The sequence below is a fragment of the Ictalurus punctatus genome, unplaced genomic scaffold (assembly GCF_001660625.3).
Source record: "Ictalurus punctatus breed USDA103 unplaced genomic scaffold, Coco_2.0 Super-Scaffold_100058, whole genome shotgun sequence".
NCBI classification, from domain to species: Eukaryota; Metazoa; Chordata; class Actinopteri; order Siluriformes; family Ictaluridae; genus Ictalurus; species Ictalurus punctatus.
In genome coordinates this window covers 1-55,285 of record NW_026521089.1, presented here as the reverse complement: position 1 = coordinate 55,285, position 55,285 = coordinate 1, and the positions used below count along the sequence as shown (strand labels likewise).

General features: G+C 42.3%; 1 long non-coding RNA gene and 3 other non-coding genes across 4 annotated transcripts; all 4 read right to left on the bottom strand.

The window, feature by feature from the left end:
* Positions 1 to 13,587: 13,587 nt before the first annotated feature.
* On the bottom strand, positions 13,588 to 31,158 carry LOC108271711 (uncharacterized). Its single transcript, XR_008394931.1, has 5 exons — positions 30,787 to 31,158; positions 19,233 to 19,396; positions 18,803 to 18,965; positions 18,584 to 18,702; positions 13,588 to 18,383 (listed from the first exon to the last, which is right to left on the bottom strand). It is a non-coding gene; the product is annotated as an uncharacterized LOC108271711 (long non-coding RNA).
* Positions 31,159 to 37,831: 6,673 nt separating this feature from the next.
* On the bottom strand, positions 37,832 to 37,904 carry trnav-cac (transfer RNA valine (anticodon CAC)). Its single transcript has one exon. It is a non-coding gene; the product is annotated as a tRNA-Val (tRNA).
* A 6,002-nt stretch (positions 37,905 to 43,906) lies between these two features.
* Positions 43,907 to 43,979, bottom strand: trnav-cac (transfer RNA valine (anticodon CAC)). The gene has a single exon. It is a non-coding gene; the product is annotated as a tRNA-Val (tRNA).
* Positions 43,980 to 48,115: 4,136 nt separating this feature from the next.
* Positions 48,116 to 48,188, bottom strand: trnav-cac (transfer RNA valine (anticodon CAC)). The gene has a single exon. It is a non-coding gene; the product is annotated as a tRNA-Val (tRNA).
* Positions 48,189 to 55,285: the final 7,097 nt, after the last annotated feature.

The window sequence follows — 55,285 nt, the reverse complement described above, 5'->3', positions numbered from 1 at the left end:
CCCTGTTCGTAGACGGACATACCCGGCCATGGCGATAACAGAACATGGCTCTCATGCTGAAGTCGTAGTGGTCCTGCCGGGAAAGCTGCTTGCTGCACAGCTTATACAGCTGAATCATCTTCCTCGCCAGAGTTTCACTGGACTTGAAGCCCTCAGCTCACCAGTCCACCTACAACGTGAACAAGCGGGTTCAACGTGGAAACGGTTCTGTAATACGCCAGAATACATCCGTTATTGCGTTCATTACATAATGTAATGAATGACGGCACCCGAGCACACCTCTGCGATGACTGCGTGGTCGGGCACAATCATGGAGACGGATCTGAAGCGGCCTCCAGGTTGTCCCGGAGCTCGGTCCTGCCTGCGTAGCCTGGGTTCATCGTGATTAAGGCAGCTTCGTACAAATGGAAGCAGGGGAAATGATAATGATTCAAACCCTTGCTAATATTCTGAAATCGACTGCACACTGAGTGAGTCTGTTCCAAGAATCGATTCAGCACAAATCTCGAATTAAAGGTTAGGGGAACAACCCGCAATATTAAGTACATAGGATCATTATCATGATTAACAGGGCGATTCCTAATACCTGGTGTCAATTCATAGATACCAGGTAATGGGAATAGAGTCGATCCAAAGGAATCAAGCTTTGGAGTCGACTCTGTATTCATTGGGAATATGGAGTCAACTCCAAAGCTTGATTGTGGGGGAAGCTTGACTGAAGAACATTCCCAAAGAAATAGTCGGGAGACACAGAGCGTTTGGCATCATTGTGACAAACGCTGATTCTCACAGCTTTTTTTTTCTTTTTTTTTTTACATTTTGTTCTGATTCTTTCCCCCTGAATGTCTGGCTAGAACTTTCTGAAACTGGGAGCTAATGCTAAATTTAATGCTCTGTTAGAAAAGACAGCTTGATGTGTGGTTTCATTAAATTCATTCAATTTAAATATCTTGTCTTTCTAAGAAAAACTGCTGATTAAGCAATGCACTATACCATATTCATGAGAAAGTAGAATTTTGTATTTGTTATTTGACGTTTGTGTAAATTCAATACGTCGTTTTCAGCTAGCGATTAAAGAACCGGTTCATGAGTCATCTTTGTCAGATATGCTGGTGGCGCTTTCTGAATTTAGTCACTTAAACATTCAAAAGAGTTATTTGTGTGTGGAACAGTGTTGCATTGCACCCGCGAATACCTGCAACCTGTAATGGAAAATAAGATTTATTTTGTTCCAACATTTTTTTGTTGTTGCTCCAAAACTGAAAAGTGTTACAATGGAAGCAGAAGTAAGTGTAGCTTCTTAAATTGTGTAGTGTAACGCAGTGTTTTTCAATCTTTTTTGAGCCATGGCACATTTTTTACATTGGAAAAATCTTGTGGCACACCACCAACCAAAAATGTTACAGAATGACACTCTGTAGCCTAATACAGTGTATATAATTACAATATAGTTTCTCAATTTATTTATACTCACTCAGTGTGAAACCTGGGCCTGTTTAGATGAACAAAGCCGATATCCTGGCAGGAATTGAAGAAAGGCATACACGAAGCTCTTCAACAGCTCGCAGCCTCTCTCTGTTTTTAGTTTTTATAGCAGTTAGGCTTGAAAAGCTCAGCTCACACACATATGTTGTGGAAAATGGGAGCAATGTCAAAATTTTGTTGGCCAAAATGGGGAATTCCTTGGCAGCAGTCAACCAAAAACTGTCCAAAGGAAGTTCAGCAAATCTTAGCTTTAAACCACGATCTTGTTTCAGTTCAGTTAGTTCCTCCTGCTCCTGTAAAGTCATGTCCTTTCCAACAGCAGTCAAGGCATTCAGTGGAGGTTGAAGAGAAATAAAATGACAACTTCCCCTCAAGAGTTTTCAGATGTTTACCTATTACCTCGCACAGTGCAGCAGGGTGATCTTGCCGTTCCTCTGTGAGTGGGAACATCTCAAGGTTGGCACTTGTTCTTGCCAGAGGCGCACCTTTTAAATGGAATCCATTTATTTTATCCATGTTTGTAAGCAGGTTTTCATTTCCGCCTTGCAATCATGTGTTCGGTTCATTCAGATGATGAAATATATCTGCCAGGTATGCCAGCTTTGCACTGTTGGCTAAAATTTAGCCTATTACCCAAAAACATTTAAAATTCAACTTAGAAGCCAATACTCACATCTACCTCTGAGCCCAGTTGGAGATAGAAAAAATACACCAGCCATGAGTGAGAAGAAGCAAGGGTCCAGCTTTATTGTTCCATTCCACCACACGAGATCCACACCGATGAGAATTCTCAAAAGTGATCCCAATACCTTGAGCTTAAGCTCCCGTATTTATACTGTATTTACACACTAGATAACCCATATGTTTCAAGAAGACTATGATCTCACTACCCATAGGGTTAAAAAAAGAGCTCATTTACCTTACTCTTATGTTCCAGAAAAGGGCTATTTCACTTACACATAGAATTGAAACCAGGGGTTTTAATTTACACATAAAATCAGAACCCAGGCATTTCTAATAACCCAGAAAATAAAAACCCTGAGTTTCTAGTTACTCAGAGGATCAGAAACCAGAATTTTCAGTTACCTAGGGCATCAGAAACTTCGTTTTTCATTTACCCAGAGAATAGAAAGTGGAGAAGACTAAACAATCTAATGGGACCTTGGTCTTATTGTTATCTCGAGGGGGGGGGCAGTTTGACCCAGCCACCCTTATAACTGGCTCTCTTCATGGTTCTCTTAAAATTAAGGCCTTCCTTGCGAGACGAGAATCTTCACCATCTGAATCATGAGTAAGTTATATTTTCCTGTATTTCTAGTTTTTATTTTCAGATTTACTCTATATCTCTTATTATATATGCTGCTTGAAAAACCAGTTTACTGTAATCCCTACTTTTTAATAGCATTTTTATAAAAAGTATATATATATATATATATATATTACACTTTTTATTATAAGACATTACCCTTATAATATCTTAATATTCCTTTTTATTATTCTTATAAAGTTATAATAGTATGTGTGAGAGAGATTGTGTGTGTGTGTGTGTGTGTGTGTGTGTGTGTGTTATGTCTACTGGCCCGCCCTTGACTGTACGAGGGGGTGTGTGTGTGTGTGTGTGTGTTTTAGCACTCCTCAGCTCGTACACTTCTTTCGACTTTTTGACTAACAACCCATAAAGATCTTTAAAGTGTTTTTCCAATTTATCCACCTCTGACTAAAACCGCTTCTGTATGTCTAGGTGCCGGTGCCCGTCGTCAGTCCCTTCTCTCTCCGTTACTGGACCTGGACCTGGATCTGGATCTGGACACTCATTACCAGCTTGTGCATCTCACTGCTGATATCATGATGCTACTTAACTATCTTCGCAGCACCCCCCCTAGGAATAGAGATCCGGGGTTCCCCCCTCTTCTTCGATACAGAATCTGCCCCATGAACGTGCGTGTTGACGCCTCTACACAGTCAGAACCAGAACCCCCCTCCAGCTTCCAGTCCGAGGATGATGTTGTCTTCTCTGATCCGGGCCCCAACCATTCGTCCCTCTTCTCACCTACCAGTCCGCCCGACTCTCAGTGGTCCTTTCACTTCACCCTCGCTGATTTCCCCATGTCCCCAGGACGCACCCCATTTTCTTCCCCCTCTCACTCTCCTCCAGACTACGCACCCACCCGTCCTGTGAATTACCAATAAAATTACATTTTTACTCGTACTAAGTCTCCCTCATGTTTATTTCATGTCATTTTTATCCACAACATTTTCCCCCTCTGAGGTTACGAAGCCTCATACAATACCTTAATTAAGTGGATATATCTGTGGAGGAACTGGTTCTGCCATAGCCGTGCCCGCTAGCTGTCGGAGGATTACTCTAACGAAACCATAATCCCTGCGCCCGTCCCCGTACTCAAATGGGTCCCTTACATTAACCACTTCTACGCAACACTGATCCGAATAGGAGCTGAGGAGGTTTTGTAGACCTGGTGGGAGACGTGCTAGTGTTGTGCGCCCTGGGGTCTCATAGTAGATTGGCGGCTGGAGAATGGGCCCTAGAATCCCCCTACATCCACTTGCCGGACATGTGTAGATGTACCTAGCCATAACTCTTAACCCTTAACTTACTTCTCCTGTCAACTACGTATATATATCTTATTTCGAATCTAACTACCTTGATTATACATTTGTTTGCATAAGTGTGATTAACTGAGTTCCCCTAATCATTCATTACCACTACTACTGCCGTACGTATGAGTGGCCACTACAATAACTAACTACTTGATTGGATCTACACGTCCCTATCTTTCTCAACTAGGCCTGTCAGCCCACAGTTTTGTATTTGTCGGGACCTGCAGATTCTTGCTTCCCCTCAAAAACCAAACCCAAGTCTTTCGCAGTCAGGGGTGGGAGAAAAAACCTCCTACGAGGAAAAATTCCCACCCTGTCAGCACTATGTGCTCGACAGCACCATTATACTTTTCTCATGCCTGAGTGCGTCATATCACAAACATTTTATAACAATACTTGACAGTCTGTTGTATGCAGTAGCTCTCTGTATGCTGGTTGTCTTCAGCTCAAGCACTTTACGTACTGTAGAGAGCCACCCTTTGGGGAGAGGTTAGGCTAGCACGTACACCCAGGGTATGGATCTTCACATCTTCTCATCCTGTCTGCCACTGACAGAGCAGACCCCCCGTTGACAGCAGCTTCGTACCGGACCTTCACGTGTTCCCCACCATCTCGTCATTGAGCATCCTCCAGGGGTTGCATGTTCTAGTCCGCTGCTGCCCTGTAGGCAGCATTCTCGTAGTCAGCATTCTCTTGCTGCTCCGGGACTCCCACCTCCGGGTCTCCCACCTCCGGGTGAACACCTCCCCCCGTTGAGGCGGTGACGCCTCACACATAACACTGCACTCAGCTCTGTTCCTGTGAATATATAGCTCCATACATAATAGTTAGTGGTCTTATATATGTTTTTGATTCATCTGCAATTACTCCAGCGGCAGTCCATCATAAGGAACAGACACAGACATGGGTCAACCCGTAAGCATTTCATGCGGTGTTAGATACATATGGCTGTTAGCCTGCATGTGATAGGTCATTAGTGCAAGAGATAGAGCATCTATCGAACTACGTTTAGTATCAGCACAAATTACGTCAACTTGAGATGGTATGTCAGATCTGGGACCTATCCCTGGTCAAGGAAGAAATTTTCGAGCACAAATATCACACTTAGATTATCCTCCACCGTTGCCTGCAAGCACAGAGATCATTTCCCTACCTTCCCCCTCGCACACTGGCTAAGATCATGGGCATCTATAATACATACAGCAAGAAGTGCAGTCCGAATTCAATTAATCTATTTGTTCGATAAGTGGCGTTCCAATTTTTTTCCTAGAACCTCATTGCATTCAAACAACTCCAAAGAGACGACACAATCCATGGGCCTAAATGTCAGAATTTATCTGTATATTTATATATATTAACAATTCTACCCTTAACCTGGTTGCACTCTTTAGTGATAGATTTCATTTCAGCCCATTGGGCAGATCAGGGTGTTCATAATGTTTATGAAATTTCCGATCCGAAACTTTTAAGCTCGAGAAAATGTGAATTTCGACTAGGCAATTGTGAGTGCTCTCAGTGACTGGCTCCACAGAATTAATTAGGCACTACAACACTACAGTTGGTGTTTAGGCACACTAACAGGTTTAAGAATTTTAGTTCGGGTGGCACATAGATTAACCCCATATCCCCATATCCTGTTCTTTCAAAATAGAAATGACCTGGTGTGATGAACGTAAGATCGATGTGTGAGAGAGCAATTTTCCCAGTGATCCGCACTAAGAGAGCCTCTCCAGCCTGGCAATCCTTGTGCCACCAAATCCAATGTTTTCAATACATAAACTACAGCCCTGTAAGCGCCCCATTCTCCAGAGCCGGGACCCCCCAAGCAGCACCCCCCCTTTCAGTCACATGAGAGACACAGTCTTTGTTGATGTTTGAAAGCCCTAGTACAGGTGCAGAGCATAAGTCCATTCAATGTCAGGCTTGTCCAAAGAACAGCCGGATCTCGGGATGTTGTCCTTTAGTGAGCAATCAGTGATCCACTGCATACTTGATAACGTCCAGGAACATTTGTTGTGCTTTTATGGGGCGGAGGATGACCCCAATCATGTCCTGTCGGCCTTGGGAGCGTGCAAGGGAGTCTATGACCACAGAGGAGTACACCGCAGGGGAGCCCACAGCCCCCGAAGGAGACGCTTCCAGGTGTACTACTGATCTAGGAATTGTTAAGGGGAGTAACGGCCTTGAGCTCTCACATGCAGTCACTTGGAAAAAGCGCTGATCAATAATAATATCATGTGGCGTGGAATTACAGTTACAGGTTACAATTGGGACCTTATATATATATATATATATATATATATATATATATATATATATATATATATATATATATATATATATATATATATATATATATATATACACATATATATATATATATATATATATATATATATATATATACACATATATACACACACACACACACACACACACACACACACATCTATATCTATATATATATGTATTCTATATACATCATACTATAAATAATGGTTACTGGGTGGGTTGGTTGTATTGCAAAACTTATCGCATTTGTTATCACAGCTTGCTGTAATAATGCTAGACTAAGTGGGCATGTCCTTTCATCCTTTTTCTGAGGATCGAAGATATTGTTTACAGGACAATAGTACTGGAACCTGGAGACAGACAACTGGGAACACACAACTGCACAACCCATCATTAAATGTTCAATTTATGCATCAGATCTAGGCCTTAAAATGGTGAATATTTATCGTGATTTACTATACCCTGATTTTAATAAAGCAGGAAGCTATTAAAAACAATTCAAAATGAGGAGTTCAGTTTTTAACGTGTTAAGACTTCTGATGTTTACAGATCACTCAAGTTCTTTATAAACACATCACAAGGCCCTGATTGTGTGGAGTCTGTATTTCTAAACTTAGCAGTTGATATTATTTCATCTCTTTTAACTTATCATTTTAATCTTTATTTGACAAAGGGGTTATACCAGAAATTTGGAAATCAGCTTTCTTTTTTATTTATTTTATTTTATTAAATTAAATCAGGGACATCCAACTATATTAGATCATTACAGTCCAATAATAAAGCCTCCTGGCCTATGTCCCTTGTAGAAAGCTTTTTCAGTGAACCGTTCACATGTTATCAGTCTGCAAGAAGTCTAAGGTCATATAAACATATCAGCACAACTGTTGTTTTGAAAGTCTTAAGACAATGTCACGGTACCCTCTGCACTTCCCTGTCTGCCGATTTTATAAAAGGCTCTCGACACAGTGGATCAGGAAATATTGCTGCAGAGATTAAATAATGTTGGTTTATCAAATCATTTAAAAATTACTAAAGTAACCTACCTCCACTGTTCTAATCACACGAATAACACCTCTCATAAAGGGGTCTTCCACTCATGTTAAATTAATCTGTAAAATAGTTCTAGTCTGTTTACTTCAACAATACAATCCCAATTGGCAATGATACATTCTTATCCCTTCCTGATTTTCATTTACCAGAAAGATATTGAGATAGGAGAACAAAATTCCTTTTAGTCAAAAAATTTGTGGTGTACACCAACCTAACATATTAATATCCCATCTGTGCCAACGTGTGATAATCCCAATAATAGAGTAAATGAGGTTGAGATCTCTAGATATATATTTACAGTCCTCTAGTCACTTTTATCCCCCTTATTACTATTCAAAACAACCTAGTGAGTTTGGTTTTATGTATACAACAATAGTGTTTAGTCTAACTGGACATGCATGTACCCCTTTTAACTCTTATTAACTTATACCACCCTCAAAATATCACTCAGACCCTACATACATGACATTTAAATGTCGCTCACTTTGGAGGAATGTGAATATGTATTTAACTTAATCTAAAATAAAATTTATCGTCTATGAACTTTATTTCAATTTACCAATTTACTGAGCGCCCAATTGTGAAAGGCATAAGATTCGTCCTATAATTTTATCCATTTCATTTAAACTGTATTTGACCATATTAAGGTAGTGTTAAATCTACTCAGATCACAAACCACATTTCCCATCCTGCACTGCGGTCCACAAACATGGCTGGCTGCCATGGACTGCAATTCCCAGATCACACACACCTGCATCCAGTTCTCAGCTACCTACCGTTTACCAACTTATCAATTCACTTCACAGATTGTGCAGTATATGCTCCATTTCTCGAGTTTGTGACCACTGCTTTGTATTATTTAAATACGGCAACTCGTATACTTTGTATGACATATCCATAGCACACCGAATAGCATATTATATATATTATATATATATATATTATATATATATATATACACATACATACACACACATACCCACACCTATATATTTGCATATTTACACACCTACTTTATTCTATTCACCACTCTAAGGTTCAGAAGAGAAACAAATCACTTCAAACTACACTGTTGTAACGGGACTGTACTTAAACTAACTCCCAAACTCCCATCAGCACAATATGTCGGCAAAAGGAACCATTATGCAGGGCTGCCTACTCCTGATACTCGTACTCCCTGCAAAACCCGACTTCCACATTAAGTAATAAAATCATCACCTTATTCTAATGTTACGGACTCAGATATCACATCTGTAACAGGCGTACAACATCTTACAAAGAATTTAAAATGTGCAGACTACTACTGCCATCTGATCTTACTAATTACTTATCATTGGACATATACACAGAAAACATGCAGAAATTATTCATCATTATGCAACATGAATACCACACGCCAGAAGAATTCGCATTTACACTGCTTAAGATATTGTATAGATACGTACCCGTATAGGAATCACCGATACACAAATTAGTTATGGTTATTCCAGCTCTTGTTAGCGAGTCAGTTCATGAAGGTAGACTGCTCTCTAAACCCTACTGTTTAGGCTCAACATTATCTCAACAGGGAGGATGTGACCTAGCCTGATACGGACCACATTGTGATCAGCCAGAGACTGTTACCTCGGGTCGGTTTTACTTTTCAGGGTTTTTTATTAATCTCACTCAAAACGAACAGGTTCACATGTCAATTTTATCATTAGTCAGGCAAATGACTATGCCTGTGCAGAAGAATCTATGTGACACAATGCACACCACATAAACTACTATTAAAGTTCTCTCCGGACTGATAACATCAAGACATACTGATTGATTTTAATTTTTTACAGGAATATATCCACGTATATATATACATTGAATCACTTTGACTTTAATGTAGGGCGTTAGATAACTAAAAGGGGAAGAAAAACAAATCTCTCACCCGCGTTCTCTCCCTCTCTCGCGCGCTCGGTGGTTTAGATAACAGTCATCATTCAGTTTACAAACAGGGAATCATACCGAATTCCAACTACAGTTAAAGGAAGGCTGTGGAGCACGCAAGCTGTTGACCTGTCACAATCTATATATAGGACTGTATGCAGTCAGGGGTATGATCAGTAAATTATACAATGAAGGTATGTCCTTCTGAACATCACCATCTGGTCAGAACAAGAACAGGCACGCTCTTAGCCCTGTGATATAAGGCACCCTAACCCCTAGCTACTCTGCTGAACCAGTGTTCTCTCGACCCGATGGTAGGGGAGTGTGTAAAGATCCCTGAGGAGACCAGAGCTCAGGAGGTATGCTTAACTGTACCTCAAGGGCCTGCAGCATATCCAAATCAATAGTGCTCATAGGCATGGCGGGGTCGTCAAGGTTATCAGATTGCCAGAGGGTGGCGAGTGTTGATAATTCCTCCTCTGGTGGGGTTACTAGCGGGACGACAGCTACGACTCCCGCTTCAGCTCGGGGCGAGATAACAGGGTCAATATCATCGTATGGAGAGGAGAGGAGCGAAGAGTCGGTTGGGCTACCGGCATCCGACTGGGCCGGTCTATCCAGCACTTCCACAGCCCGTCGCTTAGCCTGGGCTCGAGTGCCGTAGGCCGGACCCATAAATGATGTATCCGAGTCGCTGTCCCTGTCGGTTAACACCTCCGTCTCCATGGGCTGCCCTGTAGTGGCAGGGCCTGAGGTTGTTGGTCCTCGCCGTCCCGTACCTGTTCCGGCACGGACGCACTGGTTCAAGTGATACCAATGATCTCTCCCTTCAACTCTCACAGCCGAGGCTGTTGCAGCGACCACAGTGAAGGGTCCTTCCCGACGTGCCCCGAGGGGGCTCTTCCTCTTAAAATTACGAATGTGTACTCTATCCCCGGGTGCCACTAAACGTACATCCTCCCGTACCCTGTCCCCACCATGGATTGCTTTTCTAACCTGTGAATATAACTGTCTGTGGATTTGAGTGAGGATTTGCATATAATCCTGCATTTCGCCCTCCAATTGGGCCACAGACGGCTCTGTGTATGGACCTTCGGTGTATGCCATAGGCATTGGGCGCCCAGTGAGCATTTCATGAGGAGTCAAGTGCGTCATACGATTGGTCTGTGATCGTATCTTCATCAATGCCAGTGGTAAGGCTTGGACCCAGTTTAGGTGTGAGTCATCGCATATTTTTGCCAATTTATTAGTTAGGGTGCAGTACCCTTGATCCATCGTGCTTTGGGACTCAGGATGATATACACATCCTAGCTTATGATCAATCTTCAAGGCCGATGCAACATTCTTGAGGACGTTATTTACGAAGTGGATGCCATTGTCTGAACTCAAAAAATCAGGGATACCGAATCAAGGTATGACCTCACAACATAAAAATTTAGCGGCGGACTCCGCATCCTTCTCAGAAGTAGCAGTCGCCTCCACCCACCGGCTGAAGCGGTCCACTATTACCAGAAGGTAGCGTTTCCCATCTACCTGGAAGTCCGCTCCCATGTCTATATGACTCATCATTAGATGCCGAAACGGTCCCGTCGGCGGGGGAATATGTCCTAAGGGGGTGGTAAGGTTCTTTCGCACGATGTGGTTGATGCACACAGCACATGCGTTCAACACTTGGTCCACCTGTGAGGCCAGCTGAGGGGACCACCACTTCTGACGGATTTTCCGGATCATTTCGGCCTTATTGACATGATCCACGCCATGGGCTTCTTTGATCAAGCGTGGGAGGAGGCTGACTGGGGCTATACACAACCCTTCTACACTGCGCCATATCCCCGTACCGTCTTTTTGAGCCCCCCGTTTTAACCAGGTCAAAATTTCACTTACTCCTGCATCGTTTTGTATCTCTTTCACGCGGGCTCCATTGTGTCCCTGTGGATGCCGCAGCCGGCTACTTTCCCAGTTCTGAGTTGGGGACCACACCCGTGCAGGCCTTGTGCAGCTTTCGCAAAAAACAGTATATTATTATTCTTATTTTTGGGGCTTTTACCTAGACATCACATTCGTAATTTATAGAATAAAAATAAAAAGGTCCAAATGGACTAACTCACTCATTTCTCAACAATGGCCTGACAATATACACTTTTCTCCCACCTTCAGTTTTCCTGTTCCTGGATCACACAATCTGGGGATATGTTGTTATATATTACAGGTCTAGTAATTCTTATTTACACAATGGGCAGTCGAACAGATGTCTAAAATATGTGCCATGTTCGTGCATGCTCCCCAAAATTTTTAACACACTCATACAGCAGTTATTGATACCAAATTTATTATAACACACACAGTCTCACCGACTCACCGAAAGTATGTACCGGATTCAAAACATTCGAAGACCGCAAGATATCTCGCAATGCTCTGCATTACCAAGCTCACTCTGAAGAGCACACACATACAGAATTGTCTTTCCTTGCATTATTTTATTTATTTTTTTCTCCTTTTTTCCTTTTTTTTTTTCCTTTCCTTCCTCCCTACTTCCACACAGACGCGCAGATAAGAACAGACAGGAACATACATACACCCCTTTCTATCAACAAGCACACATACACATTGTGTCACACACTCTTACACATATTTAGTTATTACATACACACCATTGTGGTCTCAGAATATAAAGCGCCTTCACACCAGCTCCGTATGTATGAAGCTTACAGTCACATAAATTAAATACAACTTTTTCAAAAAATTATTATTTTCTTTTTTTTTTCCTCCCTAAATCTTATCCAACTTATCCAACACACATACCTCTTTATGTATGGAGCTCATGATCAGAGCACTAATAAATACACTTCTCCCTGTCTCCAAAAGTTACACGCTCTCGCTCTCACACCGCACTCATATTATAAGCACATATATTATAAGCACACAGATTTGTTAGTACACATTCCATTCATACACCAGGCATGCTGTATTGCACGACCCGGACCTGGGCCAAGGATTTATTCCCCTCTCTATCCAGCCCTGGAATCTAATCTATCTATCTATCTATCTATCTATCTATCTATCTATCTATCTTTTATCTAATCTTTTTCCAGCGGTATTAGGGTTCCACACCAATGCAGCCGCCACTAGTCTGCTAGTCTAGTCTAGTAGCCGGTATCTGGGGTCTGAGGCCTCATTTTCCACCTGCTTCCTATCCCAGCCCTGGGGTATTTCTCTTTTTTTTCCTTCTACCTTTTTTCTACCTTCCTCCAGCAGTATTGCAGGACTTTCACTCACACAACACATATACCATATCCTTACACAGTCTTATGAACCTTATACAATTACAATAAGTACAATCTTCTACAATCTACACTTCTCTTAGCTCTTCTCACTCACTCAAGGTTCTTTTGGAGACCCACTTAGTCTTTCTTCCCACCCCGGGGCTTCTCAGTCGTAGCAACAGACCAGTAAAACAGAGCTTTGAAATAACAGGCGTCTGCAATGCCTTTTCCTATACGGCCTGTCTGTTGCTTAGAGAGCGAAGTCCCACGGGAGAGATTCCAGACATGTAGATCTTAGCCCAGTCCCATCTGGGGTGCCAAATGTTGGCTCAAATTTAGCCTATTACCCAAAAACATTTAAAATTCAACTTAGAAGCCAATACTCACATCTACCTCTGAGCCCAGTTGGAGATAGAAAAAATACACCAGCCGTGAGTGAGAAGAAGCAAGGGTCCAGCTTTATTGTTCCATTCCACCACACGAGATCCACACTGATGAGAATTCTCAAAAGTGATCCAATACCCTGAGCTTAAGCTCCCGTATTTATACTGTATTTACACACTAAATAACCCATATGTTTCAAGAAGACTATGATCTCACTACCCATAGGGTTAAAAAAAGAGCTCATTTACCTTACTCTTATGTTCCAGAAAAGGGCTATTTCACTTACACATAAAATTGAAACCACGGGTTTTAATTTACACATAAAATCAGAACCCAGGCATTTCTAATAACCCAGAAAATAAAAACCCTGAGTTTCTAGTTACTCAGAGGATCAGAAACCAGAATTTTCAGTTACCTAGGGCATCAGAAACTTCGTTTTTCATTTACCCAGAGAATAGAAAGTGGAGAAGACTAAACAATCTAATGGGACCTTGGTCTTATTGTTATCTCGAAGGGGGGGGGGGGGGGCAGTTTGACCCAGCCACCCTTATAACTGGCTCTCTTCATAGTTCTCTTAAAATTAAGGCCTTCCTTGCGAGACGAGAATCTTCACCATCTGAATCATGATTAAGTTATATTTTCCTGTATTTCTAGTTTTTATTTTCAGATTTACTCTATATCTCTTATTATATATGCTGCTTGAAAAACCGGTTTACTGTACTTCCTACTTCTTAATAGCATTTTTATAAAAAGTATATATATACACTTTATTATAAGACATTACCCTTATAATATCTTAATATTCCTTTTTATTATTCTTATAAAGTTATAATAGTATGTGTGAGAGAGATTGTGTGTGTGTGTATTATGTCTACTTGCCCGCCCTTGACTGTACGAGGGTGTGTGTGTGTGTTTTTTAGCACTCCTCAGCTCGTACACTTCTTTTGACTTTTTGACTAACAACCCATAAAGATCTTTAAAGTGTTTTTCCAATTTATCCACCTCTGACTAAAACTGCTTCTGCATGTCTAGGTGCCGGTGCCCGTCGTCAGTCCCTTCTCTCTCCGTTACTGGACTCAGTGGTCCGTTCACTTCACCCTCGCTGATTTCCCCATGTCCCCAGGACGCACCCCATTTTCTTCCCCCTCTCGCTCTCCTCCAGACTACGCACCCACCCGTCCTGTGAATTACCAATAAAATTACATTTTTACTCATACTAAGTCTCCCTCATGTTTATTTAATGTCATTTTTATCCACAACAGCACACCACTCATCACTTGCAAACAGATTTGAGTAATCAGACCTCTCATTTGTCAGAAACACTTTAAGTTCCTCCCGCAGCTCATACACACGGGCCAGCAACTTGTCACGCTACAACCATCGGACCTCCGTATGGAGCAATAAGGCTTTATGCTCCGCTCACATTTCCTCACACAAAGATGCAAATATATACGACTTTTCAAAGGTTGTGTCTTTACAAAGTTCCCTATGCGCACATCATCCAACACAGGAACTAGTTCTGCTGGTAAAGTCTTTGCAACGAAGGGGTCACGGTGCAGAAAACAGTGTGTAACAATAAGATCTGGGTTTCTTTCCTTCACTCTGCTAACGAAGCCTTAGGTGTGCCCGACCATGGCTGCAGCTCCATCAGTACAAACACTTGTGCAATTTTCCCATGTAAGTCCTCCCTGGTCAAGATATTCTGATGTGACCCAAAAAATTTCCTCTGCTGTTGTTTTTTCTGGCAGTGCCTTACAAAATAGGAAGTTTTCTCTAATGGCATCTCCATCCACAAAACGCACATTGGCCAAGAGCTGAGAATATCCATAGACTCAAGTTGCAATGCAAATCTCCTACTGATGCGTATCTTTTCCAAAACATGGCTTTCGATGTCTGTAGACATGTCATCAATACGTCTGGCGATTGTGTTATCTGAGAGCGGGAGTTTAGATATGTCTTTAACCGCGTCAGGGCCGAGCATCTCGTTGACAGTGTCTTTGCAGGCAGGTAGTATTAACGTCTCTGCCACAGTGTGGGACTTTTTTCATTTAGCTACAAGTTCAGCAACTAGCTTTGAGGGCTTTCTAATTTACCTTTGTGGTTTTTCTCATTAAATGTTGCCTGTTTCGGTGTGTTCATGCAGGCAAACAAAATAGTCCATCGGCTTGTTTTGAAGCGACGGGTGTTTCGCTTGGAGATAGCGTTTAAGCTTGCTTGGCACCATGGCGCTATTGGACAGCTTCTCGCCACACACCAAGCATAATGGAGTTGGGGTCATCTCATAGCTGGTGAAAGTAAATCCTAATGAAAGATAACTTTCGCTGTATTGCCTCGAGCTCACCGTCTTTTCTTTCTTTTTACCACCACTCATACTAGGCCCTTCACCTGGGTCACAATCTTGTCCAGGGCCCAGTTTGGAGTTTGCATTTTTCCTTTTTAAAAACTTCTCCATCACTGACACCACGACCTGTCGCATGCGTCACTAATTCTCTTGTCTCTAAGAAGGTAGGAGGCAATTACCTACTGCCACCTAGACGATTATTACATTACTCTGCCAGTCACTATATTACAGCACAGACACTCAACCATGACTTATTATTTGCAGGTAATAATTAATAAATTTTAATAAAAAAGAATTTTAAGACTACGTGAAATTGGACAATTTCTCACGGCACGCCTGATGATCTCTCACGACACACTAGTGTGCCATGGCACAGTCGTTGAAAAACACTGCTTTACGGTATGTAGACTGTATTACATGCGTGTTGAGCAGAGAGGAGATATTATAATATTATACAGTATCTGGAAATATAGTGTGTGACTGCTGCTGAAATAAGGAAGACTTAGGATTCTCCTTTTAAAATCTGAAACCAAATTGCTGAATCAGCACAATACTTACCTGAAAAGCTCATGTTGGCTCGAATTTAGCCTATTACCCAAAAACATTTAAAATTCAACTTAGAAGCCAATACTCACATCTACCTCTGAGACCAATTGGAGATAGAAAAAATACACCAGCCGTGAGTGAGAAGAAGCAAGGGTCCAGCTTTATTGTTTCATTCCACCACACGAGGTCCACACCGATGAGAATTCTCAGAAGTGATCTTCCTACCCTGAGCTTAAGCTCCAGTATTTATACTGTATTTACACACTAGATAACCCATAGGTTTCCAGAAAAGGCCTATTTCACTTACCCATAGAATTGAAACCAGGGGTTTTAATTTACACATAAAATCAGAACCCAGGCATTTCCAACAACCCAGAAAACAAAAACCCAGAGTTTCTAGTTACCTAGGTCATCAAAAACCAGGATTCTCATTTACCTAGGGGGTTAAAAACCAGGATTCTCATTTACCTAGGTAGTCAGAAATCAGGATTCTCAATTCCCTAGGTAAAAAAAATGACGTAGACAAGACGACTAAACAACCGGGAGGGACCTTGGTCTTATCGTTATCTCGGGGGGGGGGGGGGGGGGGGGGCAGTTTGACCCACCCTTATAACTGGCTCTCTTCATGGTTCTCTAAAAATTACGGCTTTCCTTGCGAGACGACAATCTTCACCACCTGAATCATGAGTAAGTTATATTTTCCTTTTTTTCCTGTATTTCTCGTTTATAATTTATTTTCATATTTGCACTATATTTCTTAGTTTATATATATTTATACTACTTGAAAAGCGGTTTACTGTACTTCCAACTTCTTAATATCATTACAGTTCTACTGTCCTGCATATCCTACTATTGTTTTTTTTAATAGTTTCTCTATTACTATAAGATATTATTAAAGTTATTCATGTGTGTGTATGAGGGAGAGAGAGTGTGTGTGTGTATGTATGTTGTGTCTACTTGCCCGCCCTTGACTGTACGAGTGTGTGTGTGTTTTTAGCACTCCTCAGCTCGTACACTTCTTTTTGACTTTTTTTTTTTTTGACTATTACTGCTCTTAAATTGCTCGTAATTCCAATCTGTCAATGTCCGCCTAATCCCGCTTCTATGTGTCTAGGTGCCCGTTTTTTTCCTTCTTCTCCCTTATGTTTATTTTATGACATTTTTTATCCACAACATTCACTCTGCAAAGTCTTTGAAGTCTGGGTTTGATTCCAGGCCAATGCACAGCAGAGTTTTGAATATTGAGCCTTCACCCAAAGAACTTTACAAGCCTTATCAATGCTGCTGAAATATACAAGAGACTTAGGGTGCTCCTTTTCTATTTTGAAACCAAACTGTTTAATCCGAACAATACTTAATGAAAAGCACACTCTGCATTGTCGTTGATCCTTTAAGATAAGCATTGGTGGTTCAGTGGTCGAATTCTGACCTGCCACACATGAGGCCAGGTTCGATTCTCCGCCAATGCACAACTGGGTTTTGAATATTGAGCCTTCACCCAAAGAACTCCACAAGCCTTATTTATTCTGCCCAAAAAAAGGGTAGCAGACACAGTCCATGTTGCTCAAATATACAAGAGCCTTAGGATGCTCCTTGTCAATTTTGAAACCAAATTGCTGAGTCAGCACAATACTTACCTGAAAAGCACCCTCTGTGAAGTCCGGGTTAGATTCCAGGCTTGTACTTTCAGGAGTAACAGTTTTAAGAACTGCATCTCGTGCTTGGATTTTAACATCATTAACAACTTCTTCCATTGAACAAACAATTGTTTGGACAGCACTTTCAGAAAGACCTGATCCTTGCAAATGAGCAACAATTGATCCACACATTCAAGATAGCTGACTTGTAACAACAGAACTTTGTGAAGTATCTAAAGTGGCAACAGAATTTGGGCGATCATTTGAACATTCCGCTTCATATTCTCCCTGAGTGGAAAGATCCTGATTAGGATCAATCTCTTGATCCATAGTGTGACTACATACCTTGCTGAGGTGTTTTCGGAAGCCACTACAAGTACAAAATGATAACGGGCAACCTGGCTCTCCACATTTTAAATGTAACCTTTTGCTAGGATATAAACCATGTTGAAATTTTAAATGTTGACAAAGAACCAAACAAGTTCTGAGGTGTGATTTACATACAAAACATGTTAACATTTCCAAGGCTGTTAATCTTGCTGCAGCAATCGTGCTCGAAGTTCTTTAACACGCAGGCTCTACTTTGTACTTCCGACATCGATGTTATAGTGGTTTGGATCAATGTGTAGAAATAACAAAGAGCTTCATCATATGAGAAACTGAACACATAGTGAACTTTGAACAGTTCATCAAAAGCTGCCACTGATGAGTGTGCCTTACATGGGATCGCCTTTTGGTCGATAATAACATAGAACTTCTCTGCATCGGTGAGCAAAAGAAGAACATCAGGAGGACTGGTTGTCTTGTGTCAGCACTCTCAATGAAGGTAGTCACACTGGCTCCTTCCTGAAGGTCAGCAAAGGGACATAAAATAAATATGAAAATAAAACTCTTTGCATGTTTTTTACATTATCACTAGAACCATCACATCTTGTTTGAAGGTGGAGTAAGCAAAATGAGATGCAGGTCTCAGAATCCTAAAATAGTCTACACCTCAAGAGTTTCTAAAATTAAGATCTGATGTTTAAATATTAACTTTAGCATACCTTAAAATAGCTCACAAGATGGCTGGTTGCTTGAGCTGAACTGATCTTGGATGTTTTTTTTCTGGCCTCTTGAGGTTAGAGGGAACAGATGCAGCAGCAAAAGGATTGAGGACACATCACTGTCCCATCGTAAAGACATCACAAAATAATTTAATGATCTCTCTAATTATTTTTTTAAAGACTGGAACATTTTTAAAATACAAAACAGTTTATACTGACCATTGTAGTCCTCAGATTCAGGTTCAGTTCCTGACAGCAGCTAGCCCATATTCTTAAGAGTCTTGCAGTCTGCAATGATTTTTGGCTTGAAGAATGTTGACCACTTTGCCAGGAACTTCTGAGACACTTCGTCACCAAACATCATGGAGAAATCCTGGTCGATCTATAAAGAAGGTTTATACAGGTTTAAACATAACGGACATAAAATGGATGAAGGGTCAAATACTAAAAATTAAGATCTGCTGTGTTATTTATGCATACATTTGGGATATAAAAGATTACAATGTTGAATTTCTCAGTTTGGACCGGCCTGGTGGTATTACGGTGATCACTGAACAACTCCTTTCTCTACTGTACCAGTGAACTCATTTAATAACTACAGAGAAAATTTCCTTTTCAAAACTACTTCCAAAGCTAAAGATTTTCTTACCAATCCAGATACAGCAAGGAAACGAGGGAACAAATCCAGGACTGAAGATGATGCATCCTCACCGACCATCTTCTGCCGATACTGGAAAGTCGCTCAGTCTGATCTAGATCAGTCACTCCTAATGGTGCGTTCCACCAAAGGGGTGACACTATCAGAGTTGATTTCTAGAAAACAGTTATAACACTCCATTTTGACACCAACTGTTTCATGGTACAGTGTGAAATCTAACAGATTAGACAACATACAGAGTTAGATCAATTCCAAGTAGAGCTAGATTGGTTCTGTTCATAAACACCAAAAATTTAACTCTGCTCAATTTGCTGTGTAGGAGCAGCGATGAGAATAGAAATGTATTTCTAATGTTAATTGAAATTTCAAAGATTAAGGTAATGTATCATACATTATTACATTGCAACAAGAATGAAGTGAAGTGACTCTTAAAAGAGCCTTTGTGTATATTAGACGGAGTTGTCGTTTAAGCGCGTTCTCCACGAATACGGCAGGCCAGCTGAATATCCTCAATAGAGATGGAGAAATGTGAAAAGCTAGCACTGTGGTTACGTGTTCCGCAACAGTGAGCTGTATTTCAATGCTTTTTGGCCACAGCTGCTGTAAGGCTCTTGCGTCTCTGGAGGTCCGTCAACGCAGAACGCATTCCGCAGTGCAGACGACAGTGGCAAAGAACCTGCACCGAAACCTCTTTTTTGCTCCACACTGGGATGTAATTTCATATGCATGAGCTATGTCAGCAAGAGGTTAAGGGGACGAACTGCCAATCCGCTGTGCACAGCCCATGTGGGTTTGGATCCTATTTTTCTTGCAAAGACTTTGCTTAAGCGCATTCTGTAAAGGTAGCGTGCATGGTGCAGACATTGTTGGCGTCTGCATGAGCAGTTAGTCTGAAGGGGAAATTAGGGTCAGGTGTTTTCAATCAACGGGATGACAATCAGGTGTGAGTGAGCACCGTGTCTTATTTGTAGAACAGGGATCTATCAAAGTCTGATTTTCACAACACATGTTTGTGGAAGTGTATCATGGTATGAAAAAAGGAAATTTGTGAGGATCTCAGAAAAAGAGTTGTTGATGCTCATCAGGCTGGAAAAGTTCAAAAAACCATATCTGAAGTGTTTGGACTCCACCAATCCACAGTCAGACAGATTTGTGTACAAATGAAGGAAATCAATCAATCAATCAATCAATCAATCAGTCAGTCAGTCAGATGTTGGTTTACACTATTTAAATAGGCCCCATTTGGTGGCAGCTATTGCTTATGGCCATACCACTCCGACGGCGCTAGTGAGTTGCACCAGAGAAGAAGTGTGTTTGCTGCAGTAGGTGAGAGAGGTTCACCAAAATTTTTGTTTATTTTTTGTTTTGAGTTTAAATACCTGTTTATTTTCATCAGTGTTTTGTTTTTTTTGTTTGTTTGTTTTAATCCTCCCAGCAGCACAGGCTGTTTGGGGGGAGGTTAAACTTAGTTTTTTGTTTGTTTGTTTTTGTTTAAAAAATGGATGACTTAAAGGCAACGGATATGGCAATTGCAGGAGAAACACGACGTGGACATGAATACGGACCGGATAAACGACAACGATATGGCAACGGAAAAGAGAAAGTGGAAAGGAAAGTCGTCGAAAAGAGGGTGTACATGAAAGAAGCAACGGTGACTGTGGATCTGGGAAATGTGGAAGAAGCCAGAGCAGAGGACATCATTAAAGCGGTGGCGGAAAGAATCGGAGAGGGGAAAATCTTAGCGGTGAGACCAAAGCAGCTAAAAGAATATGAGGTGACACTTGAAAGAGAGGAGGAAATAGAAAACCTAATGGACGGACTGATAATTAAAAGGCATAAACTGTGAGGTGAAAAGAGTACACAACAGGGATTATGTCGTCTCCTTCATGCATCTGCCTGTTTATTTGGATGATGAGGTCATTGTTCAAAAGCTGGGGGGATGGGGAGTAATCCCCGTCTCAAAAATTAAAAGGAGAATGTATCCGGGCACGAACATCGAGGACGGGACCAGATTTGTAAAAAGACTAAGATGGAAACGGCAGAAGGACCACAGTACTTCTGGGTGATGCACAGTCACCAGGTGAAAACTTGTCGTCTGTGCATGAGCCCGGATCATGTGGTGAAGGATTGCTCTAATTTTAAGTGCTATAAATGTGATGAGAGGGGGCACTTTGCAAGAGACTGCAACACGGTGAAGTGCCCGGATTGTAGAAAGTTTTTAAAGTGTGAATGCTGGATGGAGAGCGAGGAGGGAGAAGAGGAGCAGATGAACGGGCAGAGGCATGGAGGAGACGGCGAGAAGGAGCAAGAAGAAGAAACCAGAGGAACACAGGTCAGTGACATAGCAGAAAACACAGAAAATGGAGCACAGACGGATGAATGCGACGAACAGAACGTGCAAAAAGAACAAGAGGGAGAAATCTGGACACAAATAGACATGACTGAAACTTTGGAAAGTGCATTGGACAGAGCAGAACAAAAAGAACAAAGGAGTAATGAACAACGTTCTGAAAATGAAAGTGAAGAGGGGGAAGAAATGGAGGATAAAACAGTGAAAACTATGAAAAGAAGACTATCGATAAAGGTAATGCCAAGCTTGGAAGCTGCCAGAAAAAGAGTTATTAAAAAGGATGCGCTTAAACATGAAAACAGGTATGAGGGTCTAAAGGACTTGGAGGGGATTGACTGAAAAGATGAGTTTGATGTATGTTTTCCTCTGTTTTATTGTTTTAAGAATTGTTACATTTAATGCAAGAGGACTTTTAAATGTAAACAAATTTGAAAAAGTGAAAAATGTGTAAAAGGGAAGATGTGATTGTATTACAAGAAACTAACTGGAGAGATGGGTAGATAAGTGAAATAAGGAAAAGATGGAATGGGGAAATATTTTATAACAATGGCGATGATAAGTTTGGCAGAGGAGTAGCAATTCTAATAAAAGATAATAGAGACATAAAATGTAAAATAGTGTATAAGGACACATTTGGGAAATGTAAGCCGGTAGAGATAGAATATGAAGAGAGGAAAGTGGTGGTAGTCAACGTACATGCACCAACAGGGGAGCAGGAAAAGAGAGAGTATTTTAAGTTTTTAAGGGAGTTTTTAAAGAAGCACAATCAAGTTATTAAAATCCTCCATTATAATACAGTGTTTAGTAAATTGGATATGGCTGAAGGAATGGTTTTTAAAACTGACACTGGGAGAAAAGAGCTAAAATCACTGATGGATGAAAATAACATGATTGACATATGGAGAGAAAGGAATGAAAAGAAAAAAAGAATACTCAAGGAGGCAGATAGTCAGGAATTTTATGTGCAAAACAAGAATTGACTTTGTTTTATGTACAAGGAACATAGGCTTGTTTCTTCATACCTCATCCCTTCTATAAAACCTTCTAAGTGATCATAAGCCACTTTTTATGCAAATAGACTGGAGTACATTGAAAAGAGGGCCAGGGGTATGGGTCTTAAACACAGCGGTTTTAAAGAATGAAGAATATGTTGAAAAGATATCATTGAAAACGAAAAAGAAAATGGAATGTATGTGGAAGATAAAAGAATATGGTGGGAAAATGTGAAGTATGCAGTGAAAAAATTTACAATAAAATATTGCAGACAAATACAGAAAAGCAAAAAGAACAAGGAAAGAAAAATAAGGGAACGATGGGAAAAAGAATTAAATGAGAAAGAAAAAGATATACAAAAATTAAAAGTAATAGAGGAAGAACTGAAAGAAATGGAAAAAATAAATATCAAGGTGCAAGGTTGCGAAGCAAAGCAAAGTATATGGTGGAAGGAGAAAAGTGCACAAATTTTTTTTCCGATCTGGAAAGGAGAAAAGGGAAAGCTGAAACAATAAAAGGAGAAAATGGAGAAGTAGTAGAAAAAAAAATTAAATTCTGAAAGAAATAAAAGCATATTATGAAAAGCTATTTAATTCAGAGGCAGTAAAAGAAGAAGAAAAAGCACTACTATTGAAGCAAATAAAAAAAAAAGTAGGAGAGGAAGATAAAAAAAAGAATGTGATCAAGACATAAGAGAGGAAGAGATTGAAAAAGCTACAACCGAATTAAATAGAAAAAAGTCCAGGGATAGATGGTTTGGGGAGTGAGTTTTATATCGTTTTTAAGGATTTTTTAAATAGCACCCTGAAAGAAGTATATGATGAGGTTTTTAAGAAAGGAGAGATGAGCCAAAGAATGGGAATGGGGTTGATCAAGTTGATATATAAAAGAAAAGGAGAAAGGGTAGACCTAAATAACTATAGACCGATTACAATGCTCAACACTGATTTAAAGATTTTAGCAAAAATTTTAGCCAACAGATTAAAAGAAGTAATGCCAAGCATAATTAAAACAAAAACAAATCAAGTGTACGGGGTAAAAGGAAGACATAGCAGACAACATTAAGCATACAAGATATGATCAGATACATGAAATTCAAAAACAAAGAAGGCTATGTAATTACTTTAGATTTTGAAAAAGCTTTTGACAGGGTAGAACATGATTATTTATTTGGAATTTTAGAGTTTTGGTTTCGGAAAGAATTTTATTAAATGGATTAAAATTTTATATAGAGGGGCAATAACGAGAATAAAATGTAATGGGTTTTTAACAGTGTTTTAAAATAAAAAGATCCATAAGACAAGGATGTCCACTATCAGCTCTTTTATATTCACTCGTATCAGAACCACTAGGACTAGCCATAAAGCAAAAAGAAAAAATAAAAGGAATAGGTGTTAAAGGAAGTAAAGAAAAGGACAAAATATTTCAATATGCAGATGATACCACAGTGATAGTAAAAGAAATGGAGAGTGTTAAAAAGGTCATGGAAATTGTACAGATGTTTTGTAAGGGCTCAGGAGGTAAGGTAAATGAAGAAAAAACAGTGTATATGAGATTTGGAGGGGTTACAGATTTAACAAATCATTTTACTTTCAAAGAAACAAAAGAAATAAAGATCTTAGGTGTTTTAATTGGGAAGGATGAAAAGAAAGCAAGGGAAACCATGTGGGAAGACATATTAGGAGGTATTGAAAGAAGACTGAATCTTTGGAAACTGAGGACTCTTAATTTAAAAGGGAAGGTTTTAATCTTAAATGTGTTGATGGTGTCTAAGTTATGGTATACCTTACATGTGTCATCTATGCCGTTGTGGGCAGAACGAAGGCTGAAGAAATGTTTTAAAAAAATTTTATGGGACAGAAAGCCACCAAGTATCGCGTACAATACTTTAATAGGTGCGGTGGAAAGGGGGGTTTTGGGTTTAATGGCTGCTGAGCAAAGAAAAAACAGTTTGAGAGTGAAAATAATAAAAAAAAGTATATGGATGATGAAAATAAAGCAGCATGGGGAAAAAAAAAGGAATATTTTATAAACAAATGTGGGAATTTTAATTTGGGAGATAATATTTTATGGATGAAAAGAAAGAACTGGATGATGGAAGGGTTACCAGATTTTTATAAGGAAATGATGAGCGCCTGGGGGAAATTTTTAACCAATGTACATTTTAAACCCCGAGGCAGAGAGAACATTTTAAATCAGCCTTTATTCTTAAACAACAGCATTTTAAATCAAGGAAAAGAGATTTTTTTTAAGAAATGGTGGGAGGTGGGAATCACAAGGGTTAGAGATGTTTTATATGAATTTAAAGAAGGGTTTTTACCTGTACAGTGTACAGTAGATGCAATCGAGGAGGAGAAAGAGGATTTTAGCAGACAAAAAATAATAAACAAGTATGATGTCATCAAAAAAGCAATACCCAAAGAGTGGATAAAGAGAATTGAAAGCATGGAAGAGGGGGGAACAGGAAGAGAGGTCTATGTGAAGGTGGGAGAAAAACCTGGTTGCTTTTAAAGAATGTACAGTGAAAATGTTTTATAGCCTTTTTAGAGATGGAGTTTTTAAAAAACCTATTGTAAAGGAGTACTGGCAACAGAAATTCAATGACCTTAAAGAAGAAAGTATATGGAATAACATGAAAGGGACGATCGTAGAAACGAAATTAGAGAACCTAGAGTATTTTATCAGACATAAAAAGTCATATTTACAGACTTCCTACTGAATAAAATAGGAATGGAGCAAAATGCAATATGTAAAGTATGTAATGATGATGAAGGGTTTTTACATTTGTTTTTACACTGCAAAGAGTTGAAAGATTTTAATGTGAAATGTAAGAAAATAATTGAACATCTGAAAGGGGAAAAAAATGAGAAAGACACGGAATGGAATAAAGTCGTCATGTTAGGAGTGGATAAAAAGTGTAAAAACAAACTGATCAATCTGCTTGTGATGTTAAAAAGTACAAATGGGAGAGAAGAGTTGTGGCAAAAAGAGAAAAAATTGTAATGAATGTAGAGCGTGTTTTTAAAAGAAAAGTGGAAAAATATATAGAATGTTTGTTTTTCTATTTTAAACAAGAAGATAAAATGGATGAATTTTATAATGTTTTTACGCCAGAAGTATGTAAGGTGTTTAATGATTTCCAATGGAAAGTGCCAGGACAACAAGGGTAATTTGATTATATTAGGAAAATAAGTGTTATTTATTTTTTAAGGACTGATTGTGTTTTAAACTGATATTACACTGGATGTAAATAATAAATGTTTATAAAGTTAGGATTTATTGTTAAAAAAATAATGTACATTCTGATGTATTTTAATGTGAAAAAGTATTTATGCTGCAATATGTTTTTAATGGAATTTTTGAAAACCTTTAATTAAAATAAATAAATAAATAAATAAATAAATAAATAAATAAATAAATAAAACAAAGCCTGATCTCATCTGACCTTGGAAGCAAAGCAAAGTTGGGCCTGGTTAGTACTTGGTTGGGAGACTGAATGGGAATACGAGGTGCTGTAAGCTTTTTATTTGGATAAGTGCTTTCATGATCTCTGCACAACATCCTCTTTTGGGATGAAGATTGGATAGAGGTTTGGGGGAAGCCAATCAATCAATCAATCAATCAATCAATCAGTCAATCAGTCAATCAGTCAGTCAGTCAGCCAGTCAGTCAGATGTTTGCTTACACTATTTAAATAGGCCCCATTTGGTGACATCTGTTGCTTACAGCCATACCACTCTGACAAAGCCTGATCTCAGAAGCAAAGCAAAGTTGGGCCTGGTTAGTACTTGGTTGGGAGACTGAATGGGACTACTAGGTGCTGTAAGCTTTTCATTTAGATAAGTCTTTTAAGCACTTTACTTTCTCCTGACATTGAAGAATATTCATTACTACACCAATGCAGCCTCCAATTCTGACAGTTATCTCCCATACATGATAGATTAACTCTAGTGCTACCTAGAACAACCTCCTGGAACTGGTCAACTTTATTAAAATCCGGTGGAATTGGGCCATTTTCATGTTGTTTTTTCAATTTTAATATCCAAATGTTCAGTAGTTACCATGAAACAGTCCATTTCTGAGAGTCGCCGTATAACCTGTAATAGGAGATGGTGTGGAGTTCTCATCATTTTTTAAATCCATCCCAGGAAGTTTTCGAACAGAAACCCAGACAAGAAGTCAAGGCTTCCATGTTTTTTGACATCCTCAGAAAGATGGGTTAGCCCATGTACATTGTAGCTAACAAATTCAGGACCATACAACTCACTAAAATGCTTTACAAATGACACTAGCAAACTGTGAGCAAAGTCATTAAGAACTATACAAAGAGTGGATTGGAAAGTATAAGGATAGCAACAGATAACATAAAATTGCTGTACACTGGTTCTGACAGCACATCAAGAAGAACCACTGGACTTGTGTATAACAGAAACTATCGCAATTCTGTTGCTTTCCACCTCAGTCTTTCTGAGAATTGCCTGGGTTTCCTAGCAAAGTCCTCAGGAATATAACGTCTCAAGCTAACAAGTGTGTCAGATTATAACACTTTGACGAGCAGACAAATGACAACATAAAGGCCCTGAAGCAAGCCATAAGTCCAGCAGTTTTCACATAACACCAAGACATACAAGATGCATGTAATCATGTGGAAAGCATGATACCATGCCAATTCCTGCAGCTTTTAAAAGAGATGTTTCAGTATGATGATCTTCATCAGACATGTTGATAAAAGACTCATCAGTCCTATGTGGGCTGTTGATCTCAGGAAAGGTCATTCTATGGTTGATGTACACACCAGATTGGATGCACTTGTCACAACCTGAATAACCAGTATGTGATTTAATTCCCTTTATAAAAGCTCTAGCTGGAGCATCACACAGGATAGATGCGACTTTTAGGGAAAATTGCTTCCCATTTATGGCAAATCCCTTGCTTAACCCTTGCAGTTCACTGACTAGATCTTTCAAATAGTCAGTTCGTGATGTTGGCTTTGATTTACCACAGAACTGAGCAATGACAACTGGTTTCTTAGTATAACCCTGCAGTAACCCTATAATGGGCCAAAAACTACAAAGACAAACTTTTAAACAGTGGTAAGCCAATGTTGTGGATAAAAAATGTCATAAAATAAACATAAGGGAGAAGAAGGAAAAACGGGCACCTAGACACATAGAAGCGGGATTAGGCGGACATTGACAGATTGGAATTACGAGCAATTTAAGAGCAGTAATAGTCAAAAAAAGTCAAAAAGAAGTGTACGAGCTGAGGAGTGCTAAAAACACACACACACACACACACACACACACACACTCGTGCAGTCAAGGGCGGGCAAGTAGACACAACATACATAAACACACATGAATAACTTTAATAATATCTTATAGTAATAGAGAAACTCTATAAAAAACAGAATAGTAGGATATGTAGGACAGTAGAACTGTAATGATATTAAGAAGTTGGAAGTACAGTAAACCGCTTTTCAAGTAGTATAAATATATATAAACTAAGAAATATAGTGCAAATATGAAAATAAATTATAAACGAGAAATACAGGAAAAAAAAGGAAAATATAACTTACTCATGATTCAGATGGTGAAGATTCTCGTCTCGCAAGGAAAGCCTTAATTTTTAGAGAACCATGAAGAAAGCCAGTTATAAGGGTGGCTGCCCCCGCCCCCCTCGAGATAACGATAAGACCAAGGTCCCTCCCGGTTGTTTAGTCGTCTTGTCTACGTCATTTTTTTAACCTAGGGAATTGAGAATCCTGGTTTTTGAGAACCTAGGTAAATGAGAATCCTGGTTTTTGATAACCTAGGTAAATGAGAATCCTGGTTTTTGGCAACCTAGTTAACTAGAAACTCTGGGTTTTTGTTTCCTGGGTTGTTGGAAATGCCTGGGTTCTGATTTTATGTATAAATTAAAACCCCTGGTTTCAATTCTATGGGTAAGTGAAATAGGCCTTTTCTGGAAACCTATGGGTTATCTAGTGTGTAAATACAGTATAAATACTGGAGCTTAAGCTCAGGATATTGGGATCACTTCTGAGAATTCTCATCGGTGTGGATCTCGTGTGGTGGAATGAAACAATAAAGCTGGACCCTCGCTTCTTCTCACTCACGGCTGGTGTATTTTTTCTATCTCCAACTGGTCTCAGAGGTAGATGTGAGTATTGGCTTCTAAGTTGAATTTTAAATGTTTTTGGGTAATAGGCTAAATTTGAACCAACACCATCCATGCTCAGTTGAAGTTTGAATTCATACTTCTCTAGAACATAAAACCAGATTCTTTCCATGGTTTTGGACAAAGTTTTAAGAATACCAAAATAATGATATGTGCCACCAGCAACATTATGGATATCAGATGACGTTATCTCGTCATCTCGCACTGCAGCACCAAGATCATTTTCTCTTAAATGACATCCAAATGAAGTGAGCATTAAATTGACCTTTTTTACTGCTCTTTTTCTAACATTCCGTCTATCCATAATTTTGTAATGACCTGTTTGTTGCTGGTTCTATCTCAGATTTAAAATCTGTATACCATGTTTATATGTTTCTGTAAAGCTGCTTTGAGACAACGTCTATTGTAAAAAGCGCTATACAAATAAAATGGAATTCAATTGAATACCGGGGGTTCATGTCTAAACGCTCTGCCCCTGGCGCACCTTGGATGATAGAGGGAAAAAAATTTTTTCAAAATATTCTTATTTTCTGACATGTCCCCCTGGAACATCCAGAGGGACTTGGTCCAGGAGGGCTACCCATGTAGCCAGGGCTCCCAAACAAAAGACTGACTTTCAATGGATCGCAACGATGTAGCTGCTCTGCCACTCAACACCCAGACCCTTAACACCGTCCATATACTTTTGGACTCTTCAAAATATTCAGGAAAACATAACTTTTGTGGGAAAAGTCAAGTGCCTATCCTGTAAATTTCCTGTCCTTTAAAGGAGTGACTAACCTTTAATTTTGCTGTAGTGTTTACAGACAAGGTCTTGTTTGCCTCCAGTCTGGTGCCCAATGATTGAAGTTGCAAGAGAGGTAAAACAAGGCAAAACTGGTCAACATGACTTTTGTGAGAAAATTAATACACCTATTTCTAGACAGTGCTTGATCTAAATGTTCTACATAGCGAATAAAAATCACAGATGACACTTGTGAATAAAACTAGTCTAATCATATATATATATATATAATATATATATATATATATATATATATATATATATATATATATATATATATACACACACACACACACACACACACATACATACATACATACCTTTCTGAAGCTCATCAAAAAATAAATGGGGTCGTCCAACTGAAAGCACGCTGTCCGAGTTAAAATTGAAAGTAGCATTTTGTATTTACTTACTTCTGTTTCTGAATAGTTAAGCATTAGGTTGTTAGGTATTAGGCCCCTGGGATACCTGGGACTTAGAAGAAACTTGCACTTCAGAAAAGTTTAAGGACAGCCTTATACAGGAAAAGTTTAAGGACAGCCTTATACAGGAACCCTTGGGACACCTGGGACTTTCAATTTTTCAACATTTTCTAGTTATACCAGGGGTCTCTCAAGGTTTCTTCCTCTTAACATCTTGGAGTTTTTCACCACCGGCTTGCTCAACTGGGATAAATTCGCTAATTTAAAATCTGTATCCCGTGTTTATATGTTTCTGTAAAGCTGCTTTGAGACAACGTCCATTGTAAAAAGCGCTATACAAATAAAATGGAACTGAATTGAAGATACAGTGTGGTTTCGTACAACCAAGAATATGAGTCTGTCTCCTTTTCCCTTTCCTTATCGACAGTAGGAAATGCAACATACACATACAAATATAATATTTGTACACATGCAAGACCATATAAGGCTGCTTCAGTAAAAAAAAAAAAAGGGGGGGGGGGGGGTCAATTAAAATGAAATATGCAATTACCCATTATATTCTTGGTTTTAACTAGAGATGCACCGATGTATCGGCCGATACCGAAAGGTTATTTTTCATCTATCGATAATTTAAAAACATCTGATAATCTGACAGCACAAAAACTCTAGAAATTACTCAGAAAGTATTGGAGTTTATGGCGCTTGATGATCAACCATGCTCTGTAAAGAAGGACATGGGATTTCAGCGACTGGTAAAACACCTTGAGTCTCGCTACACTTTACCGAGGCGGCGTTATTTCACATTCGTCTACTTACCGGAGTTATACAACCGTATGACGGATCATATTCACGAGCTTCTTCATAACCACTCCGCGATGAACTTCACAACAGATGTTTGGTCTTCAGATGTAAGCCTGACGAGTATACTTAGTCTCACTGCTCAGTGGCTCCACTGTGATTTTAAACTTAAAGTCTTGCTTCATGCACAAGAACTTCCCGGTTCTCACACTTCATAAGAAGCACCTGCATCGCGTTGTAAATCGCGCTGCTCGCAGGTGAACTCCCGCGATACTCCTGGGCAGAACGGGAACTCACGTTCCTGCTTCTTAAAGGGCCAGCGGAACATTTTATCCCTAGATGAGAAGGACATCTGTGCACACTGCATGGACAATACCCTTAATTAAGGGCTTTAATAACCAGTTTCACAATTGGAAGGTTGTCTTCTTTTTCACCTGGTTATTTATATATAAAAATATAAAGTATTTAGCATGTTTGTATTTAGGTACTTCTGTTTCTAAATAAATAAGCATTATGTCATCAAATCACAGGTCTGTTTTGATTTAATGGTCAGAAGCTGTACTAAATGACGAATAACCTAAAATCACAAACATGATACTTGTAAATAAAATCATTTCATATATGCAATTTATTAGATCCTTAAAGTAAAAAGACAGCTAAATAGTGAAAAACATAATAATTGTTGGATTTATACAAATGAATGACAATAACTTGCTAATAGTCCATCACCTGAATCTTTCTAATTGGCATGTGCTCCAGTCAGTGTTATTCATGGGGAATTTATTCTACAACTTCTACAGTTGTAGTGAACTTCTACAGTGAAAAAAACCCCAATACTTAAAAAAAACAGTTAATGAAGCTGAGGCTCGAAGGCGGGTCGCTGGCATAGAAAGTCTGCTGTTACCGCTGCAAATACCAGAAGTCACTGACTGCAAAACTGTGTTTACAAGAAGAGTCACTGCAGTCATCAAAGTCGATGGGATAGAGATCTGCTGGGCTAGCGGTGTGGATGAAAGGGCTCTTGCTTCATTTTGTGCTTATTTTGTCTTCAGTTCAACATATCCATCTCATTTGAAGAACACTCTGATTTCTCTTCAGAAATATGTATTGAAACTTACTGTGGATGGTGACAAGCCTCTACCTACTCCAGTTACCAGAGTAATCAACCTCTTACAGTAATATGCCTAAAATGCCTCGCCTATTCTGTTGTCCTAAATGCTCTCGGAGAATGATTGTCAAATGAATCCAGCACATTGGTCTCATTCATGCACATGAGGCAAATTTTTCAATAACTTGTGGTCTTAATGACTGTCAGAGGACCTTTTCAAAGTATGAGTCGTTTAGATGTCATATTTTCCAAAAGCATAAACACACTGTGTTACAATGGACTATGGCTGATGATCCTCACCATCTGCTTGAGGAAGTTGAGGAAGAATGTTATAATGACGATGGTGCTTTTGAAGTTTGCAATCCCCTCGGGTCTAAACGTAACAAGCAAAAACTGTGTGCAATCTACTATACAATTGGAAATATGGGTACAAAGTATTGCTCTCAGTTAAAACATTCATTTAGCTTTACTTCCTTTTGTTATCATTATTATCCATACTGTGTGAAATGTGAGGATGAGTGGACTGTCTTCTCACCAGGTGAGGAGGTTGATTACCAGGCACTAGATATATACAATGTTGTTGACAAATTACTTATTAGCACTAGGTATTCTTGCTGAAGACGAAACAGCCCCACTTTATATTGATTTTACTCCTCACCCTTTAATCTATCTTTCTTCTTCTCCTTATTATTATTATTATTATTATTATTATTAGAAGAGTAGTAGCCTAGTAGTATTCATTTTAGCATAGGATTAGGAAGTGATTTCTAAAAACTGTCAATCACACCTTCATGCTAACTCTGTACATGATGTCAATGGTTCACTGCTCCTCTCTCTCTCTCTCTCTCTCTCTCTTGTTAGTAGTGTTCAGGGTCAGTATCTAAACTGATAGTCTATTCACACACACTAGCACTAGTACACTTCACATCCAGTATTTCCTTCTCTAATGTAGTGGGTTCACTGGTAACAGGTTTGTCTGATTAGTATTCTGGAGAAGGTTAACAATGTCGCTGTGTTGGTTTGGAGTGGTAGTTTGTGTTTGCCATGTTTGTAGTCTGAGGTGCATTCTGGGAAACGGAGTCGCTGGTTTGCTGTGACATGACAATGACACTTGAGAGTTTACTGTTCAAGACTATACATTACTATAATTAGCATCAAGCTGCACATGACATTTTATGAAAGTAGTACGTAGTAAGTAGTACAGTAGTATTATGAAATGTTTTTTCTCATTTACCGGTGCCTCATACAGTCAAAAGGCTATTAAATTTTAATAATTTTTCTTAAAAATAAAATAAAAAAATGTAAAAACTGAGTTGTGTCGTGGAAATTAGACAACACTTGCAGACTCGTCCTCTGAGGTGAAAAAGGTTTATTACAGAAAGATGGTTAATACAGCATAGAAGAAGTATCCCAGAAGACAAAAAAATTTACATGATCATCCTGTTTACAACGTTTACAGCCAGGCTCTTAATGCATGCTGTTACCTTCTTGAGCATCAGTGGATGTTTTCACCTTTTGGAATCGTCGTGTACGAGTCCTTCGGTTGTCCTCAGTGTGAAAAGATGGATTGGAACATCATATAACCTCTACTGAAAATGGCTAAAATATGCAGGAAAAGCAAAGTATGTGAAGGACCTGGAGGATTTTTCTGAATAATTTTTTGATAATATGAACATTTTAACAAATTAACAAAGACACCACAGTTAAAACACTCTAAATACCTTCTTTTTTCAAAAGTTTTCAAAAGTCTTCTCTTGCGCCCGCACTCTTGAGCTGATGCCAGCTGGAGCCACCTCTTCATGGTCCCCTCAACCTCCATCTCTGCAGCTTTAGACGTGAAGAGGTTTCTATGAACATTGGAAGAAAGCAATACATATCGTAAGGTTATTATGAATCTTAAGCATTAATTACGTTTATACCATGGTCAGTGTGAATATCGGATTCTGATTGGCTGGAAGGTGTGCATTATAACCGTTTATTGCACAGGTAGTTCCAGTCAGTTTGATCACTGTGAGCATTTCTAAATCAACGTGCAGCCTACATGCACACACAAACACACACACACGCACAGACACTCGAGCATACAGAGACATTCGTGAACACACATTCGTACACACAGACACTTCTTGCCGGCGCTGTCTTCAACTTTAACAAAAAAAAAAATATAGCTTTGCTGGTGAAAAGTTACATTATATTTCTCAGCAATGAGGTGTTACCATCACTGTTTGTGAAGTAATTCAACTCTCAGTTTTACTACACTACTGCTGCGCAACACTGACTATGTTTACATGGACAGCAGTAATCTAATTATTGACCTTACTCTGAGTAAGATAATAACGTGATTAAGGTGTTTACATGAGTCGCTTTTAGAATACTCCTGTCATGTTCCCATTTTACATGTTATAGAACATAATTAGATTAACAGCCCGCGTCATTACGTCACCGCGCCACGCCGTCCGACGTCCCTCCAGGAAAACAGGAGTACTCGACATGTCAATTCGATTAGTGCTTACTTCGAGTAACTTGACTTTAATCAGATTAAGGTAATTAAAAATTGCTGTTTACATGGTAGTTTCTTAATCAAAGTATCGTCTTAATCGGGTTAACAGTGGATTATTGTTGTCCATGTAAACGCACTGACTGACTGCTGAGAGGCACATGATGCAGGAAATTCATACATGCTTAATCTCTCTGTCTCTGATAGATATCTGTCAATTCATTCAAATAAATGTAATGTTTATCTCTGTGTCTGATTTATATTGGGCAAGATTCCAGATCTAACGACCTAACTAATAGAAATTAACTGTCATTTTAAACTTCTAATCAAAGTTTATGCTTCTAAAATCAATGACAGCTTTAACGTTATTAATTGTGGAAAGAACATGGTATAAGCGGGGTAATCCATGGCTACGAGACGATTTGAAGGAGTGGTTCTTTTCCTTCACATCATGCACTAAAATCGTTTAATGCACATCTAGCGGTGGATTACCCCTTACATATCATCTGAGAGAGACAGCTAATTCTGTATGTAAACAGATATACTTACCAATCATGACCTCTCCAAGTTGGAGAGGCTGCACTGGTGGCCAGTGAAGTCTTTCCATTGACTCCCCTCCAATTGAGGTTCTTTGCCAGGGAGTTAGCAATCACCCTCTTCAATATGCGCCAGGTGCAGTCGAGCACATCCGCCCTGTCAATAAGCGCCAACCAGTTTACCCGAAACCGATGATTTTTAAAACAATAATATAATATAAAATATAAATAATTAATAAGCATGTATTGCCTTGTCAACTGTGTCAGTGCTTCTCACTACTCCTGCAGGTACCCTGCCCTGTGTGCTTTCCATGTTTTGCTCCTCTACCAAAGATTAGGTCAAAACTGTTCCCTCATATCAAAGTGGTGTTGAATGTTGTGCTTTGAGTACGAGTGTGTCACCTTGAGAAAACAAACACTCTCAGTAGCTGTGTAATTGTGCAAGCAATTGTTAACAAAAAAAGAAAAAAATTCTCACCAGTTTTTGCTTGCAATCTGGGCTCTGTTGCATCCTTTGCTCTAGACTACGCAGTTGAGGAAGATCTTGCAGGGCAGTAAATCTTCATCAATTTCCAAAGACTGCACCTGGAACACCTGTAGTTGAAGCAATCTCATTGGTTTGTTGGTCCAGCACCATCTCTAATTTAGTCAACACCTCCCTCAGCATGGCTATGGTAAAGAAGTTAATATTTACAAATGATACACACTACAAAACTGTACAACTCCATCCTCAGTCTTATTCCTAACCTACACAAATTCCAGTAAGATGGCTGAGTGGAAATCACGGTTAATTAATACCTACAAAAGAAAGTCAATCAGAAAGCGGAAGAATACTTGGTACTGCCGGTACTGAAAAAAAACTTATCGTATCATTCTTTTTAAAATTTTAGTATCAACTTGGTACAGATACTTTTGACATCACAACTTACCAATTACAACATCCTTGAATTGCAGGGATGCCAAGGATATTTTCCCATTCATTTGTAACAGATAGCTGCACAGTGCCAGGGGTGGCTGTGGATCAGGTGGTAGAGCGGGTTGTCCACTAATCGTAGGGTTGGCCGTTCGATTCCCGGCCAGCATATCTCCATATGCCGAAGTGTCCTTGGGCAAGACACTGAACCCCAAGTTGCTCCCGATAGGAAGTTAGCGCCTTGCATGGCAGCTCTGCTACCACTGGTGTGTGAATGGGTAAATGAGACACAGTGTAAAGCACTTTGGATATAAGTGCGCCATTTACCATTTAGTGACGCAGAAGCGGAGTCTGTTCCATTCCGTGGTGTTTTAATTAACGGAAGTAAAAAAAAGAGATGAAGAGAAGGGTGGGGTCTTAGGAAGCAATAAAAAGAACAGGTGACTAGGTGAGAGAAAGCGGGACGCGGAAATGAGAGCCAGGTGGGAATGGCGGAGCTGATGGTGTGCGTTTGCCAAGGACCATGCTAATGCTCTTACTGTGGATTATAACCTTGTGGATATTGATTCAGGAGGCTGGCGAACACTTCGGGAATATTCTGCCAAGGTGAATAAACGAGTGAGCGGAGTTTTGAGGGTTCGGAGTCACATCACGGGTTTGAGATCCTTTCTTTAATACTTTTGTGTAGAACCAGTATGTTTAAATCGTTGGATGTTACTGTCTGTAAAGTACTCCGAGTGTTAAGCGGAATCTGACTGCCGGTTTCCCATGCTTTCGGGTTCACAAACTACTGGACTCCTAAATCACCATTGAAGGGCAGCTTTTAAAGTGAACAACTTTTTTGTTTTGGTTAAGAATTATTTTGGGGTTAAATGTTTTTTTTCCTGCCTTTTGTGTGTGAAAATTTTCTTTTATGAATAGAGCCTTGTTTCCTTATGGGTGCGTTTATTAATCCCACGTAGGGGAACATTTTGGTTTTCATTATTTCGGTTTCTATGACTGAAACGATCTGTATTTTCTTATTTTTTATTGCATAAATAATAATAATCTTATTTTGTAAGAATAGAGTAGCCTTGTTTTTTCTTCTGAGTGATGTCCAAATTATCAGTTATAAGTGACGGTTAATTTGAACTGTCTGGCGTCCAAACCCCATAAGGTACCACGCTACAGAGTGGCGCCCAAATGGGGACCGAACCGTAAGATTTAGAAAGTTTAGTTGGGGTACTGAACTTAACAGACTTGGACATTTGCGTTATTGATGGACTTGACCATTGTTAATTATTGTGAAATACAGTGTGTACATATATTTTCAGTTTTTCTGGTTGATGTTTATATGAAATGAATGGTTATTGAGAACATTCAGGAGTCTGTGTAACTACTTGCTGCTCTGTATTGTTTCTCTTATTCCCTGGCTATGTCTACCCCTACCCCTCGAATCAATCACGATGGGGCGGCCTTTTGGCTGTTGCCTATGGTCTTCTGATGAGAAGTGCACATACGTACACTTTTGTTCACCAGAGCTGAATGGTGCAGCGTGGCATTGGTGGTATAGTGGTGAGCATAGCTCCAGTCCAAGCAGTTGACCCGGCTTCAATTCTTGGCCCGTCCACGGGTTGTAGCTTGGAGCTTCTCCAGGTACTTTATGGTAGTTGGCACAAAAGGAAGGAATCACCTACCTGAGAATGAGTTGGTCAACAGAATGTGCCATAGGCTTTTTCGGGCGCAGACCTCTTGCAGACCTCTCGAGGTGAACTCGGCGAGCAGTACTTTACGGAAAATTTTCCAGTCACGCACAGAGTCTTGTTGAGCAACGAAAGAGCCAGGCTTCCACTTTCTGGGGAAAACCAGAGACTCCCTTTCATTTGGTAAGCAAATATTAACTGCTTTGCTACAAAAGAAGGAAATCTCCTCTGTAAAGGAGGTCTCGCTTTCTAGCTGTTCCTAGAGGACCTGATCCTACAGTGATGACAACCGCTCAGTCATTAAAGCAAAGTTCAGAATTTCTAGCTTGTTTCTGCCCGGTCTCGAACCAGGGACCTTTTGCGTGTGAGGCAAACGTGATAACCACTACACTACAGAAACCACGGTGCGGTGGCACTTTGGTGGTGCACATACGTACACTTTGTTCACCAGAGCTGAATGGTGCAGCGTGGCATTGGTGGTATAGTGGTGAGCATAGCTCCAGTCCAAGCAGTTGACCCGGCTCCAATTCTTGGCCCGTCCACGGCTTGGAGCTTCTCCAGGTACTTTATGGTAGTTGGCACAAAAGGAAGGAATCACCTACCTGAGAATGAGTTGGTCAACAGAATGTGCCATGGGCTTCTCTGCAGGCCTCCTACGACTCTTTCTGCTTCCCACTTGAGTTCTTAGTGCTCTCTTTGCTGTTTGTAAACACGTCATTATGCAACAGGGCACGTTTGACCCGTGAACAGGGGCGAAAAGGTGAGAACATGCGGTCTCTCCGTGTCTGTCTCTTGTTAGCGACAAGCTAGCATGCAAACTGTGATGAGAGGTGTCCATTTTCCGCGATCAGCCATCTATATAGTCAATGTTTTATATTTAATAAGCAAATATGTCTATATGCTGATTGGTCTTAAGCAGCGTTGTCCAATCTTCAGCTTTTGGTTCCAATCTAGCAGGAGCCACACCTGATTCCAATTGTTGGCTCCGCTGATCTTGGCTTTCAATAGACTAAAGTGTGGCTTCTGCTTGGTTACAATGACAACCTGCAACCACACTGGCCCATTCTGGAGAAGACTGGACAACCCTGATCTAAAGCAAATAACCACCGAGGTAAGTGCCACTTTGTGAGTTCTGAATCCGTCATGCCGGCTCGACGTCACTCGATGAACAGGGAAGGAACCGGGAGATGAGAAGACTTCCCACGGTTGAGGAATGGCAATTTCAGGTTGAGGGTACGTTTGCTTTGCGTTTTCCCGCTTGGAGGTGGGGAATTACAAGTCGCAACCTCGAGTCAAGCGCATCATTACTCTTGTCTTCTTGATGAAGGAAAGAGCCAGGCTTCCACATTCAGTGGAAAAGCAGAGACTGCCCGTGATTTTGCAAGCAACTGTTATCTGCCTTGCTACAAAAGCTCAATGGAAGGGAAACCGCTCCCAGTTGACCTGGGTTCGATTCCCGGCCAATGCACCGATTGTAACTTGGAGCGTCTCGTGGTATTTCATGGTAGTTGGCGGATAAGGAAGGAATCACCTGCCTGAGAATGAGTTGGTCAACAGAATGTGCCATGGGCTTCTCTGCAGGCCTCCTACGACTCTTTCTGCTTCCCACTTGAGTTCTTAGTGCTCTCTTTGCTGTTTGTAAACACGTCATTATGCAACAGGGCACGTTTGACCCGTGAACAGGGGCGAAAAGGTGAGAACATGCGGTCTCTCCGTGTCTGTCTCTTGTTAGCGACAAGCTAGCATGCAAACTGTGATGAGAGGTGTACATTTTCCGCGATCAGCCATCTATATAGTCAATGTTTTATATTTTATAAGCAAATATGTCTATATGCTGATTGGTCTTAAGCAGCGTTGTCCAATCTTCAGCTTTTGGTTCCAATCTAGCAGGAGCCACACCTGATTCCAATTGTTGGCTCCGCTGATCTTGGCTTTCAATAGACTAAAGTGTGGCTTCTGCTTGGTTAGAATGACAACCTGCAACCACACTGGCCCATTCTGGAGAAGACTGGACAACCCTGATCTAAAGCAAATAACCACCGAGGTAAGTGCCACTTTGTGAGTTCTGAATCAGTCATGCCGGCTCGACGTCACTCGATGAACAGGGAAGGAACCCGGAGATGAGAAGACTTCCCACGGTTGAGGAATGGCAATTTCAGGTTGAGGGTACGTTTGCTTTGCGTTTTCCCGCTTGGGGGTGGGGAATTACAAGTCGCAACCTCGAGTCAAGCGCATCATTACTCTTGTCTTCTTGATGAAGGAAAGAGCCAGGCTTCCACATACAGTGGAAAAGCAGAGACTGCCCGTGATTTTGCAAGCAACTGTTATCTGCCTTGCTACAAAAGCTCAATGGAAGGGAAACCGCTCCCAGTTGACCTGGGTTCGATTCCCGGCCAATGCACCGATTGTAACTTGGAGCGTCTCGTGGTATTTCATGGTAGTTGGCGGATAAGGAAGGAATCACCTGCCTGAGAATGAGTTGGTCAACAGAATGTGCCATGGGCTTCTCTGCAGGCCTCCTACGACTCTTTCTGCTTCCCACTTGAGTTCTTAGTGCTCTCTTTGCTGTTTGTAAACACGTCATTATGCAACAGGGCACGTTTGACCCGTGAACAGGGGCGAAAAGGTGAGAACATGCGGTCTCTCCGTGTCTGTCTCTTGTTAGCGACAAGCTAGCATGCAAACTGTGATGAGAGGTGTCCATTTTCCGCGATCAGCCATCTATATAGTCAATGTTTTATATTTAATAAGCAAATATGTCTATATGCTGATTGGTCTTAAGCAGCGTTGTCCAATCTTCAGCTTTTGGTTCCAATCTAGCAGGAGCCACACCTGATTCCAATTGTTGGCTCCGCTGATCTTGGCTTTCAATAGACTAAAGTGTGGCTTCTGCTTGGTTAGAATGACAACCTGCAACCACACTGGCCCATTCTGGAGAAGACTGGACAACCCTGATCTAAAGCAAATAACCACCGAGGTAAGTGCCACTTTGTGAGTTCTGAATCAGTCATGCCGGCTCGACGTCACTCGATGAACAGGGAAGGAACCCGGAGATGAGAAGACTTCCCACGGTTGAGGAATGGCAATTTCAGGTTGAGGGTACGTTTGCTTTGCGTTTTCCCGCTTGGGGGTGGGGAATTACAAGTCGCAACCTCGAGTCAAGCGCATCATTACTCTTGTCTTCTTGATGAAGGAAAGAGCCAGGCTTCCACATACAGTGGAAAAGCAGAGACTGCCCGTGATTTTGCAAGCAACTGTTATCTGCCTTGCTACAAAAGCTCAATGGAAGGGAAACCGCTCCCAGTTGACCTGGGTTCGATTCCCGGCCAATGCACCGATTGTAACTTGGAGCGTCTCGTGGTATTTCATGGTAGTTGGCGGATAAGGAAGGAATCACCTGCCTGAGAATGAGTTGGTCAACAGAATGTGCCATGGGCTTCTCTGCAGGCCTCCTACGACTCTTTCTGCTTCCCACTTGAGTTCTTAGTGCTCTCTTTGCTGTTTGTAAACACGTCATTATGCAACAGGGCACGTTTGACCCGTGAACAGGGGCGAAAAGGTGAGAACATGCGGTCTCTCCGTGTCTGTCTCTTGTTAGCGACAAGCTAGCATGCAAACTGTGATGAGAGGTGTCCATTTTCCGCGATCAGCCATCTATATAGTCAATGTTTTATATTTAATAAGCAAATATGTCTATATGCTGATTGGTCTTAAGCAGCGTTGTCCAATCTTCAGCTTTTGATTCCAATCTAGCAGGAGCCACACCTGATTCCAATTGTTGGCTCCGCTGATCTTGGCTTTCAATAGACTAAAGTGTGGCTTCTGCTTGGTTAGAATGACAACCTGCAACCACACTGGCCCATTCTGGAGAAGACTGGACAACCCTGATCTAAAGCAAATAACCACCGAGGTAAGTGCCACTTTGTGAGTTCTGAATCCGTCATGCCGGCTCGACGTCACTCGATGAACAGGGAAGGAACCGGGAGATGAGAAGACTTCCCACGGTTGAGGAATGGCAATTTCAGGTTGAGGGTACGTTTGCTTTGCGTTTTCCCGCTTGGAGGTGGGGAATTACAAGTCGCAACCTCGAGTCAAGCGCATCATTACTCTTGTCTTCTTGATGAAGGAAAGAGCCAGGCTTCCACATTCATTGGAAAAGCAGAGACTGCCCGTGATTTTGCAAGCAACTGTTATCTGCCTTGCTACAAAAGCTCAATGGAAGGGAAACCGCTCCCAGTTGACCTGGGTTCGATTCCCGGCCAATGCACCGATTGTAACTTGGAGCGTCTCGTGGTATTTCATGGTAGTTGGCGGATAAGGAAGGAATCACCTGCCTGAGAATGAGTTGGTCAACAGAATGTGCCATGGGCTTCTCTGCAGGCCTCCTACGACTCTTTCTGCTTCCCACTTGAGTTCTTAGTGCTCTCTTTGCTGTTTGTAAACACGTCATTATGCAACAGGGCACGTTTGACCCGTGAACAGGGGCGAAAAGGTGAGAACATGCGGTCTCTCCGTGTCTGTCTCTTGTTAGCGACAAGCTAGCATGCAAACTGTGATGAGAGGTGTACATTTTCCGCGATCAGCCATCTATATAGTCAATGTTTTATATTTTATAAGCAAATATGTCTATATGCTGATTGGTCTTAAGCAGCGTTGTCCAATCTTCAGCTTTTGGTTCCAATCTAGCAGGAGCCACACCTGATTCCAATTGTTGGCTCCGCTGATCTTGGCTTTCAATAGACTAAAGTGTGGCTTCTGCTTGGTTAGAATGACAACCTGCAACCACACTGGCCCATTCTGGAGAAGACTGGACAACCCTGATCTAAAGCAAATAACCACCGAGGTAAGTGCCACTTTGTGAGTTCTGAATCAGTCATGCCGGCTCGACGTCACTCGATGAACAGGGAAGGAACCCGGAGATGAGAAGACTTCCCACGGTTGAGGAATGGCAATTTCAGGTTGAGGGTACGTTTGCTTTGCGTTTTCCCGCTTGGGGGTGGGGAATTACAAGTCGCAACCTCGAGTCAAGCGCATCATTACTCTTGTCTTCTTGATGAAGGAAAGAGCCAGGCTTCCACATACAGTGGAAAAGCAGAGACTGCCCGTGATTTTGCAAGCAACTGTTATCTGCCTTGCTACAAAAGCTCAATGGAAGGGAAACCGCTCCCAGTTGACCTGGGTTCGATTCCCGGCCAATGCACCGATTGTAACTTGGAGCGTCTCGTGGTATTTCATGGTAGTTGGCGGATAAGGAAGGAATCACCTGCCTGAGAATGAGTTGGTCAACAGAATGTGCCATGGGCTTCTCTGCAGGCCTCCTACGACTCTTTCTGCTTCCCACTTGAGTTCTTAGTGCTCTCTTTGCTGTTTGTAAACACGTCATTATGCAACAGGGCACGTTTGACCCGTGAACAGGGGCGAAAAGGTGAGAACATGCGGTCTCTCCGTGTCTGTCTCTTGTTAGCGACAAGCTAGCATGCAAACTGTGATGAGAGGTGTCCATTTTCCGCGATCAGCCATCTATATAGTCAATGTTTTATATTTAATAAGCAAATATGTCTATATGCTGATTGGTCTTAAGCAGCGTTGTCCAATCTTCAGCTTTTGGTTCCAATCTAGCAGGAGCCACACCTGATTCCAATTGTTGGCTCCGCTGATCTTGGCTTTCAATAGACTAAAGTGTGGCTTCTGCTTGGTTAGAATGACAACCTGCAACCACACTGGCCCATTCTGGAGAAGACTGGACAACCCTGATCTAAAGCAAATAACCACCGAGGTAAGTGCCACTTTGTGAGTTCTGAATCCGTCATGCCGGCTCGACGTCACTCGATGAACAGGGAAGGAACCGGGAGATGAGAAGACTTCCCACGGTTGAGGAATGGCAATTTCAGGTTGAGGGTACGTTTGCTTTGCGTTTTCCCGCTTGGGGGTGGGGAATTACAAGTCGCAACCTCGAGTCAAGCGCATCATTACTCTTGTCTTCTTGATGAAGGAAAGAGCCAGGCTTCCACATTCAGTGGAAAAGCAGAGACTGCCCGTGATTTTGCAAGCAACTGTTATCTGCCTTGCTACAAAAGCTCAATGGAAGGGAAACCGCTCCCAGCCTTTTTCGGCCGCAGACCTCTTGCAGACCTCTCGAGGTGAACTCGGCGAGCAGTACTTTACGGAAAATTTTCCAGTCACGCACAGAGTCTTGTTGAGCAACGAAAGAGCCAGGCTTCCACTTTCTGGGGAAAACCAGAGACTCCCTTTCATTTGGTAAGCAAATATTAACTGCTTTGCTACAAAAGAAGGAAATCTCCTCTGTAAAGGAGGTCTCGCTTTCTGGCTGTTCCTAGAGGACCTGATCCTACAGTGATGACAACCGCTCAGTCATTAAAGCAAAGTTCAGAATTTCTAGCTTGTTTCTGCCCGGTCTCGAACCAGGGACCTTTTGCGTGTGAGGCAAACGTGATAACCACTACACTACAGAAACCACGGTGCGGTGGCACTTTGGTGGTGCACATACGTACACTTTGTTCACCAGAGCTGAATGGTGCAGCGTGGCATTGGTGGTATAGTGGTGAGCATAGCTCCAGTCCAAGCAGTTGACCCGGCTCCAATTCTTGGCCCGTCCACGGCTTGGAGCTTCTCCAGGTACTTTATGGTAGTTGGCACAAAAGGAAGGAATCACCTACCTGAGAATGAGTTGGTCAACAGAATGTGCCATAGGCTTCTCTGCAGGCCTCCTACGACTCTTTCTGCTTCCCACTTGAGTTCTTAGTGCTCTCTTTGCTGTTTGTAAACACGTCATTATGCAACAGGGCACGTTTGACCCGTGAACAGGGGCGAAAAGGTGAGAACATGCGGTCTCTCCGTGTCTGTCTCTTGTTAGCGACAAGCTAGCATGCAAACTGTGATGAGAGGTGTCCATTTTCCGCGATCAGCCATCTATATAGTCAATGTTTTATATTTAATAAGCAAATATGTCTATATGCTGATTGGTCTTAAGCAGCGTTGTCCAATCTTCAGCTTTTGGTTCCAAACTAGCAGGAGCCACACCTGATTCCAATTGTTGGCTCCGCTGATCTTGGCTTTCAATAGACTAAAGTGTGGCTTCTGCTTGGTTACAATGACAACCTGCAACCACACTGGCCCATTCTGGAGAAGACTGGACAACCCTGATCTAAAGCAAATAACCACCGAGGTAAGTGCCACTTTGTGAGTTCTGAATCCGTCATGCCGGCTCGACGTCACTCGATGAACAGGGAAGGAACCGGGAGATGAGAAGACTTCCCACGGTTGAGGAATGGCAATTTCAGGTTGAGGGTACGTTTGCTTTGCGTTTTCCCGCTTGGAGGTGGGGAATTACAAGTCGCAACCTCGAGTCAAGCGCATCATTACTCTTGTCTTCTTGATGAAGGAAAGAGCCAGGCTTCCACATTCAGTGGAAAAGCAGAGACTGCCCGTGATTTTGCAAGCAACTGTTATCTGCCTTGCTACAAAAGCTCAATGGAAGGGAAACCGCTCCCAGTTGACCTGGGTTCGATTCCCGGCCAATGCACCGATTGTAACTTGGAGCGTCTCGTGGTATTTCATGGTAGTTGGCGGATAAGGAAGGAATCACCTGCCTGAGAATGAGTTGGTCAACAGAATGTGCCATGGGCTTCTCTGCAGGCCTCCTACGACTCTTTCTGCTTCCCACTTGAGTTCTTAGTGCTCTCTTTGCTGTTTGTAAACACGTCATTATGCAACAGGGCACGTTTGACCCGTGAACAGGGGCGAAAAGGTGAGAACATGCGGTCTCTCCGTGTCTGTCTCTTGTTAGCGACAAGCTAGCATGCAAACTGTGATGAGAGGTGTACATTTTCCGCGATCAGCCATCTATATAGTCAATGTTTTATATTTTATAAGCAAATATGTCTATATGCTGATTGGTCTTAAGCAGCGTTGTCCAATCTTCAGCTTTTGGTTCCAATCTAGCAGGAGCCACACCTGATTCCAATTGTTGGCTCCGCTGATCTTGGCTTTCAATAGACTAAAGTGTGGCTTCTGCTTGGTTAGAATGACAACCTGCAACCACACTGGCCCATTCTGGAGAAGACTGGACAACCCTGATCTAAAGCAAATAACCACCGAGGTAAGTGCCACTTTGTGAGTTCTGAATCCGTCATGCCGGCTCGACGTCACTCGATGAACAGGGAAGGAACCCGGAGATGAGAAGACTTCCCACGGTTGAGGAATGGCAATTTCAGGTTGAGGGTACGTTTGCTTTGCGTTTTCCCGCTTGGAGGTGGGGAATTACAAGTCGCAACCTCGAGTCAAGCGCATCATTACTCTTGTCTTCTTGATGAAGGAAAGAGCCAGGCTTCCACATTCATTGGAAAAGCAGAGACTGCCCGTGATTTTGCAAGCAACTGTTATCTGCCTTGCTACAAAAGCTCAATGGAAGGGAAACCGCTCCCAGTTGACCTGGGTTCGATTCCCGGCCAATGCACCGATTGTAACTTGGAGCGTCTCGTGGTATTTCATGGTAGTTGGCGGATAAGGAAGGAATCACCTGCCTGAGAATGAGTTGGTCAACAGAATGTGCCATGGGCTTCTCTGCAGGCCTCCTACGACTCTTTCTGCTTCCCACTTGAGTTCTTAGTGCTCTCTTTGCTGTTTGTAAACACGTCATTATGCAACAGGGCACGTTTGACCCGTGAACAGGGGCGAAAAGGTGAGAACATGCGGTCTCTCCGTGTCTGTCTCTTGTTAGCGACAAGCTAGCATGCAAACTGTGATGAGAGGTGTACATTTTCCGCGATCAGCCATCTATATAGTCAATGTTTTATATTTTATAAGCAAATATGTCTATATGCTGATTGGTCTTAAGCAGCGTTGTCCAATCTTCAGCTTTTGGTTCCAATCTAGCAGGAGCCACACCTGATTCCAATTGTTGGCTCCGCTGATCTTGGCTTTCAATAGACTAAAGTGTGGCTTCTGCTTGGTTAGAATGACAACCTGCAACCACACTGGCCCATTCTGGAGAAGACTGGACAACCCTGATCTAAAGCAAATAACCACCGAGGTAAGTGCCACTTTGTGAGTTCTGAATCAGTCATGCCGGCTCGACGTCACTCGATGAACAGGGAAGGAACCCGGAGATGAGAAGACTTCCCACGGTTGAGGAATGGCAATTTCAGGTTGAGGGTACGTTTGCTTTGCGTTTTCCCGCTTGGGGGTGGGGAATTACAAGTCGCAACCTCGAGTCAAGCGCATCATTACTCTTGTCTTCTTGATGAAGGAAAGAGCCAGGCTTCCACATACAGTGGAAAAGCAGAGACTGCCCGTGATTTTGCAAGCAACTGTTATCTGCCTTGCTACAAAAGCTCAATGGAAGGGAAACCGCTCCCAGTTGACCTGGGTTCGATTCCCGGCCAATGCACCGATTGTAACTTGGAGCGTCTCGTGGTATTTCATGGTAGTTGGCGGATAAGGAAGGAATCACCTGCCTGAGAATGAGTTGGTCAACAGAATGTGCCATGGGCTTCTCTGCAGGCCTCCTACGACTCTTTCTGCTTCCCACTTGAGTTCTTAGTGCTCTCTTTGCTGTTTGTAAACACGTCATTATGCAACAGGGCACGTTTGACCCGTGAACAGGGGCGAAAAGGTGAGAACATGCGGTCTCTCCGTGTCTGTCTCTTGTTAGCGACAAGCTAGCATGCAAACTGTGATGAGAGGTGTCCATTTTCCGCGATCAGCCATCTATATAGTCAATGTTTTATATTTAATAAGCAAATATGTCTATATGCTGATTGGTCTTAAGCAGCGTTGTCCAATCTTCAGCTTTTGATTCCAATCTAGCAGGAGCCACACCTGATTCCAATTGTTGGCTCCGCTGATCTTGGCTTTCAATAGACTAAAGTGTGGCTTCTGCTTGGTTAGAATGACAACCTGCAACCACACTGGCCCATTCTGGAGAAGACTGGACAACCCTGATCTAAAGCAAATAACCACTGAGGTAAGTGCCACTTTGTGAGTTCTGAATCCGTCATGCCGGCTCGACGTCACTCGATGAACAGGGAAGGAACCCGGAGATGAGAAGACTTCCCACGGTTGAGGAATGGCAATTTCAGGTTGAGGGTACGTTTGCTTTGCGTTTTCCCGCTTGGGGGTGGGGAATTACAAGTCGCAACCTCGAGTCAAGCGCATCATTACTCTTGTCTTCTTGATGAAGGAAAGAGCCAGGCTTCCACATTCAGTGGAAAAGCAGAGACTGCCCGTGATTTTGCAAGCAACTGTTATCTGCCTTGCTACAAAAGCTCAATGGAAGGGAAACCGCTCCCAGCCTTTTTCGGCCGCAGACCTCTTGCAGACCTCTCGAGGTGAACTCGGCGAGCAGTACTTTACGGAAAATTTTCCAGTCACGCACAGAGTCTTGTTGAGCAACGAAAGAGCCAGGCTTCCACTTTCTGGGGAAAACCAGAGACTCCCTTTCATTTGGTAAGCAAATATTAACTGCTTTGCTACAAAAGAAGGAAATCTCCTCTGTAAAGGAGGTCTCGCTTTCTGGCTGTTCCTAGAGGACCTGATCCTACAGTGATGACAACCGCTCAGTCATTAAAGCAAAGTTCAGAATTTCTAGCTTGTTTCTGCCCGGTCTCGAACCAGGGACCTTTTGCGTGTGAGGCAAACGTGATAACCACTACACTACAGAAACCACGGTGCGGTGGCACTTTGGTGGTGCACATACGTACACTTTGTTCACCAGAGCTGAATGGTGCAGCATGGCATTGGTGGTATAGTGGTGAGCATAGCTCCAGTCCAAGCAGTTGACCCGGCTCCAATTCTTGGCCCGTCCACGGCTTGGAGCTTCTCCAGGTACTTTATGGTAGTTGGCACAAAAGGAAGGAATCACCTACCTGAGAATGAGTTGGTCAACAGAATGTGCCATAGGCTTCTCTGCAGGCCTCCTACGACTCTTTCTGCTTCCCACTTGAGTTCTTAGTGCTCTCTTTGCTGTTTGTAAACACGTCATTATGCAACAGGGCACGTTTGACCCGTGAACAGGGGCGAAAAGGTGAGAACATGCGGTCTCTCCGTGTCTGTCTCTTGTTAGCGACAAGCTAGCATGCAAACTGTGATGAGAGGTGTCCATTTTCCGCGATCAGCCATCTATATAGTCAATGTTTTATATTTAATAAGCAAATATGTCTATATGCTGATTGGTCTTAAGCAGCGTTGTCCAATCTTCAGCTTTTGGTTCCAATCTAGCAGGAGCCACACCTGATTCCAATTGTTGGCTCCGCTGATCTTGGCTTTCAATAGACTAAAGTGTGGCTTCTGCTTGGTTACAATGACAACCTGCAACCACACTGGCCCATTCTGGAGAAGACTGGACAACCCTGATCTAAAGCAAATAACCACCGAGGTAAGTGCCACTTTGTGAGTTCTGAATCCGTCATGCCGGCTCGACGTCACTCGATGAACAGGGAAGGAACCGGGAGATGAGAAGACTTCCCACGGTTGAGGAATGGCAATTTCAGGTTGAGGGTACGTTTGCTTTGCGTTTTCCCGCTTGGAGGTGGGGAATTACAAGTCGCAACCTCGAGTCAAGCGCATCATTACTCTTGTCTTCTTGATGAAGGAAAGAGCCAGGCTTCCACATTCAGTGGAAAAGCAGAGACTGCCCGTGATTTTGCAAGCAACTGTTATCTGCCTTGCTACAAAAGCTCAATGGAAGGGAAACCGCTCCCAGTTGACCTGGGTTCGATTCCCGGCCAATGCACCGATTGTAACTTGGAGCGTCTCGTGGTATTTCATGGTAGTTGGCGGATAAGGAAGGAATCACCTGCCTGAGAATGAGTTGGTCAACAGAATGTGCCATGGGCTTCTCTGCAGGCCTCCTACGACTCTTTCTGCTTCCCACTTGAGTTCTTAGTGCTCTCTTTGCTGTTTGTAAACACGTCATTATGCAACAGGGCACGTTTGACCCGTGAACAGGGGCGAAAAGGTGAGAACATGCGGTCTCTCCGTGTCTGTCTCTTGTTAGCGACAAGCTAGCATGCAAACTGTGATGAGAGGTGTACATTTTCCGCGATCAGCCATCTATATAGTCAATGTTTTATATTTTATAAGCAAATATGTCTATATGCTGATTGGTCTTAAGCAGCGTTGTCCAATCTTCAGCTTTTGGTTCCAATCTAGCAGGAGCCACACCTGATTCCAATTGTTGGCTCCGCTGATCTTGGCTTTCAATAGACTAAAGTGTGGCTTCTGCTTGGTTAGAATGACAACCTGCAACCACACTGGCCCATTCTGGAGAAGACTGGACAACCCTGATCTAAAGCAAATAACCACCGAGGTAAGTGCCACTTTGTGAGTTCTGAATCAGTCATGCCGGCTCGACGTCACTCGATGAACAGGGAAGGAACCCGGAGATGAGAAGACTTCCCACGGTTGAGGAATGGCAATTTCAGGTTGAGGGTACGTTTGCTTTGCGTTTTCCCGCTTGGGGGTGGGGAATTACAAGTCGCAACCTCGAGTCAAGCGCATCATTACTCTTGTCTTCTTGATGAAGGAAAGAGCCAGGCTTCCACATACAGTGGAAAAGCAGAGACTGCCCGTGATTTTGCAAGCAACTGTTATCTGCCTTGCTACAAAAGCTCAATGGAAGGGAAACCGCTCCCAGTTGACCTGGGTTCGATTCCCGGCCAATGCACCGATTGTAACTTGGAGCGTCTCGTGGTATTTCATGGTAGTTGGCGGATAAGGAAGGAATCACCTGCCTGAGAATGAGTTGGTCAACAGAATGTGCCATGGGCTTCTCTGCAGGCCTCCTACGACTCTTTCTGCTTCCCACTTGAGTTCTTAGTGCTCTCTTTGCTGTTTGTAAACACGTCATTATGCAACAGGGCACGTTTGACCCGTGAACAGGGGCGAAAAGGTGAGAACATGCGGTCTCTCCGTGTCTGTCTCTTGTTAGCGACAAGCTAGCATGCAAACTGTGATGAGAGGTGTCCATTTTCCGCGATCAGCCATCTATATAGTCAATGTTTTATATTTAATAAGCAAATATGTCTATATGCTGATTGGTCCTTAAGCAGCGTTGTCCAATCTTCAGCTTTTGATTCCAATCTAGCAGGAGCCACACCTGATTCCAATTGTTGGCTCCGCTGATCTTGGCTTTCAATAGACTAAAGTGTGGCTTCTGCTTGGTTAGAATGACAACCTGCAACCACACTGGCCCATTCTGGAGAAGACTGGACAACCCTGATCTAAAGCAAATAACCACCGAGGTAAGTGCCACTTTGTGAGTTCTGAATCCGTCATGCCGGCTCGACGTCACTCGATGAACAGGGAAGGAACCGGGAGATGAGAAGACTTCCCACGGTTGAGGAATGGCAATTTCAGGTTGAGGGTACGTTTGCTTTGCGTTTTCCCGCTTGGAGGTGGGGAATTACAAGTCGCAACCTCGAGTCAAGCGCATCATTACTCTTGTCTTCTTGATGAAGGAAAGAGCCAGGCTTCCACATTCAGTGGAAAAGCAGAGACTGCCCGTGATTTTGCAAGCAACTGTTATCTGCCTTGCTACAAAAGCTCAATGGAAGGGAAACCGCTCCCAGTTGACCTGGGTTCGATTCCCGGCCAATGCACCGATTGTAACTTGGAGCGTCTCGTGGTATTTCATGGTAGTTTGGCGGATAAGGAAGGAATCACCTGCCTGAGAATGAGTTGGTCAACAGAATGTGCCATGGGCTTCTCTGCAGGCCTGAAGACTGGACAACCCTGATCTAAAGCAAATAACCACCGAGGTAAGTGCCACTTTGTGAGTTCTGAATCCGTCATGCCGGCTCGACGTCACTCGATGAACAGGGAAGGAACCGGGAGATGAGAAGACTTCCCACGGTTGAGGAATGGCAATTTCAGGTTGAGGGTACGTTTGCTTTGCGTTTTCCCGCTTGGAGGTGGGAATTACAAGTCGCAACCTCGAGTCAAGCGCATCATTACTCTTGTCTTCTTGATGAAGGGAAAGAGCCAGGCTTCCACATTCAGTGGAAAAGCAGAGACTGCCCGTGATTTTGCAAGCAACTGTTATCTGCCTTGCTACAAAAGCTCAATGGAAGGGAAACCGCTCCCAGTTGACCTGGGTTCGATTCCCGGCCAATGCACCGATTGTAACTTGGAGCGTCTCGTGGTATTTCATGGTAGTTGGCGGATAAGGAAGGAATCACCTGCCTGAGAATGAGTTGGTCAACAGAATGTGCCATGGGCTTCTCTGCAGGCCTGAAGACTGGACAACCCTGATCTAAAGCAAATAACCACCGAGGTAAGTGCCACTTTGTGAGTTCTGAATCCGTCATGCCGGCTCGACGTCACTCGATGAACAGGGAAGGAACCGGGAGATGAGAAGACTTGGAGCTTGGAGGCTTCCACATTCAGTGGAAAAGCAGAGACTGCCCGTGATTTTGCAAGCAACTGTTATCTGCCTTGCTACAAAAGCTCAATGGAAGGGAAACCGCTCCCAGTTGACCTGGGTTCGATTCCCGGCCAATGCACCGATTGTAACTTGGAGCGTCTCGTGGTATTTCATGGTAGTTGGCGGATAAGGAAGGAATCACCTGCCTGAGAATGAGTTGGTCAACAGAATGTGCCATGGGCTTCTCTGCAGGCCTCCTACGACTCTTTCTGCTTCCCACTTGAGTTCTTAGTGCTCTCTTTGCTGTTTGTAAACACGTCATTATGCAACAGGGCACGTTTGACCCGTGAACAGGGGCGAAAAGGTGAGAACATGCGGTCTCTCCGTGTCTGTCTCTTGTTAGCGACAAGCTAGCATGCAAACTGTGATGAGAGGTGTACATTTTCCGCCATCAGCCATCTATATAGTCCAATGGTTTATATTTTATAAGCAAATATGTCTATATGCTGATTGGTCTTAAGCAGCGTTGTCCAATCTTCAGCTTTTGATTCCAATCTAGCAGGAGCCACACCTGATTCCAATTGTTGGCTCCGCTGATCTTGGCTTTCAATAGACTAAAGTGTGGCTTCTGCTTGGTTAGAATGACAACCTGCAACCACACTGGCCCATTCTGGAGAAGACTGGACAACCCTGATCTAAAGCAAATAACCACCGAGGTAAGTGCCCACTTTGTGAGTTCTGAATCCGTCATGCCGGCTCGACGTCACTCGATGAACAGGGAAGGAACCCGGAGATGAGAAGACTTCCCACGGTTGAGGAATGGCAATTCACGTTGAGGGTACGTTTGCTTTGCGTTTTCCCGCTTGGGGGTGGGGAATTACAAGTCGCAACCTCGAGTCAAGCGCATCATTACTCTTGTCTTCTTGATGAAGGAAAGAGCCAGGCTTCCACATTCAGTGGAAAAGCAGAGACTGCCCGTGATTTTGCAAGCAACTGTTATCTGCCTTGCTACAAAAGCTCAATGGAAGGGAAACCGCTCCCAGTTGACCTGGGTTCGATTCCCGGCCAATGCACCGATTGTAACTTGGAGCGTCTCGTGGTATTTCATGGTAGTTGGCGGATAAGGAAGGAATCACCTGCCTGAGAATGAGTTGGTCAACAGAATGTGCCATGGGCTTCTCTGCAGGCCTCCTACGACTCTTTCTGCTTCCCACTTGAGTTCTTAGTGCTCTCTTTGCTGTTTTGTAAACACGTCATTATGCAACAGGGCACGTTTGACCCGTGAACAGGGGCGAAAAGGTGAGAACATGCGGTCTCTCCGTGTCTGTCTCTTGTTAGCGACAAGCTAGCATGCAAACTGTGATGAGAGGTGTACATTTTCCGCGATCAGCCATCTATATAGTCAATGTTTTATATTTTATAAGCAAATATGTCTATATGCTGATTGGTCTTAAGCAGCGTTGTCCAATCTTCAGCTTTTGGTTCCAATCTAGCAGGAGCCACACCTGATTCCAATTGTTGGCTCCGCTGATCTTGGCTTTCAATAGACTAAAGTGTGGCTTCTGCTTGGTTAGAATGACAACCTGCAACCACACTGGCCATTCTGGAGAAGACTGGACAACCCTGATCTAAAGCAAATAACCACCGAGGTAAGTGCCACTTTGTGAGTTCTGAATCAGTCATGCCGGCTCGACGTCACTCGATGAACAGGGAAGGAACCCGGAGATGAGAAGACTTCCCATCGGTTGAGGAATGGCAATTTCAGGTTGAGGGTACGTTTGCTTTGCGTTTTCCCGCTTGGGGGTGGGGAATTACAAGTCGCAACCTCGAGTCAAGCGCATCATTACTCTTGTCTTCTTGATGAAGGAAAGAGCCAGGCTTCCACATACAGTGGAAAAGCAGAGACTGCCCGTGATTTTGCAAGCAACTGTTATCTGCCTTGCTACAAAAGCTCAATGGAAGGGAAAACCGCTCCCAGTTGACCTGGGTTCGATTCCCGGCCAATGCACCGATTGTAACTTGGAGCGTCTCGTGGTATTTCATGGTAGTTGGCGGATAAGGAAGGAATCACCTGCCTGAGAATGAGGTTGGTCAACAGAATGTGCCATGGGCTTCTCTGCAGGCCTCCTACGACTCTTTCTGCTTCCCACTTGAGTTCTTAGTGCTCTCTTTGCTGTTTGTAAACACGTCATTATGCAACAGGGCACGTTTGACCCGTGAACAGGGGCGAAAAGGTGAGAACATGCGGTCTCTCCGTGTCTGTCTCTTGTTAGCGACAAGCTAGCATGCAAACTGTGATGAGAGGTGTCCATTTTCCGCGATCAGCCATCTATATAGTCAATGTTTTATATTTAATAAGCAAATATGTCTATATGCTGATTGGTCTTAAGCAGCGTTGTCCAATCTTCAGCTTTTGATTCCAATCTAGCAGGAGCCACACCTGATTCCAATTGTTGGCTCCGCTGATCTTGGCTTTCAATAGACTAAAGTGTGGCTTCTGCTTGGTTAGAATGACAACCTGCAACCACACTGGCCCATTCTGGAGAAGACTGGACAACCCTGATCTAAAGCAAATAACCACTGAGGTAAGTGCCACTTTGTGAGTTCTGAATCCGTCATGCCGGCTCGACGTCACTCGATGAACAGGGAAGGAACCCGGAGATGAGAAGACTTCCCACGGTTGAGGAATGGCAATTTCAGGTTGAGGGTACGTTTGCTTTGCGTTTTCCCGCTTGGGGGTGGGGAATTACAAGTCGCAACCTCGAGTCAAGCGCATCATTACTCTTGTCTTCTTGATGAAGGAAAGAGCCAGGCTTCCACATTCAGTGGAAAAGCAGAGACTGCCCGTGATTTTGCAAGCAACTGTTATCTGCCTTGCTACAAAAGCTCAATGGAAGGGAAACCGCTCCCAGTTGACCTGGGTTCGATTCCCGGCCAATGCACCGATTGTAACTTGGAGCGTCTCGTGGTATTTCATGGTAGTTGGCGGATAAGGAAGGAATCACCTGCCTGAGAATGAGTTGGTCAACAGAATGTGCCATGGGCTTCTCTGCAGGCCTGAAGACTGGACAACCCTGATCTAAAGCAAATAACCACCGAGGTAAGTGCCACTTTGTGAGTTCTGAATCCGTCATGCCGGCTCGACGTCACTCGATGAACAGGGAAGGAACCGGGAGATGAGAAGACTTCCCACGGTTGAGGAATGGCAATTTCAGGTTGAGGGTACGTTTGCTTTGCGTTTTCCCGCTTGGAGGTGGGGAATTACAAGTCGCAACCTCGAGTCAAGCGCATCATTACTCTTGTCTTCTTGATGAAGGAAAGAGCCAGGCTTCCACATTCAGTGGAAAAGCAGAGACTGCCCGTGATTTTGCAAGCAACTGTTATCTGCCTTGCTACAA